This window comes from Phyllobates terribilis, unplaced genomic scaffold (genome assembly GCF_046119375.1).
Source record: "Phyllobates terribilis strain yellow unplaced genomic scaffold, ASM4611937v1 Scaffold_251__1_contigs__length_2838608, whole genome shotgun sequence".
Classification (NCBI taxonomy): domain Eukaryota; kingdom Metazoa; phylum Chordata; class Amphibia; order Anura; family Dendrobatidae; genus Phyllobates; species Phyllobates terribilis.
Window position 1 is genome coordinate 1,971,893 of NW_027363011.1, and position 72,089 is coordinate 2,043,981.

Genomic DNA, 72,089 nt, shown 5'->3' on the forward strand with positions numbered 1-72,089 from the left:
GGAGCATACCACATCTCCTGGGCGGGGGAGGAAGGAAAAGACTATACAGACATTACAGCAGGGGATCGCAGAGGATTCATTTTGTGAGGTAAAACATTTCACTGACTGCTTTTAAACAATATTTTACCTCACAAAATGAATCCTCTGCGATCCCCTGCTGTAATGTCTGTATTGTCTTTTCCTTCCTCCCCCGCCCAGGAGCTGTATGCTCCGTTCACGGTCAGACACAGACAATTTTTAAAATTCCTGTATCCACCTAGTGCAACGGCTGCATGTACCTGAAAGCCCGAGTCTCTGAGAGTCTTTGTAGTCCTCTATCTCCTGCGTTAATACGCCGTTTGAACCCATTTTCTACAGACTCCGTCCCTTGTCCATCACCTCTAGTTGCAGTTGTGACTTCTTCAAAGGACCCCTGGAAGCAGCATGCGTATATCTTCATTTGGACTACCATTTTCTCTACGACAGGTAGGAATCACTCTTTTGCTATTTTGAGTGGTTTGCAGCGCACCTCTTTTCTTTTTAGCATGCACAAAGTTATCTTCACATGGGTATGATCAGGTCACTTACCAAGGGACCCGACACGTGTTTCACCACAGACGAAGCTGTGGTGAAACACGTGTCGGGTCCTTTGGTGGGTGCGCTGATCATACTCATGTGAAGATAACTGTTTGTGTGCATGCTATATGAAATCCGTTATATTACTTAGCAATTGAAAGACACTTAGTAGGAACATTCAATATCCCATCTTCCTTTTATTCATACAACATCTTGAACCTCAACAAACAAAATCTGTATATCACTAAAGGTAGATGCAGCATTAGAGGTATGGGGTGTACTGACTAACAAAATAAGTTCTATGCTAACTGCGCTCTATAAAAGCACCTATAGAAACTTTAGAGCAATGCAATCCAGATCTTGAACTTAAAAATTGGTAACTTTTGGGCATTAAATCAATTGGAGATTTGTATGAAAAGGAGAAATCAACCTTCTTCTCTTCATGTACAATTAAATATAATCTACCATATAAAAACTTCTATACAGTGGCATGCAAACGTTTGTGCACCCCTGGTCAAAATGACTGTTATTCTAATCTCTTAAAGGGCTAAAGTTAAAGATGACACATTTCCTTTGTGTTTTAGGCAAAAATATATATACTGTATATAGTCCATTTTTTTTCAATTTAGCAATTACAAAAATGAAAATGGGTTGATGCAAAAGTTTGGGCACCCTTGAAAATTTGTGTGCTCAGATAACTTTGACCAAGGTTTCAGACCTTAATTAGACTGTCAGGGTTATAGCTTGTTCACTATCGTCATTAGGAAAGGCCAGGAGACGCAAATTTCGCAGCTTTATAAAAACCCAGCCTTTTCTAACCTTGTGCTAAAAAACAGCAGCCATGGGTACTTCTAAGCACCTGCCTAGTACACCAAAAATGAAAATGGTGGATGTGCACAAAGCAGGAGGCTTTAAGAAGATAGCATAGTGTTTTCAAGTTGCCCTTTCCTCAGTTCAGAAATGACAGTTAACAGGAACAGTGGAGGTCAAGATAAAGTCTGGAAGACCAAGCAACATTACAGTAAGAACTACTAGTAGTATTGCTAGAGAGGCAAATCAGAACCCCTGCTTGACTGCAAAAGACCTTCAGAAAGATTTAGCAGGCTCAGGAGTTGTGGTTCATTGTTCTACTGTTCAGAGACCCATGCACAAATATCACCTTCATGGAAGATTCATCAGAAGAAAACCTGTCCTGCATCCTCACCATAAAATTCAGCATCAGAAGTATGCAAAAGAACATATAAAACAAGCCTGATGCATTTTGGAAACAAGTCCTGTGGAACGATGAGGTTAAAATAGAACTCAAAATCCACAATAGACTACCCCTCAAAAGGCGCAAGATAAAGGTTTAACAACTGCACTGATATGAACACCATTGAACATATGTGGCTAGACCTCACAATCGCAGTGCATGCAAGACAACCCAGTAATCTCACAGAACTGGAAGAATTTTCCAAGGAAAAATGGATGAAAATCCCTCAAACAAGAATTTAAAGACTCTTGGCTGGCTACTAGGTAGCAACCATGCACAGTGCCCAAACTTTTGCATGGGCCCATTTTACTTTTTGTAATTTTTAAAAAGTAAAAGATGACATCACTGTCCCCAACTTCGGACAAATCGAACATTAAGAGGGTATCGGAGAGCAGTCAAACCCCTGGCTTCCTGTTGATGTTCAATACGTCCAAGGTGGGGACAGTGAAGCTGGCGCTGATTGGGCGCAGGGCTCGTGTGATGTAACAACCTCACGAACCCCGGGAACACGAGTACTGACACTGCAGCAACGGAGCTGGCAAGGAAGGCGAGTATGAATGTTTTTATGTTAACGAGGTCAAACATGAGGAATGACAAGTAGTTGTCCTAGTAGTGGGCAACCCCTTTAAAAATATACATTTTTATGTTAAAACATATCCAACATTCTGATCATGAAAAAGCCTTCTCCCCTGTGTGACTTCTCCGATGTTTATTAAGCGTTGATTTCCGTGTAAACCATTTCCCACTTTAAGAACATGAAAATGGCTTCTCGTCTGTGTGAATACTTTGGTGATTAAGAAGTGATGATTTCTTCACAAAACATTTCCCACATTCTGAACAGGAAAAAGGCTTCTCCCCTGTGTGAGTTCTCTGGTGATTAACAAAATCTGAGTTATTGTTAAAACATTTCCCACATTCTGAACATGAAAAAGCCTTCTCCCCTGTGTGACTTCTCCGATGTTTATTAAGCGTTGATTTCCGTGTAAACCATTTCCCACTTTAAGAACATGAAAATGGCTTCTCGTCTGTGTGAATACTTTGGTGATTAAGAAGTGATGATTTCTTCACAAAACATTTCCCACATTCTGAACAGGAAAAAGGCTTCTCCCCTGTGTGAGTTCTCTGGTGATTAACAAAATCTGAGTTATTGTTAAAACATTTCCCACATTCTGAACATGAAAAAGGCTTCTCCCCTGTGTGGGTTCTCTGGTGGCAATTAAGATTTGATTTTTGGTTAAACCATTTCCCACATTCTGAACAGGAAAAAGGCTTCTCCCCTGTGTGGGTTCTCTTGTGACTATCAAGAATCATTTTACGATTAAAACATTTCCCACATTCTGAACAGGAAAATGGCTTCTCCCCTGTGTGGGTTCTCTGGTGCTTAATCAAACCTGATTTCCTCGTAAAACATTTCCCACATTTTGAACAGGAAAATGGCTTCTCTCCTGTGTGGGTTCTCTTGTGACTATCAAGAATTATTTTACGATTAAAACATTTCCCACATTCTGAACAGGAAAAGGGCTTTTCCCCTGTGTGAGTTCTCTTGTGTCTATCAAGAATCATTTTACTATTAAAACATTTCCCACATTCTGAACAGGAAAAGGGCTTTTCCCCTGAGTGGGTCCTCTGGTGGCAATTAAGACTCGATTTATGGTTAAAACATTTCCCACATTCTGAACATAAAAATGGCTTCTCCCCTGTGTGACTTCTCTGGTGTCTTACAAGATCTGATTTCTGGTTATAACATTTCTCACACTTGGAACAAAAAAATCTATTCTCTGCTGTGTGAAATTGTTCAAGTTTAAGAAAGGACTTTTCGAAGGGAAAACTATTTCCATATTCTGAACTTGAAAATGACTCATTTGCTTTATGATCAGTTCGTTTTTTAATGCTTATTTTGTGACTTTGATTTTCCTTAGTAGTCGGTAATGAATCAGAAGACAGGACCTGTTTCAAAGGATCAGATGACAAATGTTTGCTGTGAAGGTATGATGGGATATCTGGAGTAATGGCATTCACTTCAATTGTATATTGTGGGATCTTAAAATCATCTGATTTAAAAATTGAAGATGTCAGCTGTCCATTTGATCTCCTGGTACAGACATCTGCCAAGAAGAAAACCAATTATTATTTTAGAATAAAATATCGTTGAATTTTATACATTATGACATTTCTACTTAAACTGTCTGTAAAAACAGCAAGTTATGCAAAAATATGAAATTATTCACTAAGACACTGACAGATCACAGTTTAATAGAAAACCTCATATAATGAACCAGTAGAGCGTGGTGTTCAACTGTTTGTTCATTCTGCCTCCAAAATATGGAATAAAAAGCCACCAATGTTATGTAAGCTAAAATAATACCAATAAAAACTTCTACTCATCTCATAAAAAACAAGTCCCCACTCAGGTCCATCATCTGTCAGTGGAAAAACAGAGGTTTCCACATTATTAGTGACTCAAAGGCTCTTGAAAAGCAACATGGCTTCCATAAACCAATCCAGCAATATCTGCTCTCCCAAAGTCAAATCTCCCCCTCGCTTCTGAGCCTTGCAGTGTGCCCAAACCACATTTAGCATCCATGTATTTGGCATTACTATAGTAGAATCATAGAATCATAGAATGGTAGAGTTGGAAGGGACCTCCTGGGTCATCTGGTCCAACCCCCTGCTCAAAGCAGGATTCACTAGATCATCTCAGACAGATGTCTGTCCAGCCTCTGTTTGAAGACGTCCATTGAAGGGGAACTCACCACCTCTCGTGGCAGCCTGTTCCACTCATTAATCACCCTAACTGTCAAAAAGTTTTTTCTAATATCTAATCTGTGTCTCCTCCCATTTAGTTTCATCCCATTGCTTCTAGTCTTTCCTTGTGCAAATGAGAATAAAGATGATCCTTCTACAATGTGACAGCCCTTGACATATTTGTAGACAGCTATTAAGTCTCCTCTCAGTCTTCTTTTTTGCAAGCTAAACATTCCCAAATCCTGCAACCGTTCCTCATAGGACATGGTTTGCAGACCAGTCACCATTCTGGTCGCTCTTCTCTGAACTTGCTCCAGTTTGTCTATGTCTTTTTTAAAATGTGGTGCCCAAAACTGTACACAGTATTCCAGATGAGGTCTGACCAAAGAGGAGTAAAGACCGATAATGACTTCACGTGATCTAGACTGTATGCTTCTGTTAATACATCCCAGAATTGTATTTGCCTTTTTTGCTGCTGCATCACACTGTTGACTCATGTTCAGTCTATGATCTATTAGTATACCTAAGTCTTTTTCACATGTGAGAAGAACCCACTTAATTTACGGTGTGTGTCTCCTGGAGCACAATCTGGACACTATGAGTTGGGTAATAAAATGGCAAATGTACAAGATTCATTCTCCAACATCCACTACGTGCTAATTTCCGGAAAGTGCATGTGGAGTCAAAATAGTCACTACTCCTATAGATTAATTCACTGAGGGTTATAGTTTCCAAAATGGAGTCCCTTTATGGGGATTTCTACTGTTCTGGTTTTCTGCCATTTTGTCATATTAGGGATTCTGCAAATGGTGTGTCCCATCTTCTCTGGGAACTGCTCCCGTGAAGTCTGCTTCTGTCACCAGACGCCTTATTCATTCTGCAGGCGTCGCTGGTAATGGTGGAGAAGTCAGAACCAGAAGTTCTGGGCGATGCAGGCTCTGTCCAGCCACTAAGAATAGGGCGTAAGATAACACTAAGAAATGGAGTAGATAGCGCCAAGCCTGTTTGTGGGGGCCATCTTTTGAGCTGCCAGGTGGCCATGAATAGTGCCCCCAATACATGGTGTCTGCAAACTATTCCAGCAAGATCTGCATTCATATAGCTAAATGTCACTCCTTCCTTTCTTAACCTGCCATATGCCCAGACAGTAGTGTACAACCGTATATAGGGTATTGTCGGATTCAAGAGAAGTTGGAAAATAATTTGCAAGGTCCATTTGTTTCCAATTATCCTTTGTGAAGAATTCCAAAGTTATCATCACAAAAAGTGACACACATCAGATTCGAAAAATGAGGCCTGATTAGAAACGCAAAACTGGCTGTGGGAAGGGGATAAATCTGAGTATTTTGGGCACAAAATACTGTAGTCAAAAACTGTGACTATAGACAATAACAAATCATAAAAGTTAAGTTTGGTCATAAAGACTGGACCTGGTCTTGTAGGGACCATATGAGCACATTCAGCAGCACAGAAGGGAGAGAAGGTAGATTCATCCAATAAGATATCAAGGATCTAGGAAGCCAACACCATCATTACCCTCCGCTCTCTCTTACAGGCTCATCATAATGTTTTTCTTCAAGTGATTTTTTAACTTGTCAGCACATTCTACGTACGCTGTCATTTGGCTTTGTAGTTCACAAACCTGGGCAGGTAACGGTCAGCATCTTCTAATCCCGGGGGGAGGTGGATCCTCCAGGTTGTAAGTTCTACAGAAAAGGTCTTTCAATGCCCAGTTATTTGAACAGTTTTGGATGGAGGAGAATGTTGTGGTCTGGAGGCAAAATGGTGATCACACGATTGTGATACAGCCAGACTTACACCACCGATAAAGCAGCCACAGCCGGTTACTGAGAAGAATCTGTGACTTCTCTGCATTTAGTGGTTACTACTCACCTGGGTAGTCATATGTAGGAATCTCCTCTTTACACCATTCATCACCCCTCACATATGTCTCTGTAGTATGAATATGGGTCAGATCTTCACCCTGAAACAAATATTGTAAAAGTCACAGACAGATGATGGAGAAGTCACATCTATGATCTAATCCTGCCATCTCCACCATTCTCATTACACAAGTATAAAACATATAATACTGGTGGATAAAACAAGACTGAGCACAAGACCTTCACAGCCGTCTACACATCATAGGGGAGATCTCATGACACCTTCCTTCCATCTACCTGATGATCCTGAGGAACATTGGGATCTTCTTGTTTACAGTCCTGTGGAAGAAGAGGATGGGGACATCTCTCTGGTGTTGTCCTCTTGCTGGATAGAGCTGGAGGAAACACATACAGGGACTGAATTCATTCTTTACATACAGATAATTATAGGCCGTGTGTATTTAGTCCTGTCTATTACCTGGTGATGTGAGGGGCTGGGGAACCTCCATCATGATGTCCTTGTACAGATCCTTGTGTCCTTCTAAATAATCCCACTCCTCCATGGAGAAATAGACGGTGACATCCTGACACCTTATAGAAACCTGACACATACAATGATACAGTCATCCCCCTGATCTCTTCATAGCATTACTGTATAATGTCCCAGAATTCCCACCAGTGTCACCTCTCCAGTCAGCAGCTCAATCATCTTGTAGGTGAGTTCTAGGATCTTTTGGTCATTGATGTCTTCATGTATCAGAGGGTGAGGTGGAGGCCCTGTCTTTGGGCGCAAGGGTCTGCCCCATCCCTCAGACACAGGGTCCTGACAGCGCTCACTAGAGGTCTTCTTCACTACTGTGTAATCCTGGTTATGGAGAGACACATTAATAAATCTCACTCCAGACATTTCCAGAGTCCTCACCTCTCCAGTTCTGTCCATTTGTTATTCCCATAGATAAGAATGATGCAATGTGACGTCATCAGAATCTCTCACCTCTCCAGTAAGCTGGAAGAGGATCTCTAGGGTGAGGTGTAATATCCTCTCCGCCATCTTGTCTCTTTCCATATCCATCCTTGATGGGTGATTCAGAAAAATTCTGTTATATAGAAGATCTCCACTGAGATGATCCGATATTGTAGAGACCTGAATAGGAAGACGATGAGCCAATGTAACATCATAAAAATCCTGTGTAATAATACAATTACTGAAGACCATGGGGGAAAACATATCAGGAGATAGAGGTGTAGTTGTTGTATTCTCTAGTCTTGTATGGATGGAACACAAGTTGAATTGCTGACTATGACATCTCCTTCATGCACTTTTCTGTGTTTGTTATGCGAGAACTGTTGGAGGATTATTAAAGGTGATAGTTTTCACACCAATTAGATGGGACACCTGTGGATATTGGTGTTTTTTTTTTACCTGCTACAGTTCTGGTGATTTACTAGTTAAAGTGCTCTTGTGGTAAAGTGGACGTTGGACAAACATCACGATCAATTACAATCAGACTGAAGGAACATCGCTCCTCTATTCAGCTCTATGAGTCTAGGATGAAATCCACTGTGGCAGCTGCAAAAATAAATTGAAAAAGAGCAGAAGTTTGGTGAGACCACCGTGGCCAGACATTTCTCGGAGATAACAATTCTGATGTGCAATGGTCGGTGTTAGAAGAGGTTATATAAGACAGTGTTCCCCAACTCCAGTCCTCAAGGCCCACCAACAAGTCGTTTTCAGAACTTCCTTAGTATTGCTCAGGTGATGTAATTACCACCTGTGAAATCCTGAAAACATGACCTGCTGGTGGGCTTTGAGGACTGGAGTTGGGGAACACTGCTGTAAGACCCAATACGACCGGCCAATCACAGTAATGCCAGTATCCAACATGGCTACCAGATTACTGTGTATGGCGGGCAATCCCCGCATGTTTATTGGCTGTGTAACAGCAGCAATTATTGTGTTGGACGGAACTAGGAGATGAATAATGGCGCTGTGTGAGGACTTCTCTGGGCTTCTGTCCTTCATCCTGCAGTCGTCTGAATGGATCTAACGTGGACGGGAACCAGCTAAGCCGAATTCTGTCCACAGCTGTTACCTCACTGTTCACACCACACAGAGACCCCAAAAGAGTCTCCGTGCTGAAGGGGTTAATGCCCCCTGCGCCCAGTAATGGGGAATCTCCACATACCTCCACCTGCAGAGCCGTCACCACATATATGGCTGCTCTGTGCGCACAGGAGCTGTGATGAGGTCACAGGAGGGGAGGAGTCAGGGGTCACATGATCAGGGGCCTCAGTGGATGCAGGACTCTGCTGTGCTGGTTGTCATGGTGCTGGATGAGCTGAAGTTTGTGTGTGGGGTCAGGAGGGGTTTACAGTGTGGATGTAGCAGAGCCGTGTGTGTACGAGGTGTACGGAGCAGAGCCGCGTGTGTACGAGGTGTACGGAGCAGAGCCGTGTGTATGAGGTGTACGGAGCGGAGCCGCGCGTGTACGAGGTGTACGGAGCGGAGCCGCGCGTGTACGAGGTGTACGGAGCGGAGCCGCATGTGTACGAGGTGTACTTTCATTTCCGCTCCCAACGCACATTTCGGCTGGGCTTTGATGAGAGAAAATTAAAATAAATTATTTTGTTGTGTATTTAATATACAGTGGGTATGGAAAATATTCAGACTCCTTTCAATTTTCCACTCTTTGTTTCATTGCAGCCATTTGGTAAATTCTAAAAAGTTCATTTTTTTCTCATTAAAGTCCACTCTGCACCCCATCTTGACTGAAAAAAACCCCAGAAATGTAGAAATTTTTGCAAATATATTAAAAAAGAAAAACTGAAATATCACATGGTCACAAGTCTTCAGACCCTTTGCTTAGTATTGAGTAGAAGCACCCTTTTGGGCTAGTACAGCCATGAGTCTTTTCAAATGGCAACTTTAGGGCTTTAACCCCTTAAGCCCCGAGGGTGGTTTGCACGTTAATGACCAGGCCAATTTTTACAATTCTGACCACTGTCACTTTATGAGGTAATTACTCTGGAACGCTTCAACGGATCCCCCTGATTCTGAGATTTTTTTTTCGTGACATATTGTACTTCAAGATTGTGGAAAAATTTCTTCGATATCACTTGCGTTTACTTGTGAAAAAAACGGAAATTTGGCGAAAATTTTGAAAATTTTGCAATTTTCAAAATTTGAATTTTTAAGCCCTGAGCGATATGTCACACAAAAGAGTTAATAAATAACATTTCCCACATGTCTACTTTACATCAGCGCAATTTTGGAACCAAATTTTTTTTTTGTTAGGGAGCTATAAGGGTTAAAAGTTGACCAGCGATTTCTAATTTTTCCAACAAAATTTACAAAACCATTTTTTTAGGGACCACATCACATTTGAAGTCACTTTGAGAAGTCTTTATGACAGAAAATACCCAAAAGTGACACCATTCTAAAAACTGCACCCCTCAAGGTGCTCAAAACCACATTCAAGAACTTTATTAACCCTTCAGGTGCTTCACAGGAATTTTTTGAATGTGGAAGAAAAAATGAACATTTAACTTTTTTCACAAAAATGTTACTTTAGACCCAATTTTTATTTTCACAGGGGTAACAAGAAAAAATGGACCCCAAAATTTGTTGTGCAATTTCCCCTGGGCACGCAGATACCCAATATTTGGGGAAAAAACACTGTTTGGGCGCACAGCAGGGCTCGGAAGGGAAGGAGAGCCATTTGACTTTTTGATTGTAAAATTTGCTTGAATAATTAGCGGACGCCATGTTGCGTTTGGAGAGCCCATGTGTGCCCAAACTTTGGAGCTCCCCCACAAGTGACCCCATTTTGGAAACTAGACCCCCCAAGGCACCTATCTAGATGCATAGTGAGCACTTGGAACCCCCAGGTGCTTCACAAATTGATTTGTAAAAATGAAAAAGTGAAAAAAAAAAACACTTTTTCATTTTTATGAATCAGGACCGCTCCCTGCACATAGTACCGGGTGTCAGCTGTGACAATCAGCTGACACCCGGCGGCGATCGCGCCCGCACAGCCTGTGTGCGCGCGCGATCGCCATGACGTACTAATACTGGTCTGGGTCTTAAGTCCCAGGGCACAGACGCGTATTAGTACGTCAGATGTTGTTAAGGGGTTAAGAAACACTAATAAAAAGTCAAGATTAAAAATGTGGTACTCAGTAAGGGTAATTTTTTTCAGACTAAGCAGAGGGAAAAAATTATGGAATCACTCAATTCTGAGGAAATAATTATGGAATCACCCTGTAAATTTTCATTTCCAAAACTAACACCTGCATCAAATTAGATCTGCTCGTTAGTCTGCATCTTAAAAGCTGTAATCACACCTTGGAGAGCTGTTGCACCAAGTGGACTGACATGAATCATGGCTCCAACACGAGAGATGTCAATTGAAACAAAGGAGAGGATTATCAAACTCTTAAAAGAATGTAAATCATCATGCAATGTTGCAAAAGATGTTGGTTGTTCACAGTCAGCTGTGTCTAAAATCTGGACCAAATACAAACAACATGGGAAGATTGTTAAAGGCAAACATACTGGTAGACCAAGGAAGACATCAAAGCATCAAGACGGGAAACTTAAAGCAATATGTGTTCAAAACAGGAAATGCACAACAAAACAAATGAGGAACGAATGGGAGGAGACTGGAGACAATGTCTGTGACCGAACTGTAAGAAACTGCCTAAAGGAAATGGGATTTACATACAGAAAAGCTAAACATAAGCCATCATTAACACCTAAACAGAAAAAAAACAAGGCTACAATGGGCTAAGGAAAAGCAATCGTGGACTGTGGATGACTGGATGAAAGTCATATTCAGTGATGAATCGCGAATCTGCATTGGGCAAGGTGATGATGCTGGAACTTTTGTTTGGTGCCGTTCCAATGAGATTTATAAATATGACTGCATGAACAGAACATGCAAATTTCCACAGTCATTGATGATATGGGGCTGCATGTCAGGTAAAAGCATTTACATCTTCAATAAATGCCCAAGTTTACATTGATATTTTGGACAGTTTTTTTATCCCATCAATTGAAAGGATGTTTGGGGATGATTACATCATTTTTCAAGATGATAATGCATCCTGCCATAGAGCAAAAACTGTGAAAACATTACTTGAAAGAAGACACGTAAGGTCAATGTCATGGCCTGCAAATAGTCTGAATCTCAATCCAATTGAAAATCTTTGGTGGAAGTTGAAGAAAATGGTCCATGACAAGGCTCCAACCTGCAAAGCTGATCTGGCAACAGCAATCAGAGAAAGTTGGAGCCAGATTAATGAAGAGTACTGTTTGCCACTCATTAAGTCCATGCCTCAGAGACTGCAAGCGGTTATTAAACCAGAGGTGGTGCAAGAAAATACTAGTGATGTATTGGAGTGTTCTTTTGTGTGTTTGTTTTTCATGATTCCATAATTTTTTCCTCAGAATTGAGTGATTCCATAATATTTTCCCTCTGCTTGGTCTGAAAAAAATTACCTTTACGGAGCACCACATTTTTAATCTTGATTTCTTTTAGTGTTTCTTAAAGCCCTAAAGTTGCCATTTGAAATGACTTTAGTTTTGTGCCATGTCTGTGATCTGCTTTTTTTCATCAACATTAAACAACTGAATAAACATCCTCCGAGCCCGGTGATTCCATAATTTTTGCCAGGGGTTGTTTAACATACGTGCCACCGCTATTTTGTCGTGCTCATCAATAGTCAGATCTTCAACATATCGTAGAGTACACATACTAATGGTGAAAGTTCTACATTAATTGAATAAACCCTGTTGATGATTGCTACAACTCCTTTCCAAAAGGACATTAGGTTAGGACAATTCCACATTATATGAAACAACATGTCTGCTGAGTGAATTTTGCACCTAGGACAAGAATTATATAAGAATTGATGCGTCCTATATACCTGGTGTATCACATATATATGAGACAGTCTGTGGGATTCGCTTAAAGATAATTGTGGGGCTCTTTCCAATATATCTAACCAATGGTTTTCTTCTATAGGGCGCATCACACTCTCCCATTTTTCCACTGAACGTATAGGATGATTTGTCAATATCTTTTCCAGGACAATGTTATAAATTATTGAGATCAGTCCCTGAGAGCTATGTAAATTAGCTATTCTCTGTTTTATTATATTTTGAGGAACCCCTCCAATCTAAATTAATGCCCTCCATCTCATATGCGTGCCGAAATTGTAATATTTATAGAATTCAGAATGTAATAGCCAAAATTAATTTTGCAATTGTGAGAATTCCTTAATTAAATCACCTATCAACACCTGATTAAATCTATTTAAACCCCTCGAAGTCCAGGATTTGAATCCCACCAGTTGGTATAAATTGGGGAGACACAGAGTGTTCCATAATGAAGTGAATTGTGAAACTCCTTCTGTACCCTGTAGTTTTTTCACCATCCCCTAAAGCTTGTGAATTAGTAGTATTCTTGGCATTCTACCCCCTAGTGTCATAAATTTATTTGCCTCCAGCGCCTCATAGTTTGTCCGATTGGAGATAATGTTGCAGCAGCAAACGTTGAGCTTCCCCTCCCCAAGGGTCGTCCCATCCCCATATATGCTGAAGCTGAGATGACACATAATAAACCCATGGATTGGGGACAGCAAGCCCTCCCATTGTCTTGTGTCTTTGCAGTATTTCCAGTTTAATTCTCGGAGTCTGTTTGTCCCACATTCATTTTCTAAACTCCTGACTGACTTTAAAGAAATATCTCTGATTTATCTATATTGGGGAGTTGTGTAGAACATACAGCAACATTAGGAGCATCCGAATAATTTTGATCAGATTAGCACAGCCCACAACCGACAACAGTAACTTAGACCAAGCCCCTAATTTACTTCTAAACTTTGTTAATATTGGGTCAAGGTTCAGCTTCTCATAATCATCTATTTTAGCCGTTATGTTAAAGCCTAAGTACTTAAACTCCGATACTACCTGTAGGCCCGAGTTAGTGTAGTGGGAATCATTCTCATCTGTATTATCTAACGGAAGTATAACTGATTTGCTCCAATTTATCCCTAGACTCGATTTTTTTCCAAATGTTTCAATCGTTTTCATTGCTATAGGAAGGGACTCAGAGAGGCAGTCAGCACCCATACTGCTCAGGAACCAGTACCAGGCTCTCACACAGGAGAACCATGAAGAAATACAGCAAGATAAGACTTTGCCAGCAATGAATAACCTTGTAAGCCCTCAGAATCCTCCTGGATGGAGAAAGAAGAATGTTGTGAAGAAAAAACGGAGAGTGGTGGTCATGGGGGATTCCCTGTTAAGAGGAACAGAGGCCGCTATCTGCAGACCAGACATAACCTCAAGAGAAATGTGCTGTCTTCCAGGAGCAAAAATTAAAGATGTGTCTGACAGGATATCAAGACTCTTCAGACCTACAGATCACTACCCATTCCTGCTAATACATGTGGGGACAAATGACACCACAAGAAAGGACCTGGAAACCATCTGCAGTGACTTTGAAGACTTAGGCAAGAAAGTGAAAGAATTGGGAGCGCAGGTGGTCTTCTCATCCATCCTCCCAGTGGATGGCCATGGAACAATGAGGTGGAATAAGATTCTACAGGTGAACAACTGGCTACGTCGATGGTGCCGTCAACAAGGATTTGGATTTCTGGATCACGGAATGAATTACCTATACGATGGACTACTTGCTAGAGATGGGGTGCACCTTACGAAGACTGGAAAACATGTATTTGGAAGTCGCCTTGCTACACTCATCAGAAGAGCTTTAAACTAGAACAATGTGGGAAGGGAAGCAAAAGGCCAGAAAAAGCCATACAGCTGACAAATACTATTGAGATCTCTGCTACTGGAAGTGGAAAAGAAGAACAAAGACAAAAAAATCTAAATAATAAAAATATGGGAGGAAGAGAAACCAATCACAAACTAAAATGTTTTTATACAAATGCACAAAGCATGGGCAACAAACAAGGAGAATTGGAACTACTAATGCAGGAAAAGGAATATGATGTCATTGGAATCACTGAAACTTGGTGGGACGATACACATGATTGGAATAAAAGGCTAAAAGGATACAACTTATTTGCAAGAAACAGACTTGATAAACGAGGAGGAGGTGTTGCATTGTATGTTAGAAAAGCGTATATCTGCACAGAGATTGAAGCTTCAGAGACTGGGAGTTCTGTGGAAACTGTTTGGGTAAGAATACAAGGAGAGAACAACGGAAAGGACACCATTGTAGGCATTTACTACAGGCCACCTGGGCAAGCTGAAGATATGGATGAACTCTTTATGTATCAAATGACCAAGTTCTCCAAAAAATATGACGTAGTGGTCATGGGAGATTTCAACTATCCAGACATTTGTTGGGAGTCTCTCTCAAGTAAAACTAACAGGTCAAGCAAATTCTTATCCTCTCTTGCTGACAACTTTATCTTCCAAAAGGTAGGGAAAAAAACAAGGGGATCTGCTACTTTGGATCTAATCCTTATAAACAGGGAGGAAATGGTTGAGGAGGTAAAGGTGGCTGGGACCCTAGGAGGCAGCGATCATGCTATTATAGAATTTTGGATAACTAGAGGAGGAAGACATGTGAAGACTCAAACTTCAAGGTTAGATTTTAGAAAGGCAGATTTTAAGAGACTCAGAAAGAGAATAGGAGGGGTCCAATGGCTGGATGTCCTTAAGGACAAAAATGTCCAGGAAGGATGGGAAATTTTTAAAAATGAGATTCTCAAAGCACAATCGTTAACAATCCCGAAAAGTAGGAAGAATGGGAAGCATTTAAGGAAACCAGGATGGATGAACACAGAACTTAAACACATGCTAAAAAGAAAGAAAGAAATGTTTATTAAATGGAAAGAGGGAGGCATATCTAAAGAAGATTATAATGCAGTCTGCAGATCCTGCAGGGCACGTATCAGGTTAGCTAAAGCTGACAATGAATTAAGGCTTGCAAGAGATGTCAAAAGCAATAAAAAAGGATTTTGGGGGTATGTCAAAAGTAAAAGAAAAGTCAAAGATGCTATAGGATTTTTACAGGATGAAAATGGAGAAATGGTAAGAGAGGATGTTGAGAAGGCCGAACTTTTTAATTCCTATTTTGCATCTGTTTTCTCTCAGAAAGAAAATGTAACATCAACTGATCTTCACTGTCCTTTTAAAGGAATAGAGGAATCCAAGTTATCAGTAAACAGAAAGATTGTGAGGGAATATTTAGCTAACATAAATGAGTTCAAGTCTCCAGGTCCAGATGAATTACACCCCAGAGTACTGAAGGAGATTGTAGAAGAAATTTTAGAACCACTCTCCATAATCTTTGAAAATTCTTGGAGAACAGGAGAAGTCCCAGAAGACTGGAGAAGAGCAAATGTTGTTCCTATCTTCAAAAAGGGGAAGAAGGTGGACCCAGGGAACTATAGGCCGGTGAGTCTGACTTCTATACCAGGAAAGATCTTTGAACAAATTATTAAACAACATGTATGTAAGTACATGGATAAGAATGAAGTGATTAACCAGAGTCAGCATGGGTTTGTAACTAACAAGTCATGTCAGACTAACTTAATTTCCTTCTATGACAGAATCACTGACTGGGTGGATCAGGGAAATGCTGTAGATATAGTATATCTTGACTTCAGCAAAGCATTTGACAAAGTATCTCACATCATCCTTATTGAAAAAATGACCAAGTATGCAATGGACCAGGCAACTGTTAGGTGGATTCATAACTGGCTTAGTGATCGGACTCAAAGGGTGGTTGTAAATGGCTTCACATCCAGCTGGATGAATGTCTCAAGTGGGGTACCACAGGGCTCCGTCCTGGGACCTGTATTGTTCAACATCTTTATCAATGATTTAGATGAAGGAATTGAGGGTAAACTGATTAAATTTGCTGATGACACAAAGCTAGGAGGGATAGCTAATACTAGAGAAGAGAGAGAGAGGATTCAAAAAGACCTAAATAAACTGGAGCAGTGGGCAGCAACCAACAGTATGGTTTTTAACAGGGAAAAATGCAAAGTACTACATCTGGGCAATAAAAATGAAAAAAGCATATACAGAATGGGAGGAATAGAGCTAAGCAACAGTACATGTGAAAAAGACTTAGGTATACTAATAGATCATAGACTGAACATGAGTCAACAGTGTGATGCAGCAGCAAAAAAGGCAAATACAATTCTGGGATGTATTAACAGAAGCATACAGTCTAGATCACGTGAAGTCATTATCGGTCTTTACTCCTCTTTGGTCAGACCTCATCTGGAATACTGTGTACAGTTTTGGGCACCACATTTTAAAAAAGACATCGACAAACTGGAGCAAGTTCAGAGAAGAGCGACCAGAATGGTGACTGGTCTGCAAACCATGTCCTATGAGGAACGGTTGCAGGATTTGGGAATGTTTAGCTTGCAAAAAAGAAGACTGAGAGGAGACTTAATAGCTGTCTACAAATATGTCAAGGGCTGTCACATCGTAGAAGGATCATCTTTATTCTCATTTGCACAAGGAAAGACTAGAAGCAATGGGATGAAACTAAATGGGAGGAGACACAGATTAGATATTAGAAAAAACTTTTTGACAGTTAGGGTGATTAATGAGTGGAACAGGCTGCCACGAGAGGTGGTGAGTTCCCCTTCAATGGACGTCTTCAAACAGAGGCTGGACAGACATCTGTCTGAGATGATCTAGTGAATCCTGCTTTGAGCAGGGGGTTGGACCAGATGACCCAGGAGGTCCCTTCCAACTCTACCATTCTATGATTCTATGATTCAGAAGCTTTAGCCAAGAACAGCAAATTGTCATCAGCATAGAGAGCAACCTTCTCATTTTTATGCCCCCTATGGAACCCAGTTATACCTGGATGCTCCCTAATAATCGCTGCCATGGGCTCAATGGCCAATGCAATGAGCAGGGGAGATAGGGGCACATGGCACGGATGCTCCCTATTTAACCCAAAGGTCGAAGTGAGATGTCCAGTCACTCGTATTCTGGCCACAGGCCTACCATATAGTAATTTAACCCATGATATGAAGCCAGACCCTATACCAAATGTTTCCATTCCTGCCGAAAGATATTCCCATTCAATAGAGTCAAACACCTCAGCGGCATCTAGTGAGCATACAGCCCTATCCCTATCACCATTCACCGACAATTGAAGGTTAAGAAATAGTTGTCGAATATTGACAGCTGTGGATCTAGCAGGCATGAAGCCTGACTGGTCAGTATGGATTACTGTAGATATTACTATATTTAATCTAGAGGCCAGAACCTTCGCTATGATCTTGGTATCTGTTGACAGCAAAGATATTGGCTTGTATGAATCGGGAAGTAAAGGATCTTTACCTGGCTTAGGTATGACTATAATCACTGCCTCCTGCATTGAATGAGGCAAAGCTCCTTCCTTAATTGCATCCTGAAAGGTAGTCAGTATGTGAGGAAGTAGGATGTTTCCAAATTTCTTATATACACTGCTCAAAAAAATAAAGGGAACACTCAAATAACACATCCTAGATCTGAATGAATGAAATATTCTCATTGAATACTTTGTTCTGTACAAAGTTGAATGTGTTGACAACAAAATCACACTAAAATAATCAATGGAAATCAAATTTATTAACCAATGGAGGCCTGGATTTTGAGGCACCCCCAAAATTAAAGTGGAAAAACACACTACAGACTGATCCAACTTTGATGTAATGTCCTTAAAATAAGTCAAAATGAGGCTCAGTATTGTGTGTGGCCTCCACGTGCCTGTATGACTTCCTTACAACGCCTGGGCATGCTCCTGATGAGGTTGCGGATGGTCTCCTGTGCGATCTCCTCCCAGACCTGGACTAAAGCATCCGCCAACTCCTGGACAGTCTGTGGTGCAACGTGACGTTGGTGGATGGAGCGAGACATGATGTGCCAGATGTGCTCAATTGGATTCAGGTCTGGGGAACGGGAGGGCCAGTCCATAGCTTCAATGCCTTCATCTTGCAGGAACTGCTGACACACTCCAGCCACATGAGGTCTGGCATTGTCATGCATTAGGAGGAACCCAGGGCCAACCGTACCAGCATATGGTCTCACATGGGTCTGAGGATCTCATCTCGGTACCTAATGGCAGTCAGGCTACCTCTGGCGAGGATATGGAGAGCTGTGCGGCTCTCCAAAGAAATGCCACCCCACACTATTACTGACCCACTGCCAAACCGGTCATGCTGAAGGATGTTGCAGGCAGCAGATCACTCTCCACGGCGTCTCCAGACTCTGTCACGTCTGTCACGTGCTCAGTGTGAACCTGCTTTCTTCTGTGAAGAGCACAGGGTGCCAGTGGCGACTTTACCAATCCTGGTGTTCTGTGGCAAATGCCAAGTGTCCTGCACGGCGTTGGGCTGTGAGCACAAACCCCATCTGTGGACTTCGGGTCCTCATACCACTCTCATGGAGTTGGTTTCTAACCGTTTGTGCAGACACATGCACATTTGTGGCCTGCTGGAGGTCATTTTGCAGGGCTCTGGTAGTGCTCCTCCTGTTCCTCCTTGCACAAAGGCGGAGGTAGCGGTCCTGCTGCTGGGTTGTTGCCCTCCTACGGCCCCCTCCACTTCTCCTGGTGTACTGGCCTGTCTCCTGGTAGCGTCTCCAGCCTCTGGACACTACACTGACAGACACAGCAAACCTTCTTGCCACAGCTCGCATTGATATGCCATCCTGGATGAGCTGCACTACCTGAGCAACTTCTGTGGGTTATAGAGTCCGTCTCATGCTACCACGAGTGTGAAAGCACAACCAACATTTAAAAGTGACCAAAACATCAGCCATAAAGCATTGGAATGAGATGTGGTCTGTGGTCCCCACCTGCAGAACCACTCCTTTATTGAGAGTGTCTTGATAATTGGCAATAATTTCCATCTATTGTCTATTCCATTTGCACAACAGCATGTGAAATTGATTGTCAATTAGTGTTGCTTCCTAAGTGGACAGTTTGATTTCACAGAAGTTTGATTTACTTGGAGTTATATTCTGTTGTTTCAGTGTTCCTTTTATTTTTCTGAACAGTGTATTTCAGTAGGGAGCCTATCCATCCCAGGCGACTTATTATTTGCCATAGAAGCTACTGCCATTTGTAATTCCTCCAGCTGTAGAGGACTATTCAGATATTATCGATCTTTAACAGAAAATGTCAGCAGTTTAATCTCCTTCAGATAGGATGAAGTTTGTTCTCTATTGAATTCTCTATTGAATTGCAATTTAGATTTGTATAGGTCTTTATATAATTCTAATAAAGTATTTGAAATCTGGTCAGTCTGGTTTACTTCCACGCCCTCCTTGTTTTTTTTAAAAAAACTCCCCGTCTGGGCCCTTGTTATCACGGCCATTATGTGCTTCGCTTTTTCACCCTCCTCAAAGAAGTGTGTCTGGTAGAACATACCTTTATTTTTAGCTTTTTCCTTGAAATGTCAGGGAAGCGTTTCCTGCGCCTCCCCCCAAATCATCAGATCCTTCCTTGTACCAGTTAATACAAATTTCTCTTCTGTAGATCTAACTCTATCCTGTAAAAACTCTCCAAACTGTTTGGTTTTAGTTTTAGATCTATTAATGGCCTGTATTAAGACTCCTCTTAAACACGTCTTCATAGCGTTCCATAGTGAGCTTTGCGACACCGGTTTAATATCTATAATTTGAAGCCAGAAGGGATTCATTGCCCACAGTCAGAGATGTCTGTGGCCTGGGCAAGTGTCAGATGGTGGTCAGCAAGGGTGGGTGGTCTTATAGCACTCTGGGCAAATATTCCACCGTCTTTAGCAAGGGAGAAATATGTTCTGTACCCAAGATTAAACCAATGCATTACAATGTATTATGTGTGTATGTATCTATCCCAATATGGATGAACAATATTGGTGAAGTCTCCCATGCATTAAGTCTGGAACTCCCGGTACCTTATTCGTAAGTGAAGCAATGTTTTTCACAATGGCATTGTTATAGAGAGGAGGAACGTAAACTGCCATAAGTAGAATTTCTTTTGTAAATATTTTACAATGAATACCTAAAAATCTCCCTTCCCCATCTATCTTGGAATAAATCAGTTCAAAAGGGATAGTCCTATGTACTAGGATGCTAACCCCTCTAGAGTATGTAGAAAAAGTGGAATGGAAGTTGTGGCTAATCCATTAATATTTCATGCCTGCAACACTGTTTGTTCCAAAGTGCATTTCCTGCAGACACACCACTGCAGGCAGGTGGTCCCGGATATGTTCCATGACCGCCGCTCTCTATAAGGAGTCACCCAGACCTCTAACATTCCATGAAGGGAATTTTACTTTATCAGCCATTATATCTAATCATTTAGGGGATGATTTGAAAATGATTTGTAGAGTATCACGCCCACAGCTTCCCTTTTCAAAGCAGCTTTGTAATATTTCCACTTAATCAATATAACTACTGTTAGTTGCAGAACCGAGTGGCTTATTATAGGAACAGAAACCCCACAAACACACTCAACAAATAAACATAAATCCATCCATGTAAGCTGGAGGGAGGAAGGCACCAGTCCATCCTGTAGCCGTGTACGAGGCAAGCAAACAACCTAAAATAAGAAAGGTAAACATTTCTTAGAGGCTTGCAATAGTAGAATGTAGTACAGGATAAGTGTGTCCACTGGGCGGTGGGTTAGATAGTAAAGGATATGACCTCAACAGTCAATCGGGTGGCTACCGATGGCATAAATCTTAAAATTATTCAAGTTCAACGTTGCTGACTTTGACGGATCCTCTGCTCATTTAGGTCAATCGAGTAGAGTGCATCTTTCGGATGTTCAAAGAAAAAGGTCTCTCACAGAGTCGCCACCCTAAGTTTCACAGGGTAAAGCATGGAGTATGGTGTTTGCAAAGTACACAATCGGCGTTTTACATCTAGAAACTGTGCCCTGCGTTTTGAAACTTCAATGGAGTAATCTGGAGAAAATGAAATTCTTTTGCCATTGATGGAAATGCCTGCTTTATCACGGGAAGCTTTAAGGATGGTGTCCCTTTCTTTACAATGCAGCAGCTTCATTAAAACTGGACGTGGAGAGACCCTTGGTGGCAGTGGCCAGGATGGCACTCTATGCGCCCTCTCAACAGCAAAGAGACGGGCGGTCAGTCCCAAACAGAGAGTCCAGAGATTTCTCAAAATACTCAGTAGGGTTATTGCCCTGAGTTTTTTCAGGGACACCGACCACTCTTATGTTAGTTTGCCTGAGTCTGTTCTCTAAAACAACTGTCTTAGATAATAAGGCCAAAATCTGTTGATCATGTCTATGAGTGTACCGGATAATTTGAGGTTGTTTATCCTCCAGATCAGAGGTCCCCAACCGCCGGTCCGCGGACCAGGACCGGGCCGTTGGGGTTTTTCAGCCGGTCCGCGGGGAGAGGGGGCCCCTCCAGCCTCCAGCAGGGCCGCCATCAGGGCATGACTGCCCTGACTCCAGTATGGGGCCCGGCCGGTAGGAGCCCCCTCGGAGCCCCCCTCTTGTGCGTCTCTCTCCTCATGGGGCCCCCGGCCGCATGCTAAGCGCCGGGTCCGGAACATCTTAGCGCTGCGCTGCTGCGGCAGCACCTTCATGATTCCCCTGACTTCCGGTCATGTGACGGCGCCGTCACATGGCCGGAAGTCAGGAGAACCTGGTGTCAGCGATTTGGACGAGCGCCAGGATTCTGCAGGGATCGCATGGGGGTAAGTATAACAAGTTTTATTTTTTTTTAAATACAATTAACTAGGAGTGGGGGGAATGGGAGATGCACATGGGGGGAGGGGAGAGATGAGAGATGCACATGGGGGAGGGGAGAGATGAGAGATCCACATGGGGGGGAGGGGAGAGATGAGAGATGCACATGGGGGAGGGGAGAGATGAGAGATCCACATGTGGGGGAGGGGAGGGGAGAGATGAGAGATGCACATGGGGGGAGGGGAGAGATGAGAGATGCACATGGGGGGGAGGGGAGAGATGCACATGGGGGGAGGGGAGAGATGAGAGATGCACATGGGAGGGAGGGGAGAGATGAGAGATGCACGGGGGGGTGAGAGATGCACGGTGGGATGAGAGATGCACGGAGGGGGATGAGAGATGCACGGAGGGGGATGAGAGATGCACGGGGGTGAGCTGCACATGGGGGGGTGAGAGATGCACATGGGGGGGTTATGTTTACATAACTTTGTTGCCTTATGAAGGGCGGGGGGGGGCCCCCAAAAATTTCTTGCACAGGGGCCCACTACAGTCTGTGTCCGCCCCTGGGATGAAGTAAATGCAGCTGAACAGCAGCTGTCAGGACAGCTGCCCTGTCCTGCTGCAGGGCGTGATGGGGCCTCAGTGATGCGGCTCCTGGCACAGCACATTATGTGGGGCTCCTGGCATAGCTCCTGGCGGGGACCTGGTCTATACTATATGATAAGTATGCACTAAACTCCAAATCCCTCCATTACCCCGCCCCCATATGACCAAAGCCCCGCCCACCCCACCCCCTCCTTGCTGGGCCATGGAAAAATGATCTTGCTTCAAGCCGGTCCCTGGTGCAAAAAAGGTTGGGGACCACTGCTCCAGATCACCAATTCTGCTGCTGTGGTGCGGTCATTAACTTTTTGTAGCCTTTGCCTCATATAGGTAAATTTCTCTTTGATCTCCCCCATCTGGCTGCTGAGTGAAGATAGCGCAGATCCATTCTGTGTTACAGCCATAAAAACATCTTTTATCATAGGCCCAGTTATGTGCTAATCTGTGTCCTGATGGAGAGTAGTGAGTTCTGACTGAGGCTGCAGGAACTTTCAGAGTCATTTTCAGCAGTATTATAAAATTCCTCTGAGCGCGCAGAGAAGCGGTTAGATACCTCAGTAATTTGTATATGTGCCTCATTGCCGGTCTACGCTTCCGAGTCTGGAACTAGAGCAAAGCCAGCCTAAGTGCTGCGCCTGCAGCCACAGACTTTTCCACTCTTGTACCTGCTGAAGAAGCGCCAGCACTGTCTTGGAAGACTCCATCCACTACTTATCCCCAGAATTCTTCTGCCGCACATCCGCTCACTTGTCCGGCCAAGCCATGCCCCTGAGCCACAGGGAAATTAAACCCCTTTTGGATGCGAGTCATAGACTTTTAAGGGAAAATTGAAGGGTAAATAGAGAATCTTGTGATTAAAAAAAAATACAACTTCTATTTTATATGTATGGGAAGCCATGAAGGCCGACCTTAGAGGAATATTTCCAAAATAAATCTCAGCAGCTGAATCCCGGACTAAGCAGCAGGATCAATTGGTGTTTCAGGAGTTGGGAGATGCAGAGAATGCGATAATCAGAGATCCAATGCCGGCTGCACAAAACAGGCTGAAAGCAGCTCCGGACCTGCTGAATCAGGTAACATTGCAGCTGCAGGAAGGAAGAAGCGGTTTCTAAAGCTTCCGGTCCTTTCCTCAGACTCTCAGAATTTATTAGATGAATCACTTGATATACAAGATCTAGAATGGGCACTGAGCTCAATGTCCAACGATAAAGCACTGGGAACAGATGGTCTTCCAGTGGAAGTATATAAGAGATATAAGGAAGTATTACTACCACTGCTATTCGAGATATACAATTCATGTTTTGAGGGGATCATTGCCCATGTCCATGCAGAAAGCCATAATTACGGTATGACCTAAACAAGGCTGTTCTTTTTTACAGTAGCGACCAAAATAATTAAGGCCAACTAATAGGCCGAAACGTCTTGTATTGTCGCCATCCACGATTAGTTTGATACTTTTATTTCTTAATTTCTTATGTTAATAATGAATTTTTGTATCTTCACCTCCCGAGTGTGCGATGAATCATATTTGAACTATTGCAGCCCATGCCCATTACATCAGCACCTCAGCTGTGACAGAGTGCTCGCCAATCATATCCTCTCTATTATTCCATCCATAGACCATACTAAGGACTAAGGGGCACTTATTACAGGTGGAAGAATGGCCATTTCGGCAAACAGGAAAGGGTTCTTTACAGTTAGAGCAGTCAGACTGTGGAACACTCTACCATAAGAGGTAGTAATGGTAAACACTACGAAATTTAAAAAAAAGGGCTGGATGACTTCCTCAGTACATATAACATTGTGGGTTATAGATAATTTAGAGACAAAAATTTATAATTGGTGGAAAAAGGGTGAACTTGATGGACCTAGGTTTTTTTTCAACCCATGTAACATCCCCATGTTTCTATATGGCGACCTCCACCCCAGGACATTCAGAACATATCTTAGAAAATTCACCAAAATGGGGATGAAAACCATAATAACATAAAAACCTTCCCTGGATCCATCTTAAACCCATCAGCCAATAAAATGAAACCCATGAATGAAATTTCCTGAACAGAAAAAACACATTTCATAAGTTTAGCAAAAATTTTATGAAAAATATATATCATTGTATCGTGTTAGCCAGTAGATAGAAAAATATTAAGATTTGAGAGTACTCAGTGGTTGATACCTTTTAATGGCTAACTGAAAAGATGGTAACAAATTGCAAGCTTTCAAGACTACTCAGGTATCTTCATCAGGCATACTTTAACACAATCTGAAGAGCCACATATTCATACACAGCAGGGCACAGGAATAATGCAATAGATAAGACAAGTGACATGAAGCAGAACTATCAGTATTGAAGAGGGAGAAGCAGTTGTGGCCGTAAATATTACCACAGTTCATAGATAAGGATTGTGAAAGTTTAATTGTCCTGTGATTGAGGTCTGGTCCATGATTGTGATGGTCCCAAAATGTTCTGAGGAGCACATTCCTTAGTTGATGTAGAAAGACATAAATCCATGCGATATACATACATTTATTGCTGCTCTGAGTGTGTCACGCCAGATGTGGGAAAGACTAAGTGAACACAGAGGGAAGAAGGAAAAGGAGCCCAAATACTAGGGAAAAGGGAAAGTGGAGACCTCCTAGTCTGGTCTAGGGTCACCCTGTCTCAACTACCGTCACTATATTCAACAATTGAGCTACTATATTGGCTCCTCGCCAATCACCGCACGTGTGCCTCACCCTGGCTTTCCCTGGCGTATGGCAAAGGCTAGGGAAGGGAGGAGATGAGCACTAGTCGATCTCACTAAACTCTATAGAAAACAAGGGTAGACAAACATGGGGGAGATTGCTTAGCTTTAGACGAACTCCAGACAAATGGGCACTCAGCCTCAAGCTCCAGAGATGATGCAGTACTGCTCTTGCTAAGCCTTCACAAGTAGAAATGAATATAGCCGGCACCTCCCTCTCAGACACACCAGATATTTATACACCCAGGCCAGAGAGCTAATTAGCCAGAGGGAGGTAGCCGCTAGGTCCTAGAGACAGCCTCTCCTCTAAGAAGAGGTCTGTAATGCCAAACATAGAGATCTCCTGCAACCAACTGCAGGGCGACTATCTGTCACCTCTGATACACCCGTGACAGTGTGTCAAAGATTGTCATAAGATTGTACTCCCAAATGTTTTTTGTCTCTCTGAGATTTGAAGTTACATTTTAATACAAGTAATTTCATGTCCACGATGCTGTGATCAGGGATAAAAAAATGTTTGGCCACAGGTAGATCTATTCTTTTTTCTTTTATTGTGTGGCGATGAGAATTCATCCTTGTTCTAAGTTTTTGCCCTGTCTTCCCTACACACAGACACCCAGTTGAACATTTGGTACATATAATTAAGTACACGATATTAGATGTAATGCAGCTGAAATTACCTGGGATCTTGTGGTCCTGATGCTGGTTGGGAATCTTTATCTTGTCAGTGGTCATTATAAATAGACATGTTTTACATTTTTTTCTGGCTGCAGAGAAAAGTTCCTGTAGCTGTTGGAGAGGACTGCCTAAATCACAGAAGTGGGGGGTCTGGAAATATAGATTGTAATCGGGCATCTTTTTGTAATAATGGTTGTAATTTCCATGAAGCTCCCATTAGCACCTCCAGATTTGGATTTTAGGTGACTATGAGAGGCACCCGGTTGCTTTCTTGTTTAGTTTTGAAATGTAGATGATTCCTTGATATTCTGGTGGCTCTTGCAATCTGGTTTTCAATTGTTGTTTGGTGGTAGCCCTGGTTCAAAAAGGTGTTTCTGAGGCTACCAAGGTGTTTGCCTCTGTCCATAGGGTTGGAACATATCCAACTGTATCGGATGGCCTGGCTGTAGCCAATAGAGGTTATGTGTTTTGTATGGAAACTGACCCATTTAGGGGATGTTGGACGGTCAATTGGCTTCTGGTACATGGACGTCTCTATTTCATTGTTATGTAACTTAATGATGGTGTCCAAAAAGTTAATTTCAGTACAGAAGTAGTTGAGTGTTAAGTTGATGGTGGGATGAAATTGATTAAAGTGTTCAAGGAACTTCTTTAGATGTTGCTCAGAATATGTCCAGATGATTAAACTATAGTCAATTAGTAGTAGGTAGTAGGCCAGAGGCCTGATGTGACATGAGGACAAGAAGTCACATTCAAGCTTGGTCATGAAAATTTGCATACTGTTAAGCCATTACACTTCCTATTTCTGTACCAGTCTCCTGTAGATATATGTGGTTATCAAATTCAAAGTAATTGTGGGTGAGGATGAATTTTGTAAGTTTCACCAAAAAGCTGAAACTATCTTCTCCGTCTGTTTGCTTTCCCTTCCAGCAGCTTTTTCCACAGTTAGGTTTCTGGGAGGTCATACTTGTTCCTTTTATTTTTGATTCTCCTTGGCTTGACTTCTTTGCCCTATATGAATGTGTTTTAGTTTCTCACCCACAGTTTTTATATCTTACTTCACACTTTCCTTTCCACTTGTTGACAGTGTGTTGCGGCCTCCCCTCTGGTTCCTCAGGAGGTACAAGAAAACCCTCAATGGCCTACTACGGAGTTAGATCTGAGGTGGTGTTTTAAGTTGTGCAGCTAGGGTCTTTTTAGTCTATACAGAAACCAGTTGGGTGTAGTTGCGGCATTTTCCTGTGTGGGTTCTCCGGTGGCTATAAAGATGGGCTTTCTGGTTAAAACATTTTCCACATTCTGAACAGGAAAAAGGCTTCTCCCCTGTGTGAGTTCTCTGATGTTTGACAAGATTTGATTTCATTGCAAAACATTTCCCACATTCTGAACATGAAAATGGCTTCTCCCCTGTATGAGTTCTTTGATGTGCAATGAGATTTGATTTATTTCCAAAACATTTCCCACATTCTGAACATGAAAAAGGCTTATCACTTATGTGAGTTTTCTGATGTGCGACAAGACTTGATTTCTTTGCAAAATATTTCCCACATTCTGAACATGAAAATGGCTTCTCCCCTGTGTGGGTTCTTTGGTGTATTACAACATCTGATTCATGGATAAAACATTTTCCACATTCTGAACATGAAAAAGGCTTCTCCCCTGTGTGAGTTCTCTGATGTTTGATAAGATGTGATCTCTCTGTAAAACATTTCCCACATTCTGAACATGAAAATGGCTTCTCCCCTGTGTGAGTTCTCTGATGTGCAATAAGAGTTGATTTAATTGCAAAACATTTCCCACATTCTGAACATGAAAATGGCTTCTCCCCTGTGTGAGTTCTCTGATGTTTGATAAGATTTGCCTTCTTTGCAAAACATTTCCCACATTCTAAACATGAAAATGGTTTCTCTCCTGTGTGAGTTCTCTGATGTTTGTTCAGATCTGATTTCCCTGTAAAACATTTTCCACATTCTGAACAGGAAAAAGGCTTCTCCCCTGTGTGGGTTCTCTGATGTACGATAATATTTGATTTCCTTGTAAAACATTTTCCACATTCTGAACAGGAAAAAGGCTTCTCCCCTGTGTGAGTTCTCAGATGTTTGGTTAGCCTTGATTTCTCTGTAAAACATTTCCGACATTCTGAACATGAAAATAGCTTCTCCCCTGTGTGACTTCTCTGGTGACTATCAAGATCTGATTTATGGTTAAAACATTTCCCCTGCTTGAAACAAAAAAATCTATTCTCTGCTGTGTACGTTTTTTGATGTTTAAGAAAAGACTTTTTGAGAAGACTATTTCCATATTCTGAATGTAAAAATGGCTTTGTTGCTTTAGGTGCAGTTTGTTTCTTAATGCCTCTTTTGTGACTATGATTTTCCTTAGTAGTCGGTAATGAATCAGAAGACAGGACCTGTTTTAAAGAATCAGATGACAGATCTTCGCTGTGAAGGGATGATGGGATATCTGGAGTAATGGCATTCACTTCATTTGTATCCTGCGGGATCTCAAGATCATCAGATTTAAAAATTGAAGATGTCAGCTGTCCCTCTGATCTTCTGGTACAGTCATCTGCCAAGAATAAAACAAATTATTATTTTTGAATAAAATATCCTTGAGTTTTATATTTTTGAGCATTTCTACTTAAAGTGTCTGTAGAAATGGCAAGTTATGTAAAAACATTGAATGATTTACCAAGACAATGACAGTTCACAGCCCAATATAAAACCTCATAGGATGAACCAGTAGAGCGAGGTGTTCAAATGTTTGTTCATTCTGGATCCCAAATATGGAATCAAAAGCCACCAAACAATGTTATGTAGGGGAAAATAATACCAAGAAAAACTTCTACTCATCTCACAAAAAACAAGTCCCCACTCAGGTACATCATCTGTCAGTGGAAAAACAGAAGTTTCCACATTATTAGGGTCTCAAAGGCTCTTGAAAAGCAACATGGCTTCCATAAACCAATCCAGCAATATCAGCTCTCCCAAAGTCAGATCTCCCCCTCACTTCAGAGCCTTGCAGTGTGCCCAAACCACATTTAGCATCCATGTATTCGGCATTACTATAGGGAGAAGAACCCACTTAATTTAAGGTGTGTGTCTCCTGGAGCACAATCTGGGCACTATGTGTTGGGAAATAAAATAGTATATTTGCAATTTTCACGCTCCAACATGCACTGCGTGTTAATTTCCGGAAAGTGGTTGTGCAGTCAAAATAGTCACTACTCCTATAGATTATTTCACTGAGGGTTATAATATTCAAAATGGAGTCACTTTATGAGAATTTCTACTGCTCTGGTTTTCTGCCATTTTGTCATATTAGGGCTTCTGCAAATGGTGTGACCCATCTCCTCTGAGATCTGCTGCTGTGACGTCTGCTTCTTTCACCATACCTGTCCTCATTCATTCTGCAGAGAATCTGACTTTATGGTGTAGGTAATCAAATGCCCATGTTGTCTACTATTCGTAGGGGAAACTACTCAACACATCAGGGACCATATTGCCAGCCATAAATCCACGATTTGTTGTGGCAAAACCTTGTTACCACTACCCCATCATTTCTCAAGCGCCAAGTATGCAGTATCACAACTCAGGTTCCAGGTGATCGAACAAGTACCCAGACGAGGTGGTAACCATATTAAACTCCTTAAATAACGGGAGTGGTTCTGGATACACACCCTCCAGACACTGACAGAGGGTCTCAACCATGAAATAGATTGGCTAACTTGATTATCTTTTTTTCAGACACACTAGATCAGCTCTACAACCTCTCCTATTCCTCCTCTCCAGGCGAGTTCCAGAAACCCCCTTCCCCTCTCCCCTGGCTTCCCCCTCCTATCTCCCTCTCCACCCCTTCCCCTCTCCCTTCTCCTCACCCTCTTACACACAGCTCCCATATATCATTCTAGCAAACCTAATTACATACAAGGGGCATGGCCTCACACTATTTAGTTTCATACAGGACTCCATATATTCCTTACACCACCCCCCTCCATTATTCCTTTCATCCACAGCACCAATTGACCCAACCAGCACAATTTTATTCCCCCACCCAGATCAACCTCACTTTTGCCCCTCATCGATACACCATGATGACAACATAACAGAACTGAGTATGTATAATAATTCACTAGCGCAGGAATAAGGCTGGAGATATACTAATAAATTTGTATATTTTATCGGTTTAAAATGGATTACACCACGAACGTGCCATAATAAGGACTTTTCTCTCCAAGTCACCCCTGGACTCTTTCCTGAGGTAATTGATTTAATTAAAAGTTACAATTCCTAATAAAATTATATGTTCTTTATTCTAACCTATTTTACCTTACCTATATTGTTTCTTTGATTCTAAAAGTCACCGGACCAAAAAGACCACTTGGACAATAGTAACTCGCTTCTTAAAAAGCTATCTACCAACATCCTCTTTTTCTTCCCGGTCGGTGTGGTACCACCAAACCCTTACCTGTAGACATAATTTTGAAATTAACTAATTTTCAATATTTTAGCTTTCTCTACCACCGAGAAAATACACCAACACAGAGGACCACTAACCATCCTTCCTTACCAGCGGGTAAGATCGGTTACTCCTGCTATCTGCACACCACATTCTAAACCATTTGTCTTCTAACTAGGAAAGAAACTACTACCAGGACCTTAAACTCAACCTCAACCGGACAAATTATCTGAAATACAGGAGGAAAATTACTATCCCACCACTCTACCCTCCACATTTGACCGTATCTCCAACAGGCTATATTTTATCCTCTTTACACCCCGGATTTTACTTTTGTAATGTATTTTAAACCAATACTAATAAATTTGTATATTTTATCTCATTAGTATATCTCCAGCCTTATTCCAGCGCTAGTGAATCATTATGCATACTTTGTACATTCACTTTCCCTGACAGTGTGAGGATACTGTCCCACTTGCTGCAGGAATAATAAGCCTACCTGCCAGCGTTAATCCTCTCTAAAAAAATTACCATAACAGAACTATCGCATATAGCCTAACGCGCATGCGCAGTCTTCACCAGACGCCATGGATATGCTACACATGTGACACAGCCATACGGGAGGACAGGCCCGCCCCAACAGACCCACTCTCCCTGCCACATCACCTGCCTGTGACGCAACTTCCAGGGAGGGGGGGGGGGGGGGAGAGTTTGAGCGCACGCACTTACGGTCTGGCGGTAATCACGGAAACATACATAAACCCTCCAACCGCAACAAGAGACAGATGCACAAGATGAAGGTGCGGGAGCGCCTATTCACAGCTCCATTAAAGGTACCCACCCAGCACATTTTGAGCCGTCAGGCAAGCCATCTGGCCACATGCCTCTATACTGATCTGTTTGGGGACCTGTACTCCCTATATGTCTCTGCCCTGTTACTTATTAAGCTTTATTACTTATCTGAGTGGGGACCTATATTCCTCATATGTCTCTACCCCATACCTAACATGCCTTTATACTCATCTATTTGGTGACCCATTTTCCTTATGTCTCTGCCCTGATACCCAACTTCTTTACCACCTAAGCTCTATCATTCTTCTCCTTGGCCCTCCTCCGGCTCCTTTGCTCCTCCACTTAATCATTAATCTTTTTGCTTCCATTGTCCCATCTTTTTACCAATGACTTACCATGTGGCCAGAATATCAGCAATACTTACCTGCAGGACGGATGTCCTAGAAGCCGCTGAAGATTGTCGCACAATTACAAGTACATTCATGATGAGCATATGAAAGGCTCATGTATATAATTTCTGTATACATGTAAATATGTATATGTGTCTTCACATTTATGTATTGTTTCTCTTTTTTCACAGCGACATTACGAATAAGACTGACAGGGTCGAAACGTTAAAATTGATATGTGTCGCATATCCCTGCACCTTTTTAGGTCAGCGCTTATGTCTGAATCACCATATGTGAAATAAACTGTTAGCATACCAAAAGGATGGTGTGGTGAATCACTACCTACAGATATTCACTCTGCAGACGGCACTGGTGATGGAGGAGACGTCAGAACCAGAAGCTCTGGGCGGCGCAGGCTCTGTCCAGCCACTAAGATTAGGGTTGCTTGGACCTGTAGTACCCTCCAGTCTGGCAGTATGGGTGTGTGTGCTGTCCAGCTGGAGTAATCTGCTCCCTGCTTCAGCCAACTGGAAAGCACCGCACCCTACTAAAGCTGGAAGCATATTGCCGGAAGCTGCCAGATCCAGCCTTGTCCTCTGGTTCAGTCCTCTGTACTCAGCTCCCGGCTTGTGTATTTGTTTCCTGTTGTGACCCCGGTCCGTTTACTGACTACTCTTGTGTGATTTTGTATTTTCTCTGCTCTCCTGGTTCTGACCCGGTTACCTGACTATTCTTCTTCCCATCTCACTCCACAGAACAGCAGGTAACACCGTGGCCCAAGCCTGGGGGTCTCTGTGTAACTCCAGATCCATGTAGAGGGGTTAAAGAATGTTGAGCCAACCAATCCCTGGGCTCTATAAAACAGAGGAGATAGCGCCAAACCTGTTCGTGGTGGCCATCTTTTGCGCTGCCAGGTGACCATGAACAGTGCCCCAATACATTGTGTCTGCAAACTATTCCAGCAAAATCTGCTTTCAAATAGCTAAATGTCGCTCCTTTCCTTCTTAACCTGCCATGTGCTCAGACAGTAGTGTACAACCGTATATAGGGTATTGTGCGATCAAGAGCCACCATGGGCAGCACGGTGGCTCTGTGGTTAGCATTGCAGCCTTAGAAAAATCCGGAATCCCCGGCGAAACGCGCGTCAGGGATGACTCCTGATAGTTTCATCAGACAGTATTATCCCATATTTGACCGCACTATAGAGTGCTGCATAAAACCAGATTTACCCCGTTTTAGCTGTCAGCTCTGTTAGATCTGACAGACTGTTGACATAGTTGAAATTGTCTCTCACGCTGATCATACCCACACACGTTTTGACAGCGTGGGAGAGGCCGATAGTGGCATATGCTAGCCGCATCTGATATCTAAATCGGCAGAAAGCGTGTTGGATCTCCTGCACAACCAGGAGATCGTGACTTAGTTGGATCGCTTGCTTCTCCTGCTAACCATCAATTCTTGTGCAGACAGCGTGAGAGAGACTGTCAGTGGCATAGCTGAGCCGCTTGTATATCCAAGCTGGCTAAGATTGTGATAACACCTAGTCCACTCAGGGGTTGTGACTCAGATAAATCACTTGCCTCCACCGCATTTATGTGCAGACAGCGTGTGAGAGACAGTCAGTGGCATAGCTGAGCCGCTTGTGCTCTTAAGCTGGCTAAGTCTGTTATATTGCCGGAGTTATTTCACTGCCGACAGCACTACTGGAGATGCGAGTGGAATTATTAAGGATCCATTACACAGATTGTGTGACAGGTGCAATAGTGTGCCCTGATAACCTCTGCACAAGGGCTCATTACACTTATATCTATCAGACCTGCCACACTTTTGAAGTCACTTTATAATATGGGGAGTGTATCCAACGGGCTAGGAGAATTTTTTACTATTGAATTCACGCTGGCAAATTGAGCCTTTATTTAATAAAATCTCTCCTGGCTGAGGATACTATCATAATTCAGCACACCCTTGATATAATCTATGGCATTCATTTTATAAGCATAAACCCAGCCATCAATTATAAGGGACATTGGCTAGGGGCTTATTTTATTAATAATTTGATTCACCGTCTGACTCTATCAGTAATTTAGTGGATCATGACTCCATTTATATAATCATGATCCATGATACATCCCTAATGGGATGTATGATTTACCAGGTTTTAATATTATTATTTAACAAAGAATTTCACTTTTACTCACACCCTTTTCCCTTTCCTAATTGTTTACTTGTAATTTGGTGGTGTTCACCTCTGTGAGTACTGTCTGATGAGATCAGACAATACTTTGACTATAGAATTGCAGCCTTGCAGCGCTGGGGTCCTGGGTTCAAATCCCACCAATGACAACAAAGGAGTTTGTATGTTCTCCCCGTGTTTGCGTGGGTTTCCTCCAGGTTGTCCGGTTTCCTCCCACACTCCAAAGACATCCTGATAGGGAATTTAGATTGTCAGCCCCAATGAGAACAGTGCCAATAAGGTCTGTAAAGCGCTGTGCAATTAATGACGGTATATAAGCGAGTAAAATAAATAAATAAGCTGGAAAATAATTAGTAAGGTCCATTTGTTTCCTATTATCCTTTGTGAAGAATTCCAAAGTTATCACCACATAAAGTGACACACGTCAGATTTGAAAAATGGGGCCTGATTAGGAACAGAAAACTGGCTGCGGAGTGTGAAGGAACCTGTGAAAAAAAATAATTTTTTTTAATCTATGTTACATCCCCAACAACAACGTATGTATAAAGGGAGAACTCCAACACTAAACCGGAGTTGGACTCATTTATGGTGGACCATTGGAGCTACTATGAGTCCTAACCAGAAGAGTAGAGAAAGTATTAGTGCTCACCATTTCAGGAGAGATTGTGCAGTAATCTGAATTCCTTAGGATCGAAAACATAATGGAATTTATGACGTGGAGTGAATCCATGAAACCAGGGCTGGAGCCAACACATCATCTGCAGGTGTGAATAAATGTATATTACAGCCGTCAGCCACGCACAGCTTAGAGATATATCATGGCACAGGTGTAATGTTTTCTGTATAGTTTATCACAATCCTGTTTGAAGTTAGTTGGTTTTAAAATAAAGTGTAAAGTCAGGATAAAGGGAAACTCTGTAGTTATTGTACAGAAATTCACACTGCACATTTAATGTTGTCGATCATAAAAGTGAAGTTTGGCCAGAAAGACTGGACCTGGTCTTGTAGGGACCATATGATCATATTCAGCAGCACAGAAGGGAGAGAAGGTAGATTCATCCAATAAGATATCAGGGATCTAGGAAGCCAACAGCATCATTACCCTCCGCTTTCTCTTACAGGTCCATCATAATATTTTTCTTCAAGTGATTTTCTAACTTGTCAGCACATTCTACGTACGCTGTCACCTGGGCAGGTAACGGTCAGCATCTTCTAATTCCAGGGGGTAGGTGGATCTTTCAGATTGTAAGTTCCATAGAAAAGAGCTTTCACAATTTCCCCAAGTAATTAGAACATTTTTCATATGGAGGCGAATGTTATGCTCTAGTGGCAAAATGGCGATCACACGATTGTGATATGGCCGGACTACACCACTGATAAAGCAGCCATAGCCGGTGACTGAGAAGAATCTATGACTTCTCAGCATTTAGTGGCTACTACTCACCTGGGTAGTCATATGTAGGAATCTCCTCTTTACACCGCTCATCACCCCTCACATATGTGTCTGTAGTATTAATATGGGTCAGATCTTCACCCTGAAACAAATATTGTAAAAGTCACAGACAGATGGAGAAGTCCCATCTATGATCAGCTCTAATCCTGCCATCTCCACCGTCCTCATTACACAAATATAAAACATATAATACTGGTGGATAAAACAAGACTGAACACAAGACCATCACAGCCGTCTACACATCATAGGGGAGATCTCATGACACCTTCTCTCCGTCTACCTGATGATCCTGAGGAACATTGGGGTCTTCTTGTTTACAGTCCTGTGGAAGAAGAGGATGGGGATATCTCTCTGGTGTTGTCCTCTTACTGGATAGATCTGGAGGAAACACATACAGGGACTGAATTCATTCTTTACATACAGATAATTATAGGCCGTGTGTATTTACTCCTGTCTATTACCTGGTGATGTGAGGGGCTGGGGAACCTCCATGATGTCCTTGTACAGATCTTTGTGTCCTTCTAAATACTCCCACTCCTCCATGGAGAAATAGACAGCGACATCCTGACACCTTATAGGAACCTGACACATACAATGATACCGTCATCCCCCCGATCCCTTCATAGTGTTACTGTATAATGTCCCAGCAGTGTCACCTCTCCAGTCAGCAGCTCAATCATCTTGTAGGTGAGTTCTAGGATCTTCTGGTCATTGATATCCTCATGTATCAGGGGGTGAGGTGGAGGCCCCGTGATTGGGCTCAGGGGTCTTCCCCATCCCTCAGACACAGGGTCCTGACAGCGCCCACTAGAGGTCTTCTTCACTACTGTGTAATCCTGGTTATGGAGAGACACATTAATAAATCTCCCTCCAGACATTTCCAGAGTCCTCACTTCTCCAGTTCTGTCCATCTGTTATTCCCATAGATAAGAATGATGTAATGTGACGTCACCTCTCCAGTAAGCCGGAAGATGATCTCTAGGGTGAGGTGTAATATCCTCTCCGCCATCTTGTCTCTGTCCATATCCATCCTTGATGGGTGATTCACAAAAATTCTGTCAATATAGAAGATGTCCACTGAGAGGATCTGATATTGTAGTGACCTAAATAGGAAGACAATGAGACGATGGAACATCATAAAGAATTCCGTGTAATAATACAATTACTGGACACAATAAGGGAAATATATCAGGAGATAGAAGGTGTAGATGTTGTATTCTCTAGTCTTGTATGGATTTGAACATAAGTTGAATTGCAGAAAAAGACATCTCCTCCATGCTCCCAATCACTGGCTAAGTTGACCACTGCTTAGCCAACTGATTAGCGGTAGCTGTAATCACAAGTACGCAGGAAATACAGAGACTGGTGGGGGACCCAAGCAGCAATGGTATTCTTATTGGTTTACAACATTCTGCTTTTTACCCTGTCATGTACTAATGAAACCTATATATTTTAGGCCACAGACAACAAGCAGTTTCTTCCTTGGAGTCTGCAACTGAATAAGTTTCTCATAGACTTATCTTCCATAACGCTAATTATCGTCTCATTTACCGACACTGGAATCGGCATTAGCAATACTGCAGGAGATATTCATTACACGTGACATGAGAAATAACTACTTCATCATGAGGACGACATCTTCTACTATAACTCCAGAAACATATTTGGCCAGAGTCCATCACTGACTACATCACCACTAGTCATCTATATGAAAGTTTCCCATCTTTCCCCGGCTGTAATCTTTTTATCAAATTAGATCTCATGTATAAAAGTTTGCTTGTAAGAACACCAACACAGGAGTGATTTGAAGCTAATGTCCCCATGTACGGTGTTTTTTTTTTCTGGATAGGTCATAGAAAATATTAAAAATCTCTGAAGTTAATCGCCTCCCTCCTTCCCTCTGTCATTTGCAATCTGAGCTGACACTCTTAGGTGGAGGATTGTACAAATTACACTGGTCAACAAATTGTAACTTTTTTTCTGTTTCCTGTTTTAAAATATGTTGTCTATGTATTTTGAGGAGCTGATTTCAGAAATGTAAATCAGAATTTCTGTAGCATGTACCATTCCAGAGATAGTTTAAGTTTATGATTATAATGATAAGGACAGTGCATAATAAATTGGCACTTATATTAAACTTTTTATTTCAGAAGTGTATTTTTTGTAGAAATAACCAATAAAAATTCATAATATGGACTCTCTTTATTATAATATACAGCACTAAGTCCTGTCCAATCATGCATTGCATTAGTTGTGCACTCTCAGGCACGTCCAGACACAACTGTCAGACTTTGGTCTATTTCCAAGTAGCATTATATAATAGCAGCAGTAACGACGCTGTAATCTTCATGAGTTTCTTCTGTTTTGAGAAAATTTCATAAAGGAGCAAAACTGTTTAATAAGTAATGAGTTGTAGAATATCGCGTCAATGTCGCAATAGTAGTGATCTCTTTTGTTATACATGTGGAGATTATACCCTTAAAGCCCATAAAAGGAGTATAACTGCAGTTGTTAAGAAGGCATAGGAGTTATATTTTGGATGCTAAATTGGTGACCAAGACAGAGCAAGGGCTACTCATATATGCTGCTCATCTTGCGCTACGAGTTTGAGGTCTTGGCTGAAGGGTGTGCGACCATAGATGCCGTTTGTCATTCCAATGATCGGGAGGGAGCAGAAGGACCATATAACCGATTGTTACTTCTGCACAATGAATGTATCCGGTTTTTCCTTCTAAGAACAGGAGGTCTATTGAATATCCCAAGCTCGCTTCTGAAATTAGACCAGTGGCGCACGATGAAAGTCTGCCAGTTCCAAAACCACCGCCGGTGTGGAGAATAGAAGAGGGCGATGAAATGATGGTTGATTCATTAGAGATGGAACCTGCTGCTGATTCAGATTTCGAACCATCAATATCAACTGCTCCACGTTTAATATCTCGAGCAAGACTCAACGATCTGGTCAGAGATTTGGGTTTATCAAAGAGTCAGGCAGAACTACTTGGATCAAGGTTGCAAGGGTGGCATCTGTTGCAGCCAGGTACAGAAATTTCAGTATTTTGCAGTCGTCATGAAGATTTAACCAAATATTTCAGTCAACCTGACTGTCTCACTTTTTGCAGTGATATTACTGGATTGTTTTCTGTCCTTGGAGTTGACCATGACCCAAGGGAATGGCGACTGTTCATTGATTCATTGGCCTTAAGTTTTAAGGCTGTCTTGCTACACAATGGTAATGTCTACTCTTCGATACCTATCGGACATGTCGATCAGTATGAAGGAGACCTATGAGAATATGCAGATGCACATTCAATACTCAAGGTACAAATGGAATATATGTGGTGATCTCAAGGTAGTTGCAATTTTATTAGGTTTACAGATGGGATACACTAAGTACTGTTGTTTCCTTTGGGAATGGGACAGTAGCGCAAGAGACTCGCAATATATCAGGAAGGACTGGCCACTACGCAATAAATTTATTCCAGGGCAGAAGAATGTTAAACACGAACCATTAATAGATGAAAAGATGATATTCCTTCCACCTTTGCACATCAAAATGGGATTAATGAAGAACTTTGTCAAAGCAATGAACAAGCAAACTGAAGTCTTTGCTTACTTGTGACAGAAGTTTCCATGCATCAGTGATGCCAAGATAAAAGAGGGTGTTTTCATTGGCCCACAAATCCGAGAGCTAGTAAATGATAGTAAGGCTAAGTGCCCACGATGCAGAAACGCTGCATATTTTTTCCACATCTCCCTGGCAGGAAAAAAGCATGCGTTTTTTAAATGCGTTTTTCCTGCCAGGTAGAAGCGTTTGTCAAGCGTTTTTGCATGCATTTCCGCATGCGGGTTATCAAGCTCTTTTCCAAGCGATTTTAGCATCACTTGGAAAAGTGCTTGACAACTTGATCACGCTATATAAATCCATGCAACCGGCATGGATTTATATAGTGTGACCAAGTAATAGTAAAAAAAAAAAAAAATAAGAATGGTAAAAAATAAAAAATAAAGATTATACTTACCTTCCGATGGCCCCCGGTCTCCTCAGCGATGCGACCGGTGTGTTGGACGGCTCGCGATGGTCTAAAAGGACCTTCCATGAGCCGCCCAACACACCGGACGCATCGCTGAGGAGACCGGGGGCCACCGGAAGGCAAGTATAATCTTTATTTTTTATTTTAAATTCTTTTTTACACAGGTACTATGGTACCCGGGTCTGCTTGAAAAACGCATAGTGGGCATGCAGCCTTTCTTTGATGGTCTTCTGCATGGTGCAGAACATGTAGCATGGTCGGCCTTCAAGAATGTCGTTTTCAACTTTCTAGGCAACTACAAGGTGCCAAACTATGCTGAACAGTTTGAAAGTTTTCTTCAGGCTTACAAGTCAATGAAGTGCAACATATCACTTAAAATACATTTCCTTCATTCACACATTAACTTTTTCCCAACAAACCTAGGCACTGTAAGTGATGAACATGGTGAAAGGTTTCATCAAGACATTTCCTAGATGGAAAATAGGTACCAGGGGAGGTGGAGGCCCTCGATGCTGGGTGACTATTGTTGGAATCTTGCCTGTGAATTATCGGACAGTGATTATAAAGAAAATCAATGGCAAAACATTTCTAAACTTGATCGCTGTTGCTGACTTTTGAATTCGGAATATCACATGCCACCACAAATTTGACAGTATTCAATGCATACATAATTGCATTTTTCTCAAAAATCTTAAGTGATAGAGCAATTCTGAAGTTATTTCTCAGCATGACAATTCCGATAAGATTCACCCAATTTCATGCTGAAAAAAAAGCCTTGCTGAACAGTGTTACCTATAGTGTGAAGTGAACCAGCCTAATCAACATGCAGGCCGTCCCTTGTGAAGTAAGAGGATTAAAGTAGACACCTCACAAGGTTTTCCAGTAAGACAAACAGCTGACAGTCTCCAAGACTTAGACAAGAAACTAATACCAGTAGGAAATTGAATGTGGCCGAACAGTGAATCAGCTTAATTAACATGCAAGAGCTTCTTGTAGGGAAAAGACTATGAGGATGTGTATTGAGCATAGACAAAGAGTGCAGATTAACCTATCTGTTCAGACAGGAAAAGGTCTATCAAGGATAAAAGGGATATCTCACACTCTTTAGAAATAGCCATGGTCACCCAGCATACACATTCCTTTCATCAGCACAGCTTCAGCAGTCAGGATGTCTCCGAATGAAAATATAAAATATTGGAATATACATAAATCCAATATTAATGAGAAATACATTTCCAGCACATGGGCTAGCCAGAGAAAAGGATACATATTTTCTCATAACTGTAGCCCCTCTGCCAATGAGCCATAAATGCACAGTGGACACATAATTGACAACAGCTATGCCATTTTTGGTCTCTAAGTAAAAATAAAATCCTTATGGAAAATATGGTGTCAATCTACAACTTCTGCGATCATCCAGAGAGGCGTTATCACATAAGTTGGGGATTCCATAAAATCATGAAGTGCTGAGACCAGCCCACAACCTGGCCCATGTATGAGAGATACACATCATGTATGCAGGAAACCCCGTTCACAAAATGGCCATTTGAAGTGCTCTCCTTCAGCTAAACTGAATCGTCTCTGCGATCGGTGTAGTAAGTTCTCTTGTTAATCCCTTTTATTTTCTGTAACTGTATATGCTGTAGGTACTGTGGGAGTATTTTATCTAGAGGCTTAATGACCGCAGTCACCGCTACGACCGGGCCTAGCCAATGCTAGCCCCTGTTTCAGCTAGATGTGTGTCCGAGGACACACATTCATACCAACATAGTAATGTAGGTTGAATAAAGACCTAGGTGCATCCAGTTCAACCTTCCTTATCTTTTTATACATCCTACAGTCTTGTTTGCTTTTGCGGCTGCTGCTTGACATTAAGTACTGCTGCTCAGCTTACTTGTACCCAGAATACCCAAGGCCTTCTCCTGTTCTGTAGTCCCAAGTATACTCCCATATAATGTATATGCAGCAATAGAATTACTCCGACCTAGTTGCATTACTCTACATTAAACCTCATCCGCCAAGTGTTTGCCCATTCAGTCATCTTATCCAGATCGTTCTGCAATATCATAATGTCAAGATCAGATTTTAATATTCTACATAGTTTGATGTCGTCAGCAAAAACTGACACTTTACTCTCAATCCCATCCCCAAGGTCATTAATAAAGAGGTTAAAAAGAATCGGTCCTAGTACAGATCACTGCAGCACCCCACTGCTGACTATATCCTAAAATGTAGTATATCCCTCCATGTTTGTCACACAGTCATGGCTTTCATCCAGCTAGGTTTCCGTAATACCCACCACATCGTATTCTGTGACCGATATAAGAGTCTCCAGTTCATTCATTTTGTTTGCGAGACTTCTTGCATTTGCCAGCAGATATTTAATATTATTAGCACATTTATTACACTTACTCAGCTCCCTACTTTCCTTGCATATCCCAGCCCCTCCTAGATCCTCACTGACCCCTACTACCTCACTCCCATCTTGTCAGTGTGCCACAATACACGCTTGCCGACCAATCAGAGGCCATCAGATGAAGTCAGCGTACACGTGACTAGAGGCGCATGGAAGTGACATCATGCGCTCCCGTCGCTTGCACGCTGAAGCCAGCTGCCAGCTCCATAAAAATATGCAGCGCGACAGAGTGAAGGTGAGTATAATGTGTTGGTTTTTTTTTAAAATCAGTGAGTACATGGTACCCTAGGCCATAGTACTACATGCACGACTGTGGGCTGTGCATTACGCCACATGCACGACTGTGGGCTGTGCATTACGCCACATGCACGACTGTGGGCTGTGCATTACGCCACATGCACGACTGTGGGCTGTGCATTACGCCACATGCACGACTGTGGGCTGTGCATTACGCCACATGCACGACTGTGGGCTGTGCATTACGCCACATGCACGACTGTGGGCTGTGCATTACGCCACATGCACGACTGTGGGCTGTGCATTACGCCACATGCACGACTGTGGGCTGTGCATTACGCCACATGCACGACTGTGGGCTGTGCATTACGCCACATGCACGACTGTGGGCTGTGCATTACGCCACATGCACGACTGTGGGCTGTGCATTACGCCACATGCACGACTGTGGGCTGTGCATTACGCCACATGCACGACTGTGGGATGTGCATTACGCCACAAGCACGACTGTGGGCTGTGCATTACGCCACATGCACGACTGTGGGCTGTGCATTACGCCACATGCACGACTGTGGGCTGTGCATTACGCCACATGCACGACTATGGGCTGTGCATTACGCCACATGCACGACTATGGGCTGTGCATTACGCCACATGCACGACTATGGGCTGTGCATTACGCCACATGCACGACTATGGGCTGTGCATTACGCCACATGCACGACTATGGGCTGTGCAATACGCCACATGCACGACTATGGGCTGTGCAATACGCCACATGCACGACTATGGGCTGTGCATTACGCCACATGCACGACTATGGGCTGTGCAATACGCCACATGCACGACTATGGGCTGTGCATTACGCCACATGCACGACTATGGGCTGTGCATTACGCCACATGCACGACTATGGGCTGTGCATTACGCCACATGCACGACTATGGGCTGTGCATTACGCCACATGCACGACTATGGGCTGTGCATTACGCCACATGCACGACTATGGGCTGTGCATTACGCCACATGCACGACTATGGGCTGTGCATTACGCCACATGCACGACTATGGGCTGTGCATTACGCCACATGCACGACTATGGGCTGTGCATTACGCCACATGCACGACTATGGGCTGTGCATTACGCCACATGCACGACTATGGGCTGTGCATTACGCCACATGCACGACTATGGGCTGTGCATTACGCCACATGCACGACTATGGGCTGTGCATTACGCCACATGCACGACTATGGGCTGTGCATTACGCCACATGCACGACTATGGGCTGTGCATTACGCCACATGCACGACTATGGGCTGTGCATTACGCCACATGCACGACTATGGGCTGTGCATTACGCCACATGCACGACTATGGGCTGTGCATTACGCCACATGCACGACTATGGGCTGTGCATTACGCCACATGCACGACTATGGGCTGTGCATTACGCCACATGCACGACTATGGGCTGTGCATTACGCCACATGCACGACTATGGGCTGTGCATTACGCCACATGCACGACTATGGGCTGTGCATTACGCCACATGCACGACTATGGGCTGTGCATTACGCCACATGCACGACTATGGGCTGTGCATTACGCCACATGCACGACTATGGGCTGTGCATTACGCCACATGCACGACTATGGGCTGTGCATTACGCCACATGCACGACTATGGGCTGTGCATTACGCCACATGCACGACTATGGGCTGTGCATTACGCCACATGCACGACTATGGGCTGTGCATTACGCCACATGCACGACTATGGGCTGTGCATTACGCCACATGCACGACTATGGGCTGTGCATTACGCCACATGCACGACTATGGGCTGTGCATTACGCCACATGCACGACTATGGGCTGTGCATTACGCCACATGCACGACTATGGGCTGTGCATTACGCCACATGCACGACTATGGGCTGTGCATTACGCCACATGCACGACTATGGGCTGTGCATTACGCCACATGCACGACTATGGGCTGTGCATTACGCCACATGCACGACTATGGGCTGTGCATTACGCCACATGCACGACTATGGGCTGTGCATTACGCCACATGCACGACTATGGGCTGTGCATTACGCCACATGCACGACTATGGGCTGTGCATTACGCCACATGCACGACTATGGGCTGTGCATTACGCCACATGCACGACTATGGGCTGTGCATTACGCCACATGCACGACTATGGGCTGTGCATTACGCCACATGCACGACTATGGGCTGTGCATTACGCCACATGCACGACTATGGGCTGTGCATTACGCTACATGCACGACTATGGGCTGTGCATTACGCTACATGCACGACTATGGGCTGTGCATTACGCTACATGCACGACTATGGGCTGTGCATTACGCTACATGCACGACTATGGGCTGTGCATTACGCTACATGCACGACTATGGGCTGTGCATTACGCTACATGCACGACTATGGGCTGTGCATTACGCTACATGCACGACTATGGGCTGTGCATTACGCTACATGCACGACTATGGGCTGTGCATTACGCTACATGCACGACTATGGGCTGTGCATTACGCTACATGCACGACTATGGGCTGTGCATTACGCTACATGCACGACTATGGGCTGTGCATTACGCTACATGCACGACTATGGGCTGTGCATTACGCTATATGGAGGACTATGGGCTGTGCATTACGCTATATGGAGGACTATGGGCTGTGCATTACGCTATATGGAGGACTATGGGCTGTGCATTACGCTATATGGAGGACTATGGGCTGTGCATTACGCTATATGGAGGACTATGGGCTGTGCATTATACTATATGGAGGACTATGGGCTGTGCATTATACTATATGGAGGACTATGGGCTGTGCATTATACTATATGGAGGACTATGGGCTGTGCATTATACTATATGGAGGACTATGGGCTGTGCATTATACTATATGGAAGACTATGGGCTGTGCATTATACTATATGGAGTACTATGGGGAGTGTATTATACTATGTGGAGTACTATGGACTGTGCATTATACTATGTGGAGTACTATGGGCTGTGCATTATACTATATGGAGGACTATGGGGAGTGTATTATACTATATGGAGGACTATGGGCTGTGCATTATACTATATGGAGGACTGTGGGCTGTGCATTATACTATATGGAAGACTATGGGCTGTGCATTATACTATATGGAAGACTATGGGCTGTGCATTATACTTCTGCTATGGGGTCCCATGACTTCTAAGTTCGTACCTGGTAAGTATAAGGCTAAGTGCCCAAGATGCAGAAATGCTGCATATTTTTTCCGCTTCTCCCTGGCAGGAAAAAGGCGTGCTGTTTTTACATGCATTTTTCCCGCCAGGTAGAAGAGTTTGTCAAGCGTTCTTCACATGCATTTCTGCATGCAGGTTATCAAGCACTTTTCCAAGCGATTTTAGCATCACTTGGAAAGTGCTTGACAACTTGTTCACACTATATAAATCCATGCAACCGGCATGGATAGTAGTGTGACCAAGTTAGTTAAAAAAAAAAAAAGAATAAGAATGGTAAAAAATAAAAAAAGATGATATTTTCCTTCCGATGTACTCCGGTGTTTCGTCTGCTCCGTCCGGTGTCTTGGGCGGCTCGCGGTGGTGTGAAGGACCTGCGATGACGTCATTGAGTGACAGGTCACATGACTCAATAACGTCATGGCAGGTCCTTCACAACAACGCGACCCATACAGCAGACCAGACGGAGGGGAGAAAACACCGGGAGGACATCGGAAGGTAAGTAGAATCTTTTTTTTTTATTTTAAATTCCTTTTTTTTAACAGGTTCTATGGTTCTATGGTCTCCTCTCCTCCAGACCTGGGTACCATCCGCACATTGAACCGTGTGATATCCGCATGTGCAGATGCAGTGATGCGGATGTCACGCGGTCCAATGCAAGTCAATGGCGGCGATTACGGCACATAGCCTTATAGAACATTTTTTTACTATACATTAAACGGGGGATATAAATACCACGATAGGGGACATATCAGGATGAAGTGGGAGGGGAGGGTCAGTCGAAATCTTTGCACCGGGGCCAATCAGACCCTAGTTACGCCACTGATTATACTGTGTGGGGGGGATTATGGCACTGTGAGAACATTATACTGTGTGAGGGCATCATACATACTCCATAAGGGGCATAATGGGGGCATTACACTGTGTGGGGGCATCATACATCCTGCATAAGGGGCAAAATGGGGGCATTACACTGTGGGGCATCATACATGCTGTATAAGGGGCATAATGGGGGCATTACACTGTGGGAGGCATCATACATCCTGCATAAGGGGCATAATGAGGGCATTACACTGTGTATGGGCATAATGGGGGCATTACACTGTGTGGGGGCATCATACATACTCCATAAGGAGCATAATGGGGGCATTACACTGTGTGGGCGCATCATACATACTGCATAAGGGGCATAATGGGGGCATTACACTGTGGGGCATCATACATGCTGTATAAGGGGCATAATGGGGGCATTACACTGTGGGAGGCATCATACATCCTGCATAAGGGGCATAATGAGGGCATTACACTGTGTATGGGCATAATGGGGGCATTACACTGTGTGGGGGCATCATACATACTCCATAAGGAGCATAATGGGGGCATTACACTGTGTGGGCGCATCATACATACTGCATAAGGGGCATAATGGGGGCATTACACTGTGGGGCATCATACATCCTGTATAAGGGGCATAATAGGGGCATTACACTGTGGGAGGCATCATACATCCTGCATAAGGGGCATAATGGGGGCATTACAATGTGTGGGGGCATCATACATCCTGCATAAGGGGCAAAATGGGGGCATTACACTGTGTCGGGGCATCATACATCCTGCATAAGGGGCATAATGGGGGCTTTACACTGTGTGGGGGCATCATACATACTGCATAAGCGGCATAATGGGGGCATTACACTGTGTGGGGGCATCATACATCCTGCATAAGGGGCATAATGGGGGCATTACACTGTGTGGGGCATCATACATCCTGCATAAGGGGCATAATGGGAGCTTTACACTGTGTGGGGGCATCATACATCCTGCATAAGGGGCATAATGGGGACATTACACTGTGTGTGGGCATCATACATCCTGCATAAGGGGCATAATGGGGGCATTACAATGTGTGGGGGCATCATACATCCTGCATAAGGGGCATAATGGGGGCATTACACTGTGGGGTATCATACATAATGCATAAGGGGCATAATGGGGGCATCATACATACTGCATAAGGGGCATAATTGGGGCATCATACATCCTGCATAAGGGGCATAATGGGGACATTACACTGTGGGGAGGGGCATCATACATACTGCATAAGGGGCATAATGGGGGCATCATACATACTGCATAAGGGGCATAATGGGGGCATTACACTGTGTGGGGGCATCATACATCCTGCATAAGGGGCATAATGGGGACATTACACTGTGGGGGGGTATTATACATACTGCATAAGGGGCATAATGGGGGCATTACACTGTGTGGGGGCATCATACATACTGCATAAGGGGCATAATGGGGGCATTACACTGTGTGGGGGCATCATACATCATGCATAAGGAGCATAATGGGGGCATTACACTGTGTGGGGGCATCATACTTACTGCATAAGGGGCATAATGGGGGCATTACACTGTGGGGCATCATACATACTGCATAAGGGGCATAATGGGGGCATTACACTGTGTGGGGGCATCATACATCGTGTATAAGGGGCATAATGGGGGCATTACACTGTGTGGGGGCATCATACATCCTGCATAAGGGGCATAATGGGGGCATTACACTGTGTGGGGGCATCATACATACTGCATAAGGGGCATAATGGGGGTATTACACTGTGGGGGGGAATCATACATCCTGTATACAGGGCATAATGGGGGCATTACACTGTGTGGGGGCATCATACATCCTGCATAAGGGGCATAATGGGGGCATCATACATCCTGCATAAGGGGCATAATGGGGGCATTACACTGTGTGGGGGCATCAAACATACTGCATAAGGGGAATAATGGGGGCATTACACTGTGTGGGGGCATCATACATACTGCATAAGGGGCATAATGGGGGCATTACACTGTGTGGGGGCATCATACATCCTGCATAAGAGGCATAATGGGGGCATTACACTGTGTGGGGGCATCATACATCCTGCATAAGGGGCATAATGGGGGCATTACACTGTGTGGGGGCATCAAACATACTGCATAAGGGGAATAATGGGGGCATTACACTGTGGGGGCATCATACATCCTGCATAAGGGGCATAATGGGGGTATTACACTGTGTGGGGGCATCATACATACTGTATAAGGGGCATAATGGGGGCATTACACTGCGTGGGGGCATCATACATCCTGCATAAGGGGCATAATGGGGGAATCACACATCCTGCATAAGGGGCATAATGGGGGCATTACACTGTGTGGGGGGCATCACACATCCTGCATAAGGGGCATAATGGAGGCATCATACATCCTGCATAAGGGGCATAATGGGGGCATTACACTGTGTGGGGGCATCATACATCCTGCATAAGGGGCATAATGGGGGCATTACACTGTGGGGGGCATAATACATCCTGCATAAGGGGCATAATGGGGACATTACACTGTGTGGGGGCATCATACATACTGCATAAGGGGCATAATGGGGCATTACACTGTGTGGGGGCATCATACATCCTGCATAAGGGGCATAATGGGGCCATCATACATCCTGCATAAGGGGCATAATGGGGCCATTACACTGTGTGGGGGCATCATACATAATGCATAAGGGGCATAATTGGGGGCATTACACTGTGTGGGGGCATCATACATCCTGCATGAGGGGCATAATGGGGTCATTAAACTGCGTGGGGGCATCATACATACTGCATGAGGGGCATAATGGGGGCATTACACTGTGTGGGGGCATCATACATACTGCATAAGCGGCATAATGGGGGCATTACACTGTGTGGGGGCGTCATACATCCTGCATAAGCGGTATAATGGGGGCATTACACTGTGTGGGGGGGCATCATACATCATGCATAAGGAGCATAATGGGGGCATTACACTGTATGGGGGCATCACACATCCTGCATAAGGGGCATAATGGGGGCATTACACTGTGGGGCATCATACATACTGCATAAGGGGCATAATGGGGGCATTACACTGTGGGGGGGAATCATACATCCTGTATACAGGGCATAATGGGGGCATTACACTGTGTGGGGGCATCATACATCCTGCATAAGGGGCATAATGGGGGCATTACACTGTGTGGGGGCATCATACATACTGCATAAGGGGCATAATGGGGGCATTACACTGTGTGGGGGCATCATACATCCTGCATAAGAGGCATAATGGGGGCATTACACTGTGTGGGGGCATCATACATCCTGCATAAGGGGCATAATGGGGGCATTACACTGTGTGGGGGCATCAAACATACTGCATAAGGGGAATAATGGGGGCATTACACTGTGGGGGCATCATACATCCTGCATAAGGGGCATAATGGGGGTATTACACTGTGTGGGGGCATCATACATACTGTATAAGGGGCATAATGGGGGCATTACACTGTGGGGGCATCATACATCCTGCATAAGGGGCATAATGGGGGCATTACACTGTGTGGGGGCATCAAACATACTGCATAAGGGGAATAATGGGGGCATTACACTGTGGGGGCATCATACATCCTGCATAAGGGGCATAATGGGGGTATTACACTGTGTGGGGGCATCATACATACTGTATAAGGGGCATAATGGGGGCATTACACTGTGGGGGCATCATACATCCTGCATAAGGGGCATAATGGGGGCATTACACTGTGTGGGGGCATCATACATCCTGCATAAGGGGCATAATGGGGGCATTACACTGTGGGGGGCATAATACATCCTGCATAAGGGGCATAATGGGGACATTACACTGTGTGGGGGCATCATACATACTGCATAAGGGGCATAATGGGGCATTACACTGTGTGGGGGCATCATACATCCTGCATAAGGGGCATAATGGGGCCATCATACATCCTGCATAAGGGGCATAATGGGGCCATTACACTGTGTGGGGGCATCATACATACTGCATAAGGGGCATAATTGGGGGCATTACACTGTGTGGGGGCATCATACATCCTGCATGAGGGGCATAATGGGGTCATTAAACTGCGTGGGGGCCTCATACATACTGCATGAGGGGCATAATGGGGGCATCATACATACTGCATAAGCGGCATAATGGGGGCATTACACTGTGTGGGGGCGTCATACATCCTGCATAAGGGGTATAATGGGGGCATTACACTGTGGGGGGCATCATACATCCAGCATGAGGGGCATAATGGGGGCATTACACTGTGTGGGGGCATCATACATACTGCATAAGGGGCATAATGGGGGCATTACACTGTGGGGGGCATCATACATCCTGCATAAGGGGCATAATGGGGGCATTACACTGTGGGGGGCGTCATACATACTGCATAAGGGGCATAATGGGGGCATTACACTGTGTGGGGGCATCATACATCCTGCATAAGGGGTATAATGGGGGCATTACACTGTGGGGGGCATCATACATCCTGCATAAGGGGCATAATGGGGGCATTACACTGTGGGGGGCATCATACATACTGCATAATGGGGCCATCATACATCCTGCATAAGGGGCATAATGGGGTCATTACACCGTGTGGGGGCATCATACATACTGCATAAGGGGCATAATGGGGGCATTACACTGCGTGGGGGCATCATACATACTGCATGAGGGGCATAATGGGGGCATTACACTGTGTGGGGGCGTCATACATACTGCATAAGGGGCATAATGGGGACATTACACTGTGTGGGGGCATCATACATCCTGCATAAGGGGTATAATGGGGGCATTACACTGTGGGGGGCATCATACATCCAGCATGAGGGGCATAATGGGGGCATTACACTGTGTAGGGGCATCATACATCCGGCATAAGGGGCATAATGGGGGCATCATACATCCGGCATAAGGGGCATAATGGGGGCATTACACTGTGTGGGGGCATCATACATCCTGCATAAGGGTCATAATGGGGGCATCATACATCCTGCATAAGGGGCATAATGGGGGCATTACACTGTGTGGGGCATCATATATACTGCATAAGGGGCATAATGGGGGCATTACACTGTGGGGGCATCATACATACTGCATAAGGGGCATAATGGGGGCATTACACTGTGTGGGGGGCATCATACATACTGCATAAGGGGCATAATGGGGGCATTACACTGTGTGGGGGCATCATACATCCTGCATAAGGGGCATAATGGGGGCATTACACTGTGTGGGGGCATCATACATACTGCATAAGGGGCATAATGGGGGCATTACACTGTGGGGGCATCATACATACTGCATAAGGGGCATAATGGGGGCATTACACTGTGTGGGGGGCATCATACATACTGCTTAAGGGGCATAGTGGGGGCATTACACTGTGGGGGCATCATACATCCTGCATAAGGGGCATAATGGGGGCATTACACTGTGGGGGCATCATACATACTGCATAAGGGGCATAATGGGGGCATTACACTGTGGGGGCATCATACATACTGCATAAGGGGCATAACGGGGGCATTACACTGTGTGGGGGGCATCATACATACTGCATAAGGGGCATAGTGGGGGCATTACACTGTGGGGGCATCATACATCCTGCATAAGGGGCATAATGGGGCATTACACTGTGTGGGGGCATCATACATACTGCATAATGGGGGCATTACACTGTGGGGCAGTAAAGGGGTCCTGTACTATGAGAACAATACGTTTCCTCCTTCCTGTCTGCATAGTTGGGTCGTATGTATCTATTACAGGAAACAGAACAAAAACCTTATGCTTCTTATAAAGGGGCAACACAAGACCCCAAAAGAGTCTCGGTGCTGAAGGGGTTAATGCCCCCTGCGCCCAGTAATGGGGTCTCCACATACCTCCACCTGCAGAGCCGCCACCACATATATGGCTGCTCTGTGCGCACAGGACCTGTGATGAGGTCACAGGAGGGGAGGAGTCAGGGGTCACATGATCAGGGGCCTCAGTGGATGCAGGACTCTGCTGTGCTGGTTGTCATGGTGCTGGATGAGCTGAAGTTTATGTGTGGGGTCAGGAGGGGTTTACAATGTGTACGGAGCAGAGCCGTGTGTGTACGAGGTGTACGGAGCAGAGCCGCGTGTGTACGAGGTGTACGGAGCAGAGCCGCGTGTGTACGAGGTGTACGGAGCAGAGCCGCGTGTGTACGGAGCAGAGCCGCGTGTGTACGAGGTGTACGGAGCAGAGCCGCGTGTGTACGGAGCAGAGCCGCGTGTGTACGAGGTGTACAGAGAAGAGCCGTGTGTGTACGAGGTGTACGGAGCAGAGCCGCGCGTGTACGAGGTGTACGGAGCAGAGCCGCGTGTGTACGAGGTGTACAGAGAAGAGCCGTGTGTGTACGAGGTGTACGGAGCGGAGCCGTGTGTGTACGAGGTGTACGGAGCGTAGCCGTGTGTGTACGAGGTGTATGGAGCGGAGCCGCGCGTGTACGAAGCGGAGCGGAGCCGCGCGTGTACGAGGTGTACGGAGCGGAGCCGCGCGTGTACGAGGTGTACGGAGCGGAGCCGCGCGTGTACGAGGTGTACGGAGCGGAGCCGTGTGTGTACGAGGTGTATGGAGCGGAGCCGTGTGTGTACGAGGTGTACAGAGCGTAGCCGTGTGTGTACGAGGTGTATGGAGCGGAGCCGCGTGTGTACGAGGTGTACGGAGCGGAGCCATGTGTGTACGAGGTGTACGGAGCGGAGCCGCGTGTGTACGAGGTGTACGGAGCCGTGTATGTACGAGGCGTACGGAGCGGAGCCGGGCGTGTACGAGGCGTACGGAGCGGAGCCGGGCGTGTACGAGGCGTGCGTTGCTGAGCCGGGCGTGTACGAGGCGTACGGAGCGGAGCCGGGCGTGTACGAGGCGTGCGGAGCGGAGCCGCGTGTGTACGAGGCGTACTGAGCGGAGCCGCGCGTGTACGAGGCTTGCGGAGCGGAGCCGGGTGTGTATGAGGTGTGCGGAGCGGATGCTGCCCCTCTCCAGGAGCGATCACAGCAGCACGGCATGAGACATTCTTGTACTACACGGACTGTCCTGACAGAACACAGCTCGTCAGGACATAGCCCCGACCTCCAGCGACAGCCGGACAGTCCCATTGGATCGGGGACGGTTGGGAGGTTTCTGTATATAAGTTGTGTGTGATAATTGTAGAATTATTAATGTCTTAGCATAAAAGGATGTACCTGAGTGTTTGTGCCGGGGTCCACATGCATGGAGGGGGTTGAGGCGGTGCTGGCTGTATTATGCAGACGGCATCTGCCTGTAACAGTAGTAACCAGAAACTACTAGAAACTCTGCACCAAAATGAAGCAAATCCTTATTCTGGGACCTTCGCCTTGTACGTAACACCCCCGGATCCGGTACAAGCCGGGCAGATGTTCTCATTCATGTCATTTTCTGCTTAAGGTTCTGCGGTTTTCTGGCCAACTATAAAAAAAGAAAAAGCGTAAAACAATATTTGTTTCTGCTGCATTGACATAAGTCCAATCTTTCATTATAGATAAATCTATTACACGTCGGGTCAATGCTGTAAAGGACAGTAAAGTGCCAGAAACTTGTAACTACTGATCTCTCCACAAGAAAAAGCCGACAACTCCATCAATGGGATCATTTTATAAAATTAGGTCTTTGCAAGATGAAAATGGTCTCACAAACCACATTTTTTTTTAAATGTTCATAAAAAAAACCAAACAAACAAAAATAATAACCTTACTTTGATTTTTTCCCCATTTTTCAATACTTTATGTGGTAAATTGAATATTGTCATTCCAAAGAGCAACTAGTCCCACAAAACACAAGCCCTCCGTCTATGTTAATGAAAAAACAAAGTTATATTTTTTGGGAAAAAGGGGAAGAAAAAAACAAAAAATTGGTCTTGTCAGAATAATGTAATTGCTATATATATACAGTACAGACCAAAAGTTTGGACAAACCTTCTCATTTAAAGATTTTTCTGTATTTTCATGACTATGAAAATTGTACATTCACACTGAAGGCATCAAAACTATGAATTAACACATTTGGAATTATATACTTAACAAAAAAGTGTGAAACAACTGAAAATATGTCTTATATTCTAGGTTCTTCAAAGTAGCCACCTTTTGCTTTGATGACTGCTTTGCACACTCTTGGCATTCTCTTGATGAGCTTCAAGAGGTAGTCACCGGAAATGGTTTTCACTTCACAGGTGTGCCCTGTCAGGTTTAATAAGTGGGATTTCTTGCCATATAAATGGGGTTGGGACCATCAGTTGTGTTGTGCAGAAGTCAGGTGGATACACAGCTGATAGTCCTACTGAATAGACTGTTAGAATTTGTATTATGGCAAGAAAAAAGCAGCTAAGTAACGAAAAACGAGTGGCCATCATTACTTTACGAAATGAAGGTCAGTCAGTGTGAAAAATTGGGAAAACTTTGAAAGTGTCCCCAAGTGCAGATGCAAAAACCATCAAGCACTACAAAGAAACTGGCTCACATGAGGACCGCCCCAGGAAAGGAAGACCAAGAGTCACCTCTGCTTCCGAGGATAACTTTATCCGAGTCACCATCCTCAGAAATCGCAGGTTAACAGCAGCTCAGATTAGAGACCAGGTCAATGCCACACAGAGTTCTAGCAGCAGACACATTTCTTCAAGAGGAGACTTTGTGCAGCAGGCCTTCATGGTAAAATAGCTGCTAGGAAACCACTGCTAAGGACAGGCAACAAGCAGAAGAGACTTGTTTGGGCTAAAGAACACAAGTAATGGTCATTAGACCAGTGGAAATCTGTGCTTTGGTCTGTTGAGTCCATATTTGAGATCTTTGGTTCCAACCACCGTGTCTTTGTGCGACGCAGAAAAGGTGAACGGATGGACTCTACATGCCTGGTTCCCACCGTGAAGCATGGAGGAGGAGGTGTGATGGTGTGGGGGTGCTTTGCTGGTGACACTGTTGGGGATTTATTCAAAATTGAAGGCATACTGAACCAGCATGGCTACCACAGCATCTTGCAGCGGCATGCTATTCCATCCGGTTTGCGTTTAGTTGGACCATCATTTATTTTTCAACAGGATAATGACCCCAAACACACCTCCAGGCTGTGTAAGGGCTATTTGACCAAGAGGGAGAGTGATGGGGTGCTATGCAAGATGACCTGGCCTCCACAGTCACCAGACCTGAACCCAATCGAGATGGTTTGGGTGAGCTGGACCGCAGAGTGAAGGCAAAAGGGCCAACAAGTGCTAAGCATCTCTGGGAACTCCTTCAAGATTGTTGGAAGACCATTTCCGGTGACTACCTCTTGAAGCTCATCAAGAGAATGCAAGAGTGTGCAAAGCAGTCATCAAAGCAGAAGGTGGCTACTTTGAAGTACCTAGAATATAAGACATATTTTCAGTTGTTTCACACTTTTTTTGTTAAGTATATAATTCCACATGTGTTAATTCATAGTTTTGATGCCTTCAGTGTGAATGTACAATTTTCAAAATCATGAAAATACAGAAAAATCTTAAAATGAGAAGGTGTGTCCAAACTTTTGGTCTGTACTGTATATATATTTAAAATTGAATAATTTTACCCCAAAATTGTGATCTGTTATAATATTATCATTCTTCATGCGAGATTAATCATTAGTCTGTAGATAAATCCAAACATCTGGGAGATGTAGAACAATATATCTCTGATTCTCCTCTGCCAGGATAAGCGCGTCCTTTCTGTCCTTTCTGTGATGGAGAAAATGCTTGAAAGATTCAGAAAGTCCGATGAGTTTTTGGAGCTTATTGTAAAGGGCCTTAATGACGACCTGGGAAAGAAACCACCAGAAACAAAGGATCCAACCAGGTAAGTTCTAATTATCCCGTCTGATAAAATGATCAGCTTTATTTCCATGGGATTGTTCTGTAGAAGAGATGGGACCTGCAGCATTTTGACCCTGAGCTTCACTATGTATAGATGTAGCAAAGCTTAATATGACAATTCACACACCGCAGTGACAAATTGTCTCAGAAGGTTAGCTCTCATAACAGAATTAACATCACTTATAGTGGAACTAAACTTACAATTTATTTTCAGAATTGTGAAAATTATGGCACTTTGCAAAGCACTTCATTAGTTTCTTTGGCGTCATATCCATAAAGTGATGATATTAAAGTGGCCACCAGACCCTGCTTTTCCCCAGTGCAGGAGCGTTGCTGGGGTCCTAAGAGATCAGGGACCCCAGCCCCAAAGTACATGTTTCCCCATATAACCTCCCCGCCACTTAAAAGAGGATTTATACATATATAATTACAGTATACCACTGTTACTAATCTAAAATACACTATACAAAGACCAATATTCCCAAAATTACTACTATACAAGGCCAAAATGATCCTGCTACACAATGTCCTCTACCATCACCACCACACAGTGAGTCCATATATGAAAGAAAACCCCGCAGGGTAAAAGACCATCAAAGGAGTCCAAGGAGTATAAAATCTATCATATTTATTCAGCAATAGAAGAATAGGATGATGGGGGAAGGGACACAACACATATGTGATTGTTAGATATGTAAGCGAAAAAAAGCAAGGCACGCAAGGAAGGGGCCATTCCAGGTATAATGGCTGTCTATAGTATCATCATGGGTGTACTAAAATATCCCAAAATAGACACCGCATATATTCCACTGGGGGCAACAGTCATCATATGCAGGTGCATCTCACTAAATTAGAATATCATCAAAAAGTTAATTTATTTGAGTTCTTCAATACAAAAAGTGAAACTCCTATATTATATAGAGTCATTACAGACAGAGAGATCTATTTCAAGTGTTTATTTCTGTTAATGTTGATGATTATGGCTTACAGCCAATGAAAACACTAAAGTCATTATCTCAGTAAATTAGAATAATTAACAAAAAACTCCTGCAACGGCTTCTTAAGTGTTTAAAAATGTCCCATAGTCTGTTTCAGTAGGCTCCACAATCATGGGGAAGACTGCTGACTTGACAAATGCCAAGAAGGCAGTCACTGACACCATCCATTAGATCCCAGAGTTCCAATTTTCCTTTGGAAATCAAGGTCCCAGAGTCTGGAGGAAGAATGAAGAGGTCACAATCCAAGCTGCTGGAGGTCTAGTGTGAAGTTTCCACAATCAGTGATGGTTTGGGGAGCCATGTCATCTGCTGGTGTAGGTCCACTGTGTTTTATCAAGAACAAAGTCAGCGCCGTCGTCTACGAGGAAATTTTACAGCACTTCATGCTTCCCTCTGCCGACAAGCTTTTTGGAGATGGAAATTTCATTCTCCAGCAGGACTTGGCACCTGTCCACACTGCCAAAAGTACCAATACCTGGTTTACACACAACAGTATCACTCTGCTTAATTGGTCAGCTAACTCACATGCCCTTAACCCCATAGAGAATCTATTATAGAGAAACTATGGGGTATTGTCAAGAGGAAGATGAGAGACATCAAACCCAACAATGCAGACGAGCTGAAGGCTGCTATCAAAGCAACCTGGGCTTCCATAACACCTCAGCAGGGCCACAGGCTGATCGCCTCCATGCCACGCCGCATTGATGCAGTAATTGATGCAAAAGGAGCCCTGACCAAGTATGAGGGCATTTACTGAACATACATTTCAGTAGACCAACATTTCGGATTTTAAAAACATTTTTCAAGCTGATGTTATAAAGTATTTTAATTTACTGAGATAATGACTTTTGTGATTTCATTGGCTGTAAGCTATAATCAGTGGCGTACCGCCAATGGTGGCAGGCCACACCACTGCTATGGGGCCCGTGAGCCTCGGGGGAGCGAGGAGGATAGGTGAGTATTTGGGGGTAGGAGGTTGCGGCGGCGGAGGAGCGGGCACACGCAGTAGCGGCTGCTGTAGCTACCACGTGTGCCCGCTGCTAAAGGGACATGAATATTCCCTCTTCTCCACTTCCATGGGCGTGGAGAAGAGGGAATATTCATTCTCTTTAGTAGCGGGCACGGAGGAGCGCTGAGCCGTGGCTCCTGCTTACAGTGCCCGCTACTAAAGAGAATGCATATTCACTCTTGTCAACGCTCATAGTCCCAGCGTGGAGAGGAGTGAATATGCCGGCAGCAGCAGCTCACCTCGGCAACTAGGAGCACGCGCTGCTCAGATACCAACATGAGCTGCTGGCAGACAGAAGACAGCAGCTCTGGAGCAGAGGTGAGGAAGGAAGGTGAGTATAAGTGTTTATTTTTTGTGTGTGCAGTGATGGGGCCACACATACCAGGATTGGGGGGTGAGGAGGCTATACATACCAGGATTGCGGGATGAGGGGGCCATGCATACCAGGACTGGGGGATGAGGGGCCACACATACCAGGATTGTTGGATGAGAAGACCACACATACCATTCCTGACCCCATTTCTGGCGATTGGATATTTCCCTGGATCTCATGTATCCTGCTGCATATTGCTGTATATAACATAGGCTTACGTCATGTGAACAATGGCCAAATAGCTGTTGGCTGAGAACTCGTCCTGTATGATAAAATCTGCGATGGAGGTTCCTAATACGGCTTCCAACGAAGATGTGAAATCATCCAAATGTGTATAAGAACTAGCAAGTGATAAAGGAGACAATGGCTGGTAGGTAATAAGTCATTATCTGTCTGCCAATATCTTCTTCTGGAAGACTTCAAGATATCATGTATTACATATTACATATTATTCTGAAAGAGCACCATGTAATACCACATGTGTCCTGGAGAGGCCACTACGTCCAGCAAAACACAGCTGATTGCTGAGGGTGTTCACTGCCGGACCCCCGACTATCAACTGATCGCCTGCAAGTCCTCATTTGGGGGCAGGAGTTGTTCACACTTGGCATATTTTGTGATTCATGAGGGGAGGACAGTAGCCGGATATAGACTTTTTCTATAAAGTCAGATTAAAGGGGTTTTCAGGAATGTTTTTATGTAATATATAGGAGGTTCCCAGTGGTAGAGAAAACACACAGAGCTTTACTTTCTCCTGCTGCTCCAGCTCTGGATCTTCAGCGCTTCCTGTGCTCTATTGTGACAGGCTGCAGGGGTGATGGCTCAACTTCAGCACACATCATTGCTGCAGCCAATCACTAAGCTTAGAAGCTCTGTCAGCGTGGCCACTGAGCCAAGTGATTGGCTGCAGAGCTGCAGTCATGATGTCACCCTTGAAGCCAGTGACTAAAGATCAGCGGCAGCGGTGAAGTGCTGGAACTGGAGCAGGAGGTAGTAAAGCTTCATCTGTTCTACTTAAGTGACGATTTATAGGATTTATATTTAAGTGATGAAAAATAATTCAGAAATTTGTAAAAAAAATAATAAAAATAATTTGCTTGTGTCGCCACTTTCCGAGATCCGAAAGCCGTGGCGTTTCCATGTTTCGGGAATGGGGCTGCGTGAGGGCTAGTTTTTTGCACCCCAAACTGATGGTTATATTGATATCATTTTGGGGTATATACAATGTTTTGATCGTCTGTTATTATATATTTTTTTCTTGTTGCAACGACTGAAAATCTGTAATTCTGGCATTTTATTTAATGTTCTAGTTACGCCGTATACTAAATGGATTAATTTATTTTATATTTTGATGGATCTGACTTTTACCAACGCAGCGATACCAAATATGTGTATTTTTTAAATGTTTTATATTTCTTAATTTTTAATGGGGGGAAAACTGGGATGATTTGAACTTTTATACTTTTTTCATTTTTTTTTACTTTTCACTGTATTTGTTAGTCTCTTTAGGGGGCTTGAACCTGCAATCATTTGATTGCTTGTGCTATATACAGCATTGCTATATATAGCAGAAATCACGATCTCCTATGAACACTAGCAACAGGCTGGCTGTCACAGGAATACAGTGATGACAGGCAGTGTGCAGTGATGGGGCCACACATACCAGGATTGGGGGGTGAGGGGGCCATGCATACCAGGATTGGGGGTTGAGGGGGCCACACATACCAGGATTGGGGGATGAGAAAGCCACACATACCAGGATTGGGGGATGAGGAGGCCATACATATCAGGATTGGGGAATGAGGGGGCCACACATACCAGGATTGGGGGATGAGGGGGCCACGAATACCAGGATTGGGGGATGAGGGGGGGCACGCATACCAGGATTGGGGGATGATGGGTGCCATGCATACCAGGATTGAGGATGAGGGGGGCCCTATATACCAGGATTGGGGGATGAGGGGTGCCATACATACCAGGATTGGTGATGAGGGGTGCCATACATACCAGGATGGTGAAATTTTCCAGTAGCTGCTGCATTTCCCACCCTAGGCTTATACTCAACTCAATACGTTTTCCCAGTTTTTTTGTGGTAAAATTAGGGGCCTCGGCTTATACTCGGGTCGTCTTATTTAAAACATACGGTATTTTAAAATCAGTGAGTACGTGGTGCCCATAATACGGCAGGACTGTGTGGTGCATTATACTATATGGGGGCTGCATTTTACCCTTTGGGGTGTGAAATATACTGTATGGAGGACTATGGGAGTGCAATATATTCTATCGAGGACCATGGGAAGTTCATTATACTATATGGAGGATTATGGGGGGTGCATTATACTATATGGAGGATTTTGGAGGGTGTATTATACTATATGGAGGATTATGCGTGGCATATTATACTATATGGAAGTCTATGTGGGGCCATTATGATATTTTGGGGGCTATTTGGGGGGCTGTTATACTGTATGAAAGCAATTATACGGTGTGAAGGTTTGTATGGGGTCCATCATACTGTTTGGAGGGCTGTGTGGGGCCATTATACTGTTTGGAGGGCTGTGTGGGGCCATTATACTGTATGTAGGCCCATTATACTGTATGGAGGGCTGTGTGGGGGTCACAGTTGGGTGAATCATACTGTGTTAGGGTCACCATACTTTGCCTTGGGAGTTGAAGTGGGGTACAATAAGGTCATTATACTGTTCATGTAGAGGCTAATGTGGAGGAATGCACCATGGGGGTATCATACTGTGTTTGGGGGGCACTTTTATTGGCATCATACTTCATGGGGGCAATGAAAGAGGGATCTAGGACTTCAGTAGGAGGAACATTAGAAAAGCGAAGTAAAGGCTGGAAAGTGGTGAGAACGGCTCTTCTGTGACACAGACAAATATTCATTTATTTTTTTGGTGGGGGTCCAATTAGAGCTTCTGCTATGGGGCCTCATGATTTCTATGTGCGCCCCTGGCCATAATCATCAACATTAACAGAAATAAACACTTGAAATAGATCACTTTGATTGTAATGACTCTATATAATATATGAGTTTCATTTTCAGCATTGAAGAACTAAAATAAATAAACTTTTTGATGATATTCTAATTTAGTGAGATGCACCTGTATATATAAGGGGTGTGGGTGCCATCATACTATAAGGGGCTATGGGAGTCATCATGCTATATATAAGGGGCAGTGGGGCCATCATATTATATAAAATGGGGAGTGGGTGCCAGAATACAGTTTATAAGGGGCTGTGGGGCCATCATACAGTATAAAGGGAGCTGTAAGGGCCATAATATAATGTACAAGTGGGTGTGGGGGCCATCATACAGTATATATTGGGCAGTGGGGGCCATCATACAGTACTGTATATATGGGGCTGTGAGGGCCATTATACAGGATATAGGGAGTTGTAGGGACCATCATGCCAGTTATAAGGAGTTGTAGAGACCATCATACAGTGCATAGAGAGCTGTGGGGACCATCAGACAATGCATAGGGAGCTGTGGAGACCATCATACAGTGCATAGGGAGATGTGGGGACCATTTTGCAGTGCATAGCGAGCTGTAGGGACCATTATGCGGTGCATAGGGACATGTGGGGACCATCATACAGGGCATAGCGAGCTGTGGGGACCATTATGCAGGGCATAGGGAGTTGTGTGGACCATCATACAGAGCGTAGGGAGCTGTGGGGACTATCATACAGTATATAAGGAGTTGTGGGGACCATCATACAGTGTACAAGGAGCCGTGGGGACCATCATACAGTGTACAAGGAGCCGTGGGGACCATCATACAGTGCATAAGGAGCTGCAGTGACCATCATACAGTGCGTATACAGCTGTGGGGACCATCAGACAATGCATAGGGAGCTGTGGAGACCATTATACAGTGCCTAAGGAGCTGTGGGGACCATCATACAGTGCATAGGGAGATGTGGGGACCATCATACAGGGCATAGGGAGCTGTGCGGACCATTATGCAGTGCATAGGGAGCTGTGGGGACCATCATACCGAGCGTAGGGAGCTGCGGGGACCATCATACAGTACATAAGGAGCCGTGGGGACCATCATTCAGTGCATAAGGAGCTGCGGGGACCATCATACAGTGTGTAGAGAGCTATGAGGACCATCATACAATGCATAGGGAGCTGTGAAGACCATCATACAGTGCATAGGGCACTGTGAGGACCATCATGCAGAGCGTAGGGAGCTGTGGGGACCATCATACAGAGCATAGGGAGCTGTGGGGACCATCATACAGGGCATAGGGAGCTGTGGGGACCATCATACAGTGTCTAGGGAGCTGTGGGGACCCTCATACAGTATCTAAGGAGCTGTGGGGATCATCATACAGTGCGTAGGGAGCTGTTAGGACCATCATACAGTGTCTAGGGAGCTGTGGGGACCATCATGCAGTGTATAGGGATCTGTGGGGACCATCATACAGTGAATAGGGAGCTGTGGGGACCATCATACAGTGTGCAGTGAGCTGTGGGACTATCATACACTATACAGGGTGCTATGGGGGCACTCTGGACATTATTTCTTTTAAATGGGTGCATCATCAGAAATTTCTTCTTTCACCACCCCGAAATCATCGTCCATAGACTTGAAGAAGAACTTTGTAGTTGGGTGTAGTTTGATTGTGACTTTAAGGGGGCATTATTACTTAAAGGATATACTCAACAGTATTTGTTGCTTGGAGGGAACACTTCAGATATTGAAACTTTCATAAGAGCATATCTGGCATTATTACTTGCTAGGTAGCACAGTGGGCTCTTTACTACTTTCTATGGGACGCTATTATTTTGATAGGTCCCCTCTATCTGGCACACAGTCTTTGTAGCATTAATTGGTGGAGGGTAATCATAGTAATGACATAATTTTTGAAGTATTGAGGTTCCTATTCCATGTCGGAAGAGCAGGCAGCATGGGGAGGTTGTGCAGGGTGGGAATAGATGGGGACGGTGCTGGAAATGTGAGAAGTCAGATGGTCTTTGTACAGTGTGTTTTTTATGTAAAGGCAATGGTCTTATCATAATACTATGTACTCACTGTGTAGTGTTGATGGTAGAGGGCATTGTGTAGCGGGATTATTATTGCCTTGTATAGAAGTAATTTTGGGAATATTGGTCTTTCAGTTGTGTATTTTAGGTTAGCAACAATGGTGTACTGTAATTATATATGTATAGGTCCTCTTTTAAGTGGCGGGGAGGTTGTATGGGGAAACACCTACTTTGGGGCTTTGGCCCCTGATCTTTTAGGACCCTAGCAACGTCCCGGCATACAAGGGATATCGGGGGGCACAAAGTGTTCTGGCCGTTTCCTTTACAGTATGAAGCATTTTCCACACAGTATCCTTCCTGTGTAATATACTCCAGGACTGGTGAGGCGCACTGTCGCTCCCTATTTCGCCATAACTCGGCCTCAGCACTGCAGTGCTGATCAGCAGGTCTGCTTACTTGTTCTTCGGTTTCGCGCACTATGTCTTCCACTACTGGCGCCCTTGAACCCTTGCACTCGTGACTCCCACTAGTACATCATATTCAGTGCTGCTTTGGGGTCCGTAACTCGGCGTCCAATCCAAGGACCCTTCTCTGTAAGGCCACTCTGTCTCATCTGTCCAATTAAGTCGGGTGCACTTCATGGCCGCCTCATATAGAATGAATGGAGCAGCATTTTAGCATGCGTACCACCGTTCCAATCTAAAGGGGATGAAGGTTCCTGTAGATTGGAGCTTGTTTTCATTGGACAACCCCTTTAATTTTTCACACACTGTTTCTGCATTTAAGTCTATTTTTTTGGTAAATATTCGATGACCTGGTGTAATTTGTGATGTGTTGTTCTTCACCTGAGGTTGTATTGACCTCATTTTATAACTTCTAAGGACCAGACTTTCTTTAATATATCCTGAATAGAACACAATAGAATTGTATGGAAAACATTATTGTGTTCTTCACAATTCAAGGCAACGTGTCCTTATGAGATCTTTTTCTTGAAGGTATATGGCCCTCAGGTTCTTTATCACCATGCAATCTGACGAGCCAACTTAGACTAAGAGTGGCCACCACTGGGCATACACCATGGTGCAGCAAGGGCTAGCAATCTGTCCCACCAATTGTGTGGGTACTTATTGCTTAGGGAATGTCAGTCCAATTCTTCTTTTTAAGAGGGTTCACTGTCTGTGCATCTCTGTGCCCGAAGAATATTAACCTGGTGTTACTGTATTACTGCTGGTCCAAGTGGCAAGCACATGGTTCTCTTAGAGACAGGACCCTTGTTTAAACCCAAGTAGACTTGAATTGGAAAGGCCACTGGTCTGGACCAGGACTCTGGTTGTGTACGGTGATGGCGGCATGCACGGTTTCTATGTACGTGTCTGTGTGTAGTCAGAAAAGAATTTCAGTGGTGGCCTAATAACTGCAAGGACCGACGGAGGTGTTGGAGAAAGGTAAACGAGTGGCTGCAGAACGGTTGGTAAATGTGGCCACTTCATGGGAATATTGGCCACTGATGACTGAGGCCTCCCTCCTGGTCTGGTCCTGGAGCCCCCCGGCCACTTGTTGAACATCTTTCCTGTTTTTTACTGTTACAGAAGACCCTGTGTCTCCTGTATTCTGCAGCTGCGTCCCGTTCTTCAGTCTTCTTTCTGTAGCATGGTGTGTACGACGTCCTGGATACAATGTTACTGCTCCATCACAGACTGAACCCCAGAACAATTGTCATGGAACTTGGTACCAGAGTTCTCTCTGTGTATGGAGCCCCCATATTTTGTGATTACTCATTCTCACTGTGTAAGGTGAAATCCAGGAAAAAAAAAAACACACAAAACAATATATATATATAATTAATTTTTTTTATTGAAATAGCAATAAGCAACATTGTAATGAAAATATTACTGGTCCTTTAAGAAATTAAACTATGGTCACAGTCACTCTCAGATTGGCCCTGGTGGAGACCACAAAACGAGCTGCGGTCATTGGGGACCACCTGAGAGTCATTGGGACCCAAAGATCCAGAAGAAGGCAAAGAAACCCCCCCAAAAGAATTCTGATTCAGGGGGGAAAAAAATTCCTTCCTGACCCCATTTCTGGCGATCGGATATTTCCCTGGATCTCGTGTATCCTGCTGCATATTGCTGTATATAACATAGGCTTACGTCATGTGAACAATGGCCAAATAGCTGTTGGTTGAGAACTCGTCCTATATGATAAAATCTGCGATGGAGGTTCCTAATACGGCTTCCAACGAAGATGTGACATCATCCAAATGTGTATAAGAACTAGCGAGTGATAAAGGAGAGAATGGCTGGTAGGTAATAAGTCATTACCTGTCTGCCAATATCTTCTTCTGGAAGACTTCAAGATATCATGTATTACATATTACATATTATTCTGAAAGAGCACCATGTAATACCACATGTGTCCTGGAGAGGCCACTACGTCCAGCAAAACACAGCTGATTGCTGAGGGGGTTCACTGCCAGACCCCCGACTATCAACTGATCGCCTGCAAGTCCTCATTTGGGGGCAGGAGTTGTTCACACTTGGCATATTTTGTGATTCATGAGGGGAGGACAGTAGCCGGATATAGACTTTTTCTATAAAGTCAGATTAAAGGGGTTTTCAGGAATGTTTTTATGTAATATATAGGAGGTTCCCAGCGGTAGAGAAAACACACAGAGCTTTACTTTCTCCTGCTGCTCCAGCTCTGGATCTTCAGCGCTGCCTGTGCTCTACTGTGACAGGCTGCAGGGGTGATGGCTCAACTTCAGCACACATCATTGCTGCAGCCAATCACTGAGCTTAGAAGCTCTGTCAGCATGGTCCACTGAGCCAAGTGATCGGCTGCAGAGCTGCAGTCATGATGTCACCCTTGAAGCCAGTGACTAAAGATCAGCGGCAGCGGTGAAGTGCTGGAGCTCGAGCAGGAGGTAGTAAAGCTTCATCTCTTCTACTTAAGTGACGATTTATAGGATTTATATTTAAGTGATGAAAAATAATTTGCTTGTGTCGCCACTTTCCGAGATCTGAAAGCCGCGGCGTTTTCATGTTTCGGGAATGGGGCTGCGTGAGGGCTAGTTTTTTGCACCACAGACTGATGGTTATATTGATATCATTTTGGGGTATATACAATGTTTTGATTGTCTGTTATTATATATTTTTTTCTTGTTGCAACGACTGAAAATCTGTAATTCTGGCATTTTATTTAATGTTCTAGTTACGCCATTTACTAAATGGATTAATTTATTTTATATTTTGATGGATCTGACTTTTACAGATGCAGCGATACCAAATATGTGTATTGTTTAAATGTTTTATATTTCTTAATTTTTAATGGGGGGAAAACTGGGATGATTTGAACTTTTATACTTTTTTAATTTTTTTTACTTTTCACTGTATTTGTTCGTCTCTTTAGGGGGCTTGAACCTGCGATCATCTGATTGCTTGTGCTATATACAGCATTGCTATATATAGCAGAAATCACGGTCTCCTATGAACACTAGCAACAGGCTGGCTGTCACAGGAATCCAGTGATGACAGACACAGGGATCTTCAGTGATCAAGTCACGGGTGCGCCAATGAAGAGATGGAATGGTGCACCCCCTGCTGGCGCACATTAAATGCCGCTGTCACACACTGATAGCAAGATTTAATAGGCTAACTGTCGTGGGCAGAGCTCCGCTCAACCTGCGACTGTTACAGGCATATGATGGCTGAATAACACAGCCATCATCTGCCGAGAAAGATGCAGACTCGGCGTGTGAGCCTGCAAGAAATGCGGGGAGCAGAATTATGACGGATATAGTCCTTCATAAGTTAAGATGCATTTCTTAGTTAAAGAGTGACCGTCATTAACTGTATTTTCTAGACTATATGACGCACTTTTTAACAACAAAAAATCTTGCTCAGTATTGTGTGTGTCCTATAGACCAGAAGCAGCGTCCTATCAAGTATGCTTATCATGTGTCTGGCACCTGCCGGAGCAGATTTCAGCTGATCGTGGGGGCGCCAGGTGTCAGACCCTCCGATCTCATACTGATCAGCTATCTTACAGATAGGTCATCAATTCTTAAGTCCCAAATAACCCTTTAAGGGGACTGGGAATGAAATCACCACCAAGGCACCAACAGAATAATAAATATGTCCTTGTATAAACTGTTGGTTCATTATAAGCTCATTGTCTACACAATGCAGAAATGAATGATTTATACAGGGACATCTTTATAAACTCATTACACAGTGGTATTTCACAATGGTGGTGGTTTAGGGGCCTGAAATGAAGTGATGGGTTACCTTTAATACATACATGAACATTCACACACATACACACTCACTTCAACACACACATACATACACACACAAACACACAGACACAAATACACACTCACCTCTATACACATACAATAAACACACGTGCACACACCCCTTCAGTGCTGCAGTGCTCAGTACACAAACACACAGACCGTTAGTCCAGGGACACACAAACCATCACACAGCCACCCCTTTATTGAAGGGGTCACAGATACACACCCCTTCAGTGCTGGGGTCACAGACACACATCCCTTTGGTACTGAGGTCACACAAACAGACACCAACACACACCTTCAGTGCTGGAGCCACACACACAGCCCTTCAGTGCTGCATTTCAGGGGACATGTACACATGTGCCAAACACACGTGCACACACACCTTCAGTGCTGCAGTGTTGAAGACAGAAACACACTCCCCATTAGAGCAGGGACACACAAACCATCACACAGCCACCCCTTTATTGATGGGGCCATAGAGACACACCCCTTCATTGCTGGGTTCACAGACACACATCCCTTTGGTGCTGAGGTCACACAAACAGACACAGACACACACCTTCAGTGCTGGGGCCACAGACACAGCCCTTCAGTGCTGCATTTCAGGGGACATGTACACGTGTGTCAAACACACGTGCGTACATCCCTTCAGTGCTGCAGTGTTGAGGAAACAAGCACACACCCCATTAGTGCAGGGACACGCAAACCATCACACAGCCTCCCGGTTATTGATGGGGCCATAGAGACACACATCTTTATTGCTGGGGTCACAGACACACATCCCTTTGGTGCTGAGGTCACACAAACAGACACATGCACACACCTTCAGTGCTGGGGCCACACACACAGCCCTTCAGTGCTGCATTTCAGGGGACATGTACACGTGTGCCAAACACACGTGCACACACCCCTTCAGTGCTGCAGTGTTGAGGAAACAAGCACACACCCCATTAGTGCAGGGACACGCAAACCATCACACAGCCTCCCGGTTATTGATGGGGCCATAGAGACACACATCTTTATTGCTGGGGTCACAGACACACATCCCTTTGGTGCTGAGGTCACACAAACAGACACAGACACACACTTTCAGTGCTGGGGCCACACACACAGCCCTTCAGTGCTACATTTCTGGAGACATGTACATGTGTGCCAAACACACGTGCACACTCCCCTTCAGTGCTGCAGTGTTGAGGACACAAACACACACCCCATTAGTGCAGGGACACACAAACCATCACACAGCCACCCCTTTATTAATGGGGCCATAGAGACACAGCCCTTCATTGCTGGGGTCACAGACACACATCCCTTTGATGCTGAGGTCACACAAACAGACACAGACACACACCTTCAGTGCTGGGGCCACACACACAGCCCTTCAGTGCTGCATTTCAGGGAACATGTACACGTGTGCCAAACACACGTGCACACACCCCTTCAGTGTTGCAGTGTTGAGGAAACAAGCACACACCCCATTAGTGCAGGGACACGCAAACCATCACACAGCCACCCCTTTATTGATGGGGCCATAGAGACACACATCTTTATTGCTGGGGTCACAGACACACATCCTTTGGTGCTGAGGTCACATAAACAGACACACACTTTCAGTGCTGGGGCCACACACACAGCCCTTAAGTGCTGCATTTCTGGAGACATGTACATGTGTGCCAAACACACGTGCACACTCCCCTTCAGTGCTGCAGTGTTGAGGACACAAACACACACCCCATTAGTGCAGGGACACACAAACCATCACACAGCCACCCCTTTATTGATAGGGTCACAGAGACACCCCTTCATTTCTGGGGTCACAGACACACATCCTTTTGGTGCTGAGGTCACACAAACAGACACAGACATACACCTTCCGTGCTGGGGCCACACACACAACCCTTCAGTGCTGCATTTTTGGAGACATGTACATGTGTGCCAAACACACGTGCACACAACCCTTCAGTGCTGCAGTGTTGAGGACACAATACACACCCCATTAGTGCAGGGTCACACAAACCATCACACAGCCACCCCTTTATTAATGGGGCCATAGAGACACAGCCCTTCATTGCTGGGGTCACAGACACACATCCCTTTGGTGCTGAGGTCACACAAACAGACACAGACACACACCTTCAGTGCTGGGGCCACACACACAGCCCTTAAGTGCTGCATTTCTGGAGACATGTACATGTGTGCCAAACACACGTGCACATACCCCTTCAGTGCTGCAGTGTTGAGGACACAAACACACACCCCATTAGTGCAGGGACACACAAACCATCACACAGCCTCCCCTTTATTGATGGGGCCATAGAGACACAACCCCTTCATTGCTGGGGTCGCAGACACACATCCCTTTGGTGCTGAGGTCACACAAACAGACACACACCTTCAGTGCTGGGGCCACCCACACAGTCCTTCAGTGCTGCATTTCAGGGGATATGTACACGTGTGCCAAACACACGTGCACACACCCCTTTAGTGCTGCGGTGTTGAGGAAACAAGCACACACCTCATTAGTGCAGGGACATGCAAACCATCACACAGCCTCCCCGTTATTGATGGGGCCATAGAGACACACATCTTTATTGCTGGGGTCACAGACACACATCCCTTTGGTGCTGAGGTCACACAAACAGACACAGACACACACCTTCAGTGCTGGGGCCACATGCACAGCCCTTCAGTGCTGCATTTCAGGGAACATGTACACGTGTGCCAAACACACGTGCACACACCCCTTCAGTGCTGCAGTGTTGAGGACACAAACACACACCCCATTAGTGCAGGGACACACAAACCATCACATATCCACCCCTTTATTGATGGGGTCACAGAGACACCCCTTCATTTCTGGGGTCACAGACACACATCCTTTTGGTGCTGAGGTCACACAAACAGACACAGACACACACCTTCCGTGCTGGGGCCACACACACAGCCCTTCAGTGCTGCATTTCTGGAGACATGTACATGTGTGCCAAACACACGTGCACACAACCCTTCAGTGCTGCAGTGTTGAGGACACAATACACACCCCATTAGTGCAGGGGCACACAAACCATCACGCAGCCACCCCTTTATTAATGGGGCCATAGAGACACAGCCCTTCATTGCTGGGGTCACAGACACACATCCCTTTGGTGCTGAGGTCACACAAACAGACACAGACACACACCTTCAGTGCTGGGGCCACACACACAGCCCTTCAGTGCTGCATTTCAGGGAACATGTACACGTGTGCCAAACACACGTACACACACCCCTTCAGTGTTGCAGTGATGAGGAAACAAGCACCCACCCCATTAGTGCAGGGACACATAAACCATCACACAGCCACCCCGTTATTGATGGGGCCATAAAGACACACATCTTTATTGCTGGGGTCACAGACACACATCCCTTTGGTGCTGATGTCACACAAACAGACACAGACGCAGACTTTCAGTGCTGGGGCCACACACACAGCCCTTAAGTGCTGCATTTCTGGAGACCTGTACATGTGTGCCAAACACACGTGCACATACCCCTTCAGTGCTGCAGTGTTGAGGACACAAACACACACCCCATTAGTGCAGGGACACACAAACCATCACACAGCCACCCCTTTATTGATGGGGCCATAGAGACACAACCCCTTCATTGCTGGGGTCGCAGACACACATCCCTTTGGTGCTGAGGTCACACAAACAGACACACACCTTCAGTGCTGGGGCCACCCACACAGTCCTTCAGTGCTGCATTTCAGGGGACATGTACACGTGTGCCAAACACACGTGCACACACCCCTTTAGTGCTGCGGTGTTGAGGAAACAAGCACACACCTCAATAGTGCAGGGACATGCAAACCATCACACAGCCTCCCCGTTATTGATGGGGCCATAGAGACACACATCTTTATTGCTGGGGTCACAGACACACATCCCTTTGGTGCTGAGGTCACACAAACAGACACAGACACACACCTTCAGTGCTGGGGCCACATACACAGCCCTTCAGTGCTGCATTTCAGGGGAAATGTACACGTGTGCCAAACACACGTGCACACACCCCTTCAGTGCTGCAGTGTTGAGGACACAAGCACACACCCCATTAGTGCAGGGACACACAAACCATCACACATCCACCCCTTTATTGATGGGGTCACAGAGACACCCCTTCATTTCTGGGGTCACAGACACACATCCCTTTGGTGCTGAGGTCACACAAACAGACACAGACACACACCTTCAGTG

General features: G+C 44.4%; 1 protein-coding gene and 1 pseudogene across 1 annotated transcript; both read right to left on the reverse strand.

The window, feature by feature from the left end:
- Positions 1-2,504: 2,504 nt before the first annotated feature.
- On the reverse strand, positions 2,505-52,242 carry LOC141218913 (uncharacterized; annotated as a pseudogene).
- LOC141218943 (oocyte zinc finger protein XlCOF29-like) lies at positions 6,812-7,624 on the reverse strand. Its single transcript, XM_073665996.1, has 2 exons — positions 7,430-7,624; positions 6,812-7,300 (listed from the first exon to the last, which is right to left on the reverse strand). The coding sequence occupies exons 1-2, from the start codon at positions 7,505-7,507 to the stop codon at positions 7,076-7,078; spliced, it is 303 nt and encodes a 100-aa protein (XP_073522097.1). The 5' UTR covers positions 7,508-7,624; the 3' UTR covers positions 6,812-7,075.
- Positions 52,243-72,089: the final 19,847 nt, after the last annotated feature.

Excerpts from the sequence above, each read along its gene's own strand:
- LOC141218943 (XM_073665996.1), bottom strand. The coding sequence starts at position 7,507 with ATGGATATGGAAAGAGACAAGATGGCGGAGAGGATATTACACCTCACC. Across the intron at positions 7,301-7,429 it reads TCTTCCAGCTTACTGGAGAG|GATTACACAGTAGTGAAGAA; the intron begins GTGAGAGATTCT and ends CTCCATAACCAG.